At 42.7% G+C, this 72,089-nt stretch overlaps 2 protein-coding genes and 1 long non-coding RNA gene across 8 annotated transcripts; 1 reads left to right on the top strand and 2 right to left on the bottom strand.

Annotated features, from left to right (window-relative positions):
• Positions 1-26,158: 26,158 nt before the first annotated feature.
• On the bottom strand, positions 26,159-33,797 carry LOC4345325 (pentatricopeptide repeat-containing protein At4g39530). 5 transcript variants are annotated; one of them, XM_026019940.2, is made up of 7 exons: positions 30,104-33,797; positions 29,095-29,127; positions 28,938-29,016; positions 27,660-27,844; positions 26,986-27,109; positions 26,838-26,884; positions 26,159-26,510 (listed from the first exon to the last, which is right to left on the bottom strand). In XM_026019940.2, the coding sequence occupies exon 1, from the start codon at positions 33,587-33,589 to the stop codon at positions 31,130-31,132; it is 2,460 nt and encodes an 819-aa protein (XP_025875725.1). In that variant the 5' UTR covers positions 33,590-33,797; the 3' UTR covers positions 26,159-26,510; positions 26,838-26,884; positions 26,986-27,109; positions 27,660-27,844; positions 28,938-29,016; positions 29,095-29,127; positions 30,104-31,129. The 5 variants fall into 5 exon arrangements, with proteins under 5 accessions (XP_025875725.1, XP_015648262.1, XP_025875726.1 ...); XM_015792776.3 differs by lacking the exon at positions 27,660-27,844 and having other exon boundaries at positions 30,104-30,163; positions 30,358-33,797; XM_026019941.2 differs by lacking the exon at positions 27,660-27,844 and having other exon boundaries at positions 30,104-30,163; positions 30,838-33,797.
• Positions 33,798-45,389: 11,592 nt separating this feature from the next.
• Positions 45,390-52,148, bottom strand: LOC107282077 (uncharacterized). 2 transcript variants are annotated; one of them, XR_001548481.3, is made up of 5 exons: positions 51,617-52,148; positions 51,448-51,494; positions 51,035-51,175; positions 47,208-47,279; positions 45,390-46,093 (listed from the first exon to the last, which is right to left on the bottom strand). It is a non-coding gene; the product is annotated as an uncharacterized lncRNA (long non-coding RNA). The 2 variants fall into 2 exon arrangements; XR_001548478.3 differs by having other exon boundaries at positions 51,040-51,175.
• A 500-nt stretch (positions 52,149-52,648) lies between these two features.
• Positions 52,649-53,916, top strand: LOC107281939 (BTB/POZ and MATH domain-containing protein 1). The gene has a single exon (XM_015793775.2). It carries the CDS (start codon positions 52,657-52,659, stop codon positions 53,914-53,916), a length of 1,260 nt encoding a protein of 419 aa, XP_015649261.2. The 5' UTR covers positions 52,649-52,656.
• The last annotated feature ends 18,173 nt before the right edge of the window (positions 53,917-72,089 follow it).

Here is a 72,089-nt window from a genome sequence, read left to right as displayed (position 1 = left end):
CCGGACACGAATATTAAGAAAATTGATGAAATTACATATAAAAGATTGAGAAAAAAATTAATAAAAAAATAAAATAAAAGAATTGGTATTAGTTGGAAATAGAATGTAGGTGGAAAATTTATTATATCTTAGAATGAATTCTGAATGCAAAAATTATTACTCCATTCGTCTCATAATATAGCAATCTAGGCCCTTTTAGATCCCCCGGTAAAATTTTTCACCCTATCACATCGAATGTTTGGATACATGAATGGAATATTAAATATAAACGAAAAAAATAACTAACTATACGGATTGCGTGTAAATTGCGAGACGAATCTTTTAAGCCTAATTGCTCCATGATCTGACAATGTGGTGCTACAGCAAACATTTGCTAATGATAGATTAATTAGGGTTAATAAATTCATCTAGCAGTTTACAGGCGGATTCTATAATTTGTTTTGTTATTAGTCTACGTTTAATACTTCAAATATGTGTCCGTATATCCGATGTGACACGCCAAAACTTTACACCCCTGGATCTAAACACAGCCCTAATATTAGATGGGATACATTTTACTACTGAATCTGGACATGCTCGGATTTGTCTCATTCAAAGTTTCCGTGTCCAACTTTAATCGTCCGTCTTATTTAAAATTTTTTTATGATTAGTATTTTTATTGTTATTAGATGATAAAATATGAATAGTACTTTATGCGTGACTTATGTTTTTTAATTTTTTACAAAAAAAATTAAATAAGACAGACAATTAAATTTGGAAAAAAAAACCCACGGTTGTACTTAAAATAGGGTGGAGGGAGTATATTTTAAGATGGAGTGAGTAATATGTACCAACCTATTCTAAAATGATTGGAAAAGGGGAATACGACGTGTTTGATGAAATCTAGGCATTATGTTGTTCAACACTATTTACTCTTTTTTTTTGCAGTTCTCATTATGTTGCCCTCCCAAATATTTTTATTTTCACAATTTGGAATAGGTTTTGAATTTTGTAAGATATTTTTAGATTTCATGTACAAGGGTAAATTTTTTTTTTGGAAAATTTTATCTCCCCACTCAAAGAGAATGTATTAAAATAATGGTTAGAGATTTTTAAAAAAATAACAAAAAAGGAAAAAAAAAAGGTCTAACTACTCCCTAAACTTTGATTGAAAATCCACCTAGCACATTGAATTTTCAAACCAGACTTTCAACCCTTAAACTATATAATATTGTTTATATAGAACCCTAAGGTGGTTTTGCAGAGTGGCTTTTATCTAATTTACATATATATTGGATGAGTTTGATTACGTGATATATGAATTGCACATATATGTTAAAATCTCTACATAATCATTCATTTTGACTCTATTTTTTTTGTTGTTCTCACTTACACAAATGGATGTTAATATAATACTAATATTGGAGAAATAGGGACCAGGGTCCCCATCACGAGTTGTTCAAGGCATCCCTCACACCTGTCCTGAGCATGGAACATATGTGTTGGTATTTGTTACAGTCATATATAAATCTGCAAGCACACAAATACCGCGCGCTATAGCCCTTCACTTTATAGTATTCCAAGGGTACCGAATCATAGAGAACGTATGTGTATAGTCTAAGAATAGGATTCATCCAAGGACAACAATGAAACGAGAGGCTTAGAATAGAGAGAACTACTGCGGGTTAACTATGTTAATATTAAGTTAAGGTATGTCGACAGTGATACCCGTAGACTGTATTTTGAGGGTATTGGGGTACGCGGAGCAAGGATCTACACGATACGACATCAAGAAGACAAGTGACAAATATTATACTAGTTCAGGCCCCTTGTAAGGTAAAAGCCTTAATTTAGTTTATATGAGATTATGAAGAGAAACACAGAGATTACAATAGAGAACAACAAAACCGTTGAGTAATGCTATCTAGATCAACTTGCCGAGATCGATCGGCGGCTGGGTCTTCGAGCCCTCCAGATTGCTTCTGCTACGGCTGGTGGTGAGATTATGATTCGATGATCACGTACCCCATGAAGGGCTTGTACTTATACCCCTAAGTGCCTTGACCTCCAAGTACAACTCGGAGAGGACTTCACATGTACGAGATACCAAAGTCTGCATCCCCTCTGAATAGGACTCTAACACCTTCTACTCAAGGGGACGGTTTCCTTATACTTCGGCTAAATTTCTTACGATTAACATAACCTTCTCGTATACTTGCGAGTATATGTATTTGTACAATGCGTAACCCTAAGGATAGGATGTATGCCTTATCCGTAACCCTTACAAGGTACAACTCTATTAGTTATTTCGGGCACTAGCTCTCCCCTGGTCCGCCAAGTTGAGTCTACCCTGTAACTCTATGATGTACCCAAACGTGAAGGAATACAAAGGAGGGACATGACTGTCACCACCTGCCGCCCACCTCACTTTCCATGGAGCACACAACAAACGAAGGTTATATCTAATCTAGGCACCATGTTTACGTTATCGATTACTACTCTAGACTCAGCCAAGAACTTGCTTCTTTATAAATACTAAGTGACAAACCCGTAATAATGAGAATCTATCTTAAATAAGAAAAGTAAATACAAAAGGGAATCACAAATACTTACTTATATAAATGAAGCATCCGTCGAGATACAAGATCGGAGAAAGTGCCGACAACTCCGGTACTCCTTCAAGACTCCAGCATAGATAGTGTCGACATCCCCGGCACTCCTCTAGAACTCCCCTAGAGAGAACTTCGACATCTAGGGCACTCCTTTTGGAGCTTCCCCTCACTCTTTTCCTATATTCTACTCTACGAGAGAGTAGCCTAAATATGAAAGTGAGTTGTACTCCACTTATGTTGTGTGTTGTGAGAGTGAAGTGAGAGCTCCTCTTATAGCCCTCCTATGATGGTTACTAAAGCGGCTACGAGGTTGGTCCACCCACAACCATAATAGGGGATGAATTAGGGCCGTCCACGTTGAAGGTGGAGGTGAGAGACCACAAAGGCGGTTCGGCCGACCTTGTGGTTTGGCCGACCCCTTGGTCCCATCTCCCGGCCACTCCTTCGGTTGTGAGGCTTCTTGGTGGGCCCTCTGCATGTTGTACCGTGGATTGGCTCAATTGTAGTCGGTTTTGATTGACATGTGGGCACTCCAATCCTTGTACTCGTGTCCAATTGTTTGGAGATGTATTTCATTACATGGCAGGTGGTTTTCGTCCATAATTCACCTACAAACGAATATTTCTCAACTCTTGTGGAAATGATTAGTAATAACCACTACCACTAAGTCTAATGTTTTATTTCATTTGCTTTTATGCAAGGATTGGTGGTCGGATTTGGTACTTAAGGACCATCAACAATCCGTCCTTGGCCCCCAAGTATCTGGGGTAGAAACAACAGTTCATCGTCAAGCCTCGCATTTAATGTGAAGTAACATATACTAACCCGTCTTATACACATCCCATCGACAATGGGGGAGCTTGGGGGCATCTATACGACGCACCCAGGTAGCCCTGTGAAATAGCAGGGGCAAGTGCACTTCTTTTATTTTAGGGCACCTTGCCCGTCAGCCAACAAGGGAGAACATCCCTCCCTGTTCGGTTCAAAAGACTTTGACAAGACAAAACATACTAAATTGAATGGAGTAGGCTCCACTTTGACATCAATATATTGGTGCTATGGACTCCCCTTGAAATATAAAAGGAGGATCTAGGCCAACGGATAGAGGGTTCGATTCTTGATAGCAAAAATACTTCCACTAATGCTCAAGCTCCACAGTTTGTAACTCGTTCTCCATCTGTAGTCCACACACACAGGAGTAGGGTATTACACATTCGTGCAGCCCAAACCTTTATAATCCCCCATGTTCATCTTTCACAAGATTTACACTTGAACTCAAAACTCGCCCCTTGCCTGAATCTTCAAAGAGGGAGTACTCGCTTCCTCGCTAGAGAAGTTTCATACTCCGACAACTAATATGATATAACTGTATGATATAAATCTATGATTGATGATTGAGGATACGTGAACATGCTATATAAATTATTCAAAACCACTCATTTAAGCTTTCAAATACCCAAAACCACCTTAGGGGGTAATTTGAATGGTATTACAAAGTTTAGAGGGTTGGATGCCCGGTTTTAAAGTTCAAGATGGTAGACGGACTTCTATCAAGAGTTTAGGGGAATATATGGAATTTTTCCAAAAAGGTATAGTGTCTTATAACAAAACCACAAAGCTAAAGTATTATGGAGCAAATGCTACAAATCTAGAGTGTTCTATAGCAAATTTTGCCCCATATATGTATTAGTGAGTGAAGGTTTAAATGTTTTGATTACACGTATTCGAAAACATTAAAACATTTAGTTTAAACAAAAAGTAGTCGAGCAGGAGCCTTTGGAGCAACTCGAACTGAGTTGTTAATGACTCTCTAAGCCAAAATTTAGCAATTTTGGTGAAAATATGTCTCCAACAGCCTTGCCAACCTGGCCAAACCTCACCGCACATTGGCCAAACTTAGAGAGCCATTTTGCCATATCAATAGTAGGCCTCACCACTCGCCTACCACAAATCGCAGGAGACCATGGCCATGGTGGCGTCATGATAGGATTTCAACCCTTCCTGTGTCATCACCCACCATTCTAGAGCTCCAACGATTGATCTTTCCGGCTTTGTTTTCCACTACTGGCAGAAGCTCCTGTGGCCACCCCTGATGTGCTACTGGCTCCCAGCTCCCCTTGGCCCTCGGTCGTCGACAGAAGCTCCCTACCTTCCACCGTCATCTAGCCCACATCCCTCCTCGTTAACGCCAGGCATGACTATGTCATGGGGATGGGCCCTCCCCACCATCGGTCTACCTCGGTCTCCACTGCCCCGACTTCATTCTTTGTTGGCTCCTTCCCCATCCTTGTTGCGCCCTCTCCGTTGCCATAACTCCGTTGCCATCATGGTGACGGGACTTGCCCTCGCTAGAACTCTGCCACCACAATGCCCTCACTCCACCACGTCGGGCTGTCACCAGGTCTAGTGGGCGGAGACGGGGCACGTCAAGGTCTTCCACCCCATCAGTCAGCGGACCCCTCCATGCTCGGGGTGGCCATGAGTGTCTCCTCCTCCTTGAGCCGGCCTTCATTGTCTCCGTGCCGGCTCCACCATCGCTAAATCTTGTTGGGCCCTTTGCACTGCATGCACAGTCGGCACAATCGTTGTCGTCAACACTTCCACCCATGCCTTTGTTATCGACCATGTCAGAGCCTGCCACCCTCCACTGCCCACCTCATTCACCATTGTCTATCGAGCTCCATTCTATGTCCTCCCTTTCTCCGCTCTCGTCACCGGTGAGGTGATGGGTAGGGACTGTGGGGTGGGTGGGGGGATGATGTGGGAGAGAGAAAGAAGTACATTGATTGACATGTGCCACCCATTGTCACATTGGAGAGGGTAGATGGAGAGGCGGTTATTGTGAAAGGTAAATTTGGCTCTCTATTTTTTTTTTAGCAAATTAGTCAAATTAACATTTGGAGAGATGGATTTAAAGAGACCGTTGTAGATGCTCTTAGCAGTTTACAGTCCTATGCTCAAAGGTATAATGGAGTATTCACTTGGTGAACTTTCATGAGATGCATTTTCATTTGTCAGTAATGGAAATTAAGTGACCAATAATTCCTCGTAATTAAACTTTGACAATCAATTCCCAATAAATTATATAATATTCTTCAAAAGCTATATCCACTACTACAAAAACACACATACATATTAGCACTACAGGTCCCGGAACAGCTAAAACCGGCACCTATAGCGTTTTCCCCACCTCCACAGGCTGAAAATCCAAAAAACCGGTACCTATAGGTGACGGTTTTCTAAAAAAAATTTACCGAGTGTCGGTTTTTAATTAACCGACACCTGTAATGTATTATGGGTGCCTTTTTTTTAAAAAAAACCGGCACTTATCAAATGGGACGAGCCGAGAGAGAAAGAGCCGGGGCACGAGTGGCTAAAGTCACACGTGGGAGGTGAGGGGGGCGTCCTTATTCACTCGCCACCTCCTCTCACTCATCCCTCTCCCTCTCGGCCACTCCCTCTCCTCCCCTCTCGTCCCAGCCCCCTCCCCCTTTTGTCTCTCCCTTGACGGCAGTAGAGGAGGCGGCAACGATGGTGTCAGCGGCTCCCGCGGGCCGGATCCGGTGGTCCGCCAAGGTTCTCCCGTGGATCCACAGCGAATTCGGCGGAGGCGGCGGTGGTGGCGTTTCCGGCGAGCGGATCCGGTAGAGGCATTTCCGGCGGGCAGATCCCATGGTCCTCTACCCCCTCCTCCTCACCCTCCGCGCCCAAGCTTCTCCCGCGGCGGTGGCGGTGGCATCAGCGCTCCCGCGGGCAGATCCGGCGGAGGTGGCTGCAGCAGTGTTTTCGGTGGGCAGATCCAGCGGTGGCGGTGATGTCGGCGGCACCCACGGGCGGATCCGGCGGAGGGGACATCAGTGGCGGCGGGAAGATCCGGCGGAGGGGACGTCGGTAGCGCCGGGCAGATCCACCGGTGTTGTTGATTGTGTATTTGTGTTGTTTGTATTGTTGTTTTTATGTGATGATGATGTTGTTGCGTGTTTGATTTTGGAGTTTTTATGTGATGATAAATGACGTTGTTGCTATGATTGATTTTGGATTGATTTTGGGTCGATTTTGAGGCTAAGCGGGGGGGGGGGGGGGGGAAATTGTGCCAATACATCGAGCTGACTCTTTTTTTTTCATCGGGGACCTCAAAGGTGTCGACTAATGGGGCTTTCCCAACCGATACCTATAGCTCTTTCTGTAGTAGCGATCGAAACCAATATCACATGAAAGCACACACTATGTTAACGGCACAATTTTCTATACTAAAACTACTTATAGTTTTACTACTATATATAGTTGCACACAATTAATACCCACAATTTTTGATATTCTAAGAATCCAAAACACTGAGACAAGTCATACAGATTTCGTTCGTCATAAAATAAGATATTTTTCTTCTCAATTTTTAAGTAATTATTATTGTATTGAAGTTTGTGAAAGTACAATATAAATGTATTAAAAGAAGATAAGGTGGAGAATAATTGTGTTAATTAGGATTTAATAAAACGAGGGTATTCTAGTATTCTTTCTATATCGGTATGTGTGTAATGTGTTAGGATGGGTGAAAAATTGAGAACGCGAGTATACAATGTACATTTGGGATCCGTGAATTAATGAGTACTACGAGTTATACGTTAGTATAATAAGTAGACATGTTTAAATGATCAGTACGTACGTACGGCTATGTTTGCGCGTGTGGTTGGATTGCTCACAGTCACAGCCTCTCACGTACACGCATTCGCTTGATGATCCACACAGGACTGGAGCTATATGCTAGCGCGCGGCACCGACACCTCGGCGCGCGGTTTAATGCTGGCAAGCCATTCCATATACTAACGCCTAGTGTTCTACGTGCTCAAAACAAATAAGATAGGATTTGTTTGAAGGAGATTTAGATTAATATGAGAAACAGCTAGTCAGAATTTTTTAATTCGGCAATTATATATTTTTAAATCTAAATAAAAACCGAATTACTCAGGAAAGTTTTTGATTCTGAGAGAAACTGTTTGTGGTCTCCAAACATATCCGTAGTAAATTCATATGGTGATATGACGAAATTCAGATGGAGAAAAAAATTAAGGGGAGAGAATGAGCAGCCCCATCATACGAAATACAATCTCTACACATGAGCTCCAAGTGAAAGGAAAGAAAGAGAGGTAATATATTAAAAGCAAACCAATGAAGTGAAATTATTAAAGTGTCTTGGGGCTGCTAGACGTAGTGTGTTGTCTATGTTATCAAGTACTCCCTTCATCCTAAAATATAAGTATTTTTAGAACAGTGGCAAGTCAAACTTTTCAAATTTTGATTATTAATAGCAAAAAAATAAAAAAGATCAATAATGTAAATTTGATGTTACTTGATATTTGTCATTAAACAAACTATTACAATATGCAACTTTTTTATTTAAAATATCTTACTTTTGTAGACATTGTTGATGAAAGTAGCATCTCAAAGACCGTGTTGAAGTAAAAAAAAATACTTATATTTTGGGATGGGAGTAAGTACATATAACATTAGTTTGCTTATTTGCCTTCACTATTAAACCTGATCCGATTTAGTTACTAGCTAGGAGTACTTCCATTGTACTACCTTCGTCCCAAAATAAGCGCAACCATGAGTTTCCATATCCAACTTTGATCGTCCATTTTATTTGAAATTTTTTTATGATTAGTATTTTTATTGTTATTAGATTATAAAACATGAATAGTACTTTATGCGTAACTTATTCTTATAGGTTTTTCAAAAAATATTTAAATAAGACGAACGATTAAAGTTAGACACGGAAACTCATGACTGCACTTATAACCTTATTCTGACGGAGCGAATAATATTCTTCGAGGACTTGAGGTGATCACTTAATTTAATGCACGACGAAGTTCATATACAGTTGAGTTGCTTGTCCTACTATATATACATATCAGAAATTGGAGTAACGCAACGTTCATATATGTAGTCACGTCCTACTATACATATCAGAAATTAAGTAATGTGGTGGGGGGGGGGGGGGGGGGTTGGTTAGACGCGTTGCTCGAGGGTCAAGCATCCACATTCTACATCTTACGCTACTTTCGCAGCTGCCAAAAAGAAAAATAAAAATCGAAGCCCAACTTGATCGAAACGTTGCACAAATAATTAGTTCATCACTAGAAGTAAATTGATGGGAAAAGATGTGCAATTTACTTAACAATTTATAAGTAGCATTAATTAATTAATCCCACGTAGTCTACATCATTCCTCGGATGTGGAGTGAAGTTTACTCATTTTTTAAATATAAATTAGCTAACCTCATTTTAAAGTTGATATCTATGGTCCCTAAGTTCACTCAAATTCTTAGAGTAAATTTAAGAAAACCCTATATCATTGGTTTTCCATAAAGGAAACCCTGAATATTATAATCAGTGGCCTATATATAACATGAGTATTATGGTATACGTACTAATTAAGATGTTACAGGACCCATTCCTATATATATTGGCACGCATTAAATTAAAAATTTAAAATATAGTGTCGCTGAAATTTTAATTATTTTTTCTTGGTTAAGGTGATTGGTAGCTAACTCTTCGCTTCTTTCTGTAATATTATTCCAGATAGATAATTTTGGTTGAGATTCAAATAGAGGTGTGATTTTATAAAACCTTTATTGGTCACAATTGTAGCTACACATGAACCCCCACTGAAACAGGTTGCCATGAATACTTCGTGCAGTGGAATACTCCTTCTGGTTTTGTACTTGTTGCATGGACAGCTTATGAAACCGTTACACTTTTTATCATTGGCCACACCCAAAAAATAATGCACGCCGTCAATAAACTCTTTTGACCGCCGGTCCGCGTACATCCGTTACCGATCCATCTACATAAAATGCATATAAATCGTAAATATATAAAATCCACGAAATACAAACTCATTAAATAATCATACAACAATTGAATATAATTATTCATACAATCTTTATTATTAAATCCATTCTACATATTATTCATGTTTTAATTACATTGTAAACAAATATTTAATATGTTGTACTTATTTTAATTTTAAATTAACTTAGTTTTATAATTAACCATTCATACAATAATTATATGTAGCGAAGTGAGCATAGCTCAACTGGCTAGGTTCCTTGTGGTGGAACCAGCCCACCCGGGTTCAAATCCTAGATTTGACATGGGTGGCATTTACGGCTAATTATTCTTTCAGAATTATTATATGTAATTATTCAAACAAGTATTTATAAAATCCAAAATAAACAAATTGTCTATATTCTTTATTCCCTACACATACTTTCTCTCTCATCATCTTTTATCACATTTTCTAGAGGGAAAAATATGTACAAAACATAGCTCTAAATGTAAATGCTAAGCAAAAAGTAGAGGAGGATGAAGTTGCTAACCTTTTAGAGACCTCAAATTTGTATATTAACACAAAAAAAATTGTTAAAAATTTTGGCAGCACCTCCCTCCCTCAAAGCTTCATTTTGTAGCAATGGCTCGGACTGGAGAAGTAAGAAGGGGTATATAAAGTTATGCAACTTTAGTCCCGGATCTGCAATGTCTTTACCAACCGGGACTAAAGTTCCCTGGCCCCTCGACAGGGGTCTGACATGCCCTATCAAGAGGCGAACCAGGACTAAAAATCTCTTAGTTCCGTTGTAGTAATAAATCAGGACTAATAAACCTCTTTAGTCCTGGTTCTTGTTGGAACCAGGACTATTGTGGAAATCGTCTGACCCTCCAAAGATCACTTCTCCAGTAATGTGTAGTTATATGCCACATGTTAACTTTAATAATAGAATATGTGATTTTCTGAAATTTACTTCTTTTCAAAAAAAATATGAATTAGCTATATATGAGTTTCATGCAACTAACAATTCACGGAAAAGCTTAAAATAAATGAAGAACTGAAGTCAAATAATCACTTATATCCCCATGTGTTCAGCCCACCGATCACATAATTGTATAATAAATGGCAGTTGCTGAGAGGCCGGCAGTTGGCTGTATTAGGGGAAAAAAATACCATCTCCGATGTTGCCAACTTTTTTTTTTTCGAGGAAGAAACAATGATACGATAAGCATTGGCTAACTCTATGTTTAGCAGTTATGGTAGGTAGAGGATGCAAGGGTTATTCAAAATAATTCGGCTTTGGAAAATTAAGGACGGTAAGAAGTACTGTATCAAGCTAGAGTATAATATAGGGGTAAATATTTGGTTGGGTTAGATAAACTACCAATATATGCTCTTGTTGTCATAAGGTGCAAGAGGATAGAAGAACTGAAGAAGCAGGTTTGGTTTGGGTTTGGTAGGATCGGATTGAGTATTTCTTTTTTTTTTAAATTACACAGTACAACGCAGATTTCAACTAGCTCCGTCCTAAAATAATTATAATTATATATTTTTAGTACATATTATGATTTAAGAAGAAAAACTATTATGTCTCCTTATTAAATGGTGTATAGGTGTTATGAGCCCTGGCGTATGAATGAATTGGATAAGAATGTGACATTGGTGGCCCTGGCTTGGGTAGCTTGAGAAAGCAGAGAATGAGAGATGAGAGAATCAGATTGAATTGGCTTGCTTTATTCCATCTAACTAGGAAGGTAGCCCACGCACATACGTAGGTATTTTATTTAATCTGTTTAAAATTTCATTACCAATGTTAATTTATTTGTGGGTGATTTTTATTGAAATACTTTTTGACTATATTCCAATTTGCTAGGGATTACTTTGAAGTTAGTTATGATTTTCTTATAGTTACGCACGCAACATAAAAAATTCTAAACTAAAATTAAATCAAACTGTGTAGTTTTGAATTTATGAGAAAGTATATGGTGTCACAACAATTGAGTTGGTTTCTACAAATTAAACTATATATCATTTATACTATGTATCTTTCTTTTTCTAATATTTAGCATTTCTTATTTTTATTTGATTTTAAATTAAATAACAATTTTTCTTGTATACCATAGATGTCTTTATTTATACCATAAACCGAGTCAATTTTTCCCAAAATATAAGTGACTCTAAAGTACAATTGTTCCATTCAACCACCGTTTACTTAATGTACGCCCGTCGCCGACCCCCTCCCGTCCTGCCCGCGTTGTTCACTCCTCGCCGTGATAGAGAGATGGGGAAGGATGAAGATAAGTGAGGGCGAAAGAAAGATGAATCGGATGGGTGAGTCCCATTTGCAGATGAGGGGGGAGATGGAAAACGTGACGACGATGACATGGTTCCAATTTTGTAAAATTTGAGTGGCACAATTACGAATAGACGAATGTAATGGCATTTATCTAAATAGGCATATTGGCAATGGCACGGATCAAATTAACCCTTATTTAATAAGCGGGTAACATAGTAATTTCCCTTCCTCGTTAGCTACAAAGTTGAGCACCCTACGATAGCTTGCTACTATAGGTAAAATAACTCGAATATTTTTTCTGATTTGTTAAGGATGAGTTTTTAATCTAATAATTTCTCCAATTGGTTATATGCTTTAATGAATCAATAAATACATAGGTTATATGCCAATGAGATTAGCCGTGGTTATCTTTGATTATATGTAGGGTGTATGTTATGGATACATGTTTTTTTTTCGATTTCAAAAAGTTACGATGCAGCTTTATTTTATTTCATGAGATTGACCTATTCTGTTTGTGTTTAATCTATATTGCAAGTTGACTTTCGTCTTTACCACTTGACAACATATATAGGTTTATTGAATCTCGAATATATAGTCAATTTAATAAACAATCACCTCATCAATATTCCTGACTCAACGATTAGTGAATAGCAGTTTAATTATAAGTAGAAATGATACATATGTTTGAGTGTGACATATAATTGATACATAAGAAAAGTGGACATAGAATTGATACATAAGAAAAACCCTATATGGGTCGAGTACTCTGGATATTATATACTTTATACTAAGATTAGTTAGGTTTGAACTCCAAAGACTAAAGAGGAAAATGCCGACAAATATGCCCCCCTATTCTTCTTAATTATAAGATAACGATACGGTTTTCAACAACACATTTGATCCTTTCTTTCTAGAATGTATCCACTTTCAATATTATATACTTTATACGGGTCGAGTACTCTGGATATTATATACTTTATACTGAGATTAGTTAGGTTTGAACTCCAAAGACTAAAGAGGAAAATGCCGACAAATATGCCCCCCCTATTCTTCTTAATTATAAGATAACGATACGGTTTTCAACAACACATTTGATCCTTTCTTTCTAGAATGTATTCACTTTCAATATTAAAGATTTTATTTTGACAAAATATTTGTCATGATACACCTAATTTGCATTATTCAGATACATTGATATTTTAGAACTACAGTAATAGTTTTTGGAATGCTAATCATAATAAGAGTATTTTATTTTATGGTATTGTTGATTACTTTAAATATTACAGATATAATGATGTCAAAATATTTTTATGTATTATTTAATCAACATTATTTTGTTTAATAAAGGTAATGTTATTTTAACATTGTTGCCTAGGAGATCTGCTTAACTACAGTGCAGGTCCGGGAAATTTGCCTTCGGGTCCTGAGCGTGCCAGATGGTTTGATCTTGCAACCAACAAGACATGAAACAACAAAGAGTTAAATCCATCAACGATAGCCTATCGACAGGTCTGCCGATGACATATTGTTGGGGGCCACGCCGATGCAACTTAAGTTGGATCGGCGTAGGCAAGTAAAAACTTGGAGATTGTTCGGTGTACTCGATTGGCTGTAGATATCAGCGGCATGTAATCCATTAGATGGGGCATGCTTAGATCGAGCGACTGGGATAGATCGGTGTTGGCACCGAGACAATATAAATCGCTCCATATCTAAACATGCTCCAAAGAAGAGATTGTGCGTGCTCATAGCATAGCCGATGGAGCGAACCCAATCTGTATCGGCTAATACTCCGATACCACCTTATACCAAGATACCAGCACAAATGAAATATAGGAAGCTTGACCTAATCTAGAGACTAGGGAGCTTGATCTACTTCAAGAGGATGGGATCTTCATATAAGGGGTAAATCTAGACGATTTAGAACCAAGAAGGAAGATAAAACGACTAAATCAGGTAAGATCAGCTGAAACCCCGACACTATCTCTATTAGCAGTCAAAGAATAGATTAGATAAAAGGCCTCAGGACAGTACTTAATAGATCGAACCTAACCGATGCAACATTAAGCGTGAAGAGTGGCAGAAGATCTAATCGAACCGATGAAAGCTCATTCAAGATGGCAGATATACCGCATAATTTAAATCAAAGTCGAAGGCTGAGCCTATCGGCCATTTTCCATGATAGAGGCTAGCCGATGAAGCTCAGATAACGAGATCGATCTAGATTATGCAATAAATATGATAACTCGAAAGCTTGCGAAGATGTGATTAGAGTGTCATGAAGATGTAAGCACTGATCCTGAGAGCGCAAGCCGCCATGACAAGATATACCTTTTTGTCGGAGATCGAACCTGATGCAGCCCAACTCGAAAGCAAAAACTCGTCGAAAAGAACAATGAAAAGTAAAAGGGTGGCGATGCGCTGAAGTGTATTGAACTGACGTTGTTTGATTACATGGGGTCGGGCTATATTTATACCCAAAGTACATGGTAAGTCCTTTCTGGACACGACTCTTATCTCTAACATAATTTAAAATACGAACGATCCCTTTAGGTGGGCCCTTACCAAAATATCTCTAAGGAAACAAGAAAAATGTCCTAATTAATAGATACAATTGCCTCTCTTAGGACTCCTATCCTTGTGTGGCAATAGCTATGAAGGTCTTTAATCCCACCCAATGACTAGCTTTAATCCCACCCAATGACGATTGCGGGGCCACTTTCCCAAGATTGGCGGCGTCGGTTTGATTACATCATGCCCAGTACTCAGCCAATATCAACGTAGCCGATTTGAGCGGCAGCCGATGCCGTTCGTAGTTAGCCTTCCCGAACAGGCTTTTTTCCAAAATCGGCTTCGTTTCCAACTTCGAATCCAACTCATGGAGCTACCAAATTTGGTCATCAACAAACATACTGGTATTTTAGAACGGAGGTATTATGTTTTGGGATGTTAATCACAATTAGATTATTTTGTGACTAAGATCTAACGTAATATGGAAAAAAATATGGTTATTTAAGATTTATTATTGTTTAGGAGCTTTAATAACTAAAGGAAAAAAAAAGAGAGATTGGATAGGAGGGGAAGATGAAGCATGTACGGATGGACGTATTCTTATTTTTGTTATAATAATAGATCTAACTTAATTTATTTATGCATATTTTGTAAATTGATCGTATAATCTACATTATCAATTTTTCCCTAATTTACATAACAATTCTAAGTGATATGCAAAGTTTAGGATACGATAAAAATTTTATATTTCTTATAGGTTAAAGAACACCTTATATTTTTTTAATTGTTAATGGACAACAACAAATAACTATAGGAAAATTTTGGTTATTTAAGATTTATTATTGTTCAAAAATTTTAATAACTAAATAAAAAAAGAAGAGATTGGATAGGAGGGGAGGGAGGAAGCACGTCTAGTGAAAGGGTGGGCGCATGGTGGGAGGAGAGGAGAGGGGGGTATGGGTTTTTTTCAATAAAATTATAATAGATAAAATTATTAGACACATTGTTTTGTTAAAGTGTCATGTGGCGGTTTAGGAGTATTTGTAGGAGTACACGTGACAGTTTAAGAGCGTTTGTAGGAAGTTTAATGGACTTTTAGTGACCCATGGTGGGAGGAGAGGAGAGGGGAGGGGGGGACTGGGTTTTTTTCAATAAAATTATAATAGATAAAATTATTAGGCCCACTGGTTTGTTAAAGTGCCATGTGGCGGTTTAGAAGTATTTGTAGGAGTACACATGATGGCTTAAGAGCGTTTGTAGGAAGTTTAATGGACTTTTTAGTATATAATAATTAATAGATAGATAGATGTTGCCTTTAAATATGCTTACAAATCTCAACATGATTGCTAATAAAATTCGGACTCAAGCTAATCTTATCAATCTGCAAGCCTTGTACTGTAGCCGTCCGACACACGCTACTCAGCTTCCTGTGACGCACCTGCCGCCGCAATCTTCCAGCCAACCGCGTCACGGTGTGTTTCGGACCTCCTGCATTGATATGTGATGTCGACCATGACAATAGGTAAGAGTGGAAAGACGGTTGAGGGTAGAATATGAAAAAAATTGAAGTGATTTTGTGATACGAGTAATTAGTACTCATACAGTGATAATTATCTTTTAAAAAAATATTTTAGAAATGATCCTTTTTGTGACACCAACATCGTAGCGCCTTGTCCTAACATGATAGCGCCAATGATGTTGGCACCATCCCCATAGCCCCTCAGTGGAAGCTAATTCAGAGGACCAATTTGTAATTTTTTGAAAAAGGACCTGTTTATAATAAAAATTTACAAATAAGTCCTCAGTGACTGTCATTCTGTGCCAAGGACCTATTTGTAATAAAAAAAATTATTTCAAATAGGTCCATTTTTTACAAATATGTCCTTTTTTATTTATTTTTCAAATAGGTCATCGACGCTAACAACATTTACGCTATTCCCTTCACATTAGTGAGTTAGCTTTCACCGAGGGATGAAGGGGACAGTGCCAATGTCATTGGCGCTATCATGACCATTGTTGGCACCGCAAAAATGATCATTTTTAGAATATGTTTTTTTGGATTCATTTATAGAATAAGTTTTTGTAAAAGGACCAAAAGGTGGAAAATCCAGCAAAGCCAGCAGTAGCCAGGCACAACACCACTGTTGGGCGGGCGTTGGCTACGCGCTCTGCCTGCCGCGCTGCAGTGCACTGGTACGTCGTCCCGCCGGCAGGAGGACCTGTTTCCCGGCGTCAGGCCTCTCCTCCTCTCGTACGCCGCGCCCACAATCTTTTTCCCTTCTTTTTCTCTCATACAGTATATATATTGTTGTTGCCTTTGCTGCTGTATGCTGCCTGCCTATTTCATTCTGCTTTCTCTCGGATCGATTCGCTCGCTTTGGCCGCGCATGATCATCGGGCTATCATTCCGCGTGCTCTGTCGTCTCTCTCTCCACCTACTTAAGTATACTATTGTACACGAATACATACGTATTTAAGAGCAGATACAATAGCAGACTATAAACCAGTTATAAACATATTTTAAAAAGATAAAGGAAAAGGGAGGAGCAGCAGGCTACAGATCTGTAGCCCAGCTGCAGTACGGACTCCAAGACGTAATGTGTGTATGATAGGTAGGACCAGATATTAATAGTATAGTAAGCAACTAATGTATGAATTAGTTATTACATTAGCTATAGATGATTTGTAGCTAGCAGTTGGCTATACTATTAAACTTGCTCTAAATACATGCTTCATATTTTATCCGCCCTACAATATAATTTTGGTAACATTTAAATTTATTCTAAAATATGATAATTTCTCTACCTACATTTTCTTCTCTTATTTTAATTTTCATCTGCTTACTTAGTATCTGTGTTTAAACCTAAAATTTATTCTTAATAAGGGAAATAATTTACATCCCCGAACTCTATCAACAGACACACGGTCAACGAGTCAAGAGAAGAGATACATAAAAACCACGTGGTCATGGAACAAACTCCATCTCACTCTGATGATATCCAACTAAAATACTGAATATAAAACATGTAGAATTTATAACATTATTTTATAGAAACTACGCCATCCAAAATAGAATAAAAGATCGCTGGCTACCAATTTTAAAAGTGTAGCTTCACGGAGCATAGTATTGCTTCTCCTACGAAAGTATCAAGGACTAAGAATAAAGCCAACTAAAAAAATATGAAGATAATCTGCATGGTCTAAGCCTAAAACATATATAGATATGTCAGTGTAATAAGAGGGGCCACCAATACTTGATTTACAAATTAAAGAGTACTATGCATCTTTCTCTTGAATATTGGTGTGTGCTTCTTCAGGAAATCTGGGCCTACTACTTGCATTGGAGTGTTTCTTATTAGTGGCTTTACGCTTTATTGTCAGGAATTACTGGAGCACTTTGGTTTGATCGGATGGGAAAGGGGAGGGCCGCCGGGGACATTCAGGTTGGTAACATAATCGCTTGTCTCCCTAGCTAGCTAGAGATGATGCCTACTGCTGCTACTATTAGTTAGGGCAAGGGCAACAGATACGCAGCAACTCTGAGAGAGAAGAGAAAAGGAGAGAGTAACCTTTAAGAGTAAGTTTTATAGTAGGGATGACTGCCACCTTTTTAGCCATGTCATATACTTATTAATTAAGAGATAATTTGTATAATATACATTACTACGAAAACTATTTTTCGTGGCGGCTATTTTAGATTTTTGCTGGTGGAATTTGCAGCCGCCACAAAGTAAAGGCCAGTGAAGATCAAGATCTTCGCTAGCGGTTATTGACCGCCAGCAAAAATCCATTTTCGTTGGCGGTCGTCTTAAGCCAGCCGCCAGCAAAAATCCATTTTCGCTGCCGTTTGCTTAAGACAGTGTTAAATCGGCCGCCAGTGAAAATTTATATTGAGCCCAAAAAAAAACCCATGCAGCTGCACAGCCGCCAACGTAAATACCCATGCAGCCGCCCATTGATTCATTGATTTCAAATTTCAAATCCACATCTAGATTCGCTGCTTATTTCCAAATTTAAACACGAAATACAAAATCATCATCAACACAGATCAAACATCATTTACACAGATCAAAACATGCGCATCATCTAGAACAACATGCAAAAAGAAAAAGAAAAAGAAAAAAAAAATCAAATCTAGCAGCGGGAGCACGGTCAATGGTGTCGAGGTCAGTGCCGCCCTCCCCGTGGTCCGGCGGCGGCGGATCCGGCCTCCCCGCGAGCCGCTGCCCGCAGGCGCCCGAGAGCCGCGCCTACTGTCGCCGCCGCGTGCCCACCTCGCGTCGTCATCGCCACGCCGAAACCGCCGCCGCCTACTGTGGGGTGGGAGGAGGAGAGAGTGCTGGTGGGGGTAGAGAAGAGGAGAGGCTGGTTGGTGAGGATGGATGGCGACGGTGGAGAAGAGAGGGAGGAGAGTTGCGAGGGAGAGAAGGGAGGGAGGGGAGCTGGAGAGAGGGGGCGGGTGGGTGGTGGACTGGTGGTGGTGGTGGTGGTGGTGGTGGGCCGCGTGGTCCATATTAATAGATGGTGGTCCATCTATGCAAGCGGTCCTTCTACCGCCAACGAAAATCTATTTTCGCTGGCGGTTGCTTAAGTGGGCCGCCAGAAAAAATAACTGTATTTTCCCTACCGGTTTGTATAACACAACCGCCAGCGAAAATTATCCATGTTCGCTGGCGGCGCACTTAAGTGACCGCCAGTGAAAATAGACATATTTTTGTTGGCGGCTGGTATAACGCGGGCACCGTCAAAGATCCATTTTCGCTAGCCGTCGATGCCCCTTACTCCCTCGTTACAATTTTGCTGGCGGTTTTGGTATTTTTCCGCCAGCGAAAATCATAGACCAACACCATAAAAAATCGTTTTTTTAGTAATGATATTGTCTCTAATACCCAAACCCTAATATATTTTTTTGTTGGTTCACTCTCACACTATCTCACTCTCTCTTTGCACTTTTTTTTGGTGTTTATGTGGAGGTTGCCCCTTGAATAAGGGGTGACTCATTCTTCTTCCTCACTTCTCTCCTCCACCTCATCATCTAATATTATGTGGTACTCTTAATAGAGGTACGTAGCATCTGAACCTTATAGTAATTGCTCTAAGTATATGCTCATATAAGCGTCAGAGCTAGGATTCTAAGGTTGTATAACGAAAATGTAAAGGGGCAATTTTTTTAGAGCTAATATACTAATATTTGAAATGTATAATATCATATATTACTTATTTATTTGTTTATTATGATGTGTTGAATACGGTCTTCTTTTTTATTTTTCATATACATATGTATAACATATTATATAATCTATTCTATTTTTTTTAAAAAAATTGGATATTGATATGAATGGCCTTGCATTGTATTGGGCCTGACCTTGCTCATATAGCAAGTTTAAGAGCATCTCTAAGAGATTGGCTATATCACTCTCTATTAGAAAAGAGTAAACATGTAAAAGGATGGGTTTCAACAGAGTGGCTATTTACAATTTTATCTTATCCGGCTGGCTAAACGAGAGGAGCGGTTGACCAAATTTGACATGCCGTATGACTAGCTATCCTCGATAACTAACTCTTGCACTCTGTCTCATGCCAGTAGTAGAAGCAGAATCAGCTCTCCCACCTGCGTCGTTGCCAGTGGCGGATCCAAAAAGAAATAGCAGTAGGGTCTGAGCAAACTAGATAAAGTTACAGTCCCCCCTTCCATCTACATATGATAAAAATTTTTAGTGGGGCCTTCGTGGGGTCTCTCATAGTCTTCACGGTAGTAGTGGAGTCTCGAGACCCCGCCGCACCCGTGCTGGATCCGCCCCTGGTCGTTGCTGCCACTCATCCCACATGAACATTACTGCCTTTTTGTCGAGCCGAGAAGCACCACTACTTCCTCGCTAAGCTGAACTGCGTCACGCGCCTTCTCCCTCTCGGCCTCTCCTTATCAGCATTGCTACCTCCCTACCGAAACGAGCTGCTCTACCGTCTCTAGGTTCAGTCCTGATCTGCGTACGTGTTGGTCTCAAGCTTGGAAGACTCCTTCTCAACACCATGTAGCTTGACTTCAGTGCATCCTTCCCAGGCGCCTGCTCAACTCTGACCTCGCCCACCTCCTCTCGAAGTTCTACAGGCAGCAATGACGGAAAGAGGGAGGAGAATTGATCTTTGTAGCCAGAGGGAACACCATCGAGGCAAAAGTCTTCATCACTAGAGAATTGAAGGAGGTCCAAGGTATTGGTGGAAAGAGGGCAGGGCAACATTGTCCTAGAGACACAACTAGATATCCTAAGTTCACCTATGTCTTGGTTTACTACGGGGAAGGTAGGAAAACAATAGGGAGACGAATGGTTGAATGGCGATGAAGAAACAACATATTCGAAGGCACAATAATAGGTGGAAATCTTTTGGCATGGATGGTTAAATGGAGATTTGGGTAACCAAATGTGGCACCTCTCTTGGAGATGACGATGGCTGTTATCTCGCTTAGCAGTAGATGTAATATGTTAGATTTAGGTGCAAATAATTTTATTTTATTCATTTTAAACCACTATTTCTCTTTCCTTACTTCTTGTATAAGAGTGGCTCACCCTCTCCTTCTTTCCTTTATTCTCCTCTCACCTTATCCCTAAATAAATGTAACACTCTTGGAGTTAGCACTCCATCTATACCTCTTCTTATATTTTCTCTCATGCAAGGGTGTGCCAATGCACCAGTGCATGACAAGGGTGCCACCCGCAAGCATATACTCTATCTGTTAAAAAAAAGGAACATTTTCTGGATTTGAATCTGGACATATGCTACGTCCATATTCAAATCCAAAAGTGTTTTTTTACCAAGGGAGTATAGTGCAAGGTAGTGTTATAGATGTGAGGCAACAACTACTTATAGCTCCTACATTTAGCTAGTGAGGTACATGCCAAGGCGTTAAATCTGTGTTTTTCAATGCCATGATATTTAAGTTTTGTAATAAATTTCAGTCTAAACCATCTGTTTTACAATATTAGTTCCTCACATTATCTATAGTTCTAAAAATTTCATTCATCCAATTATGGCCAATTCCTTTTAATCCTGTCCTTGAGGATCTGGTATAAATCTGATAGCCAAATAGTTGTACATCTGGTCCTGATTATTTGAGGATATAATTCCTTGAAGATTAGGAGTTGGGATAAGGAAAATTAATATCAAGAGCTCTTCTAAACAGGGACTTAGCTGCCCCTTTGATTCGAAATGAAAAATTTAATCACTTTTTGGTAAATTAAGGGGCATTTTGGATCACAACCAAAATGTTCCCTACTAAATTTTTGGACAACTACAATAGCACTTTCAATTATTTGGACTGAAGCCAATAATTAAGTAACCCTTACCAAAATCAGACTCCTAAATAATAGCGAAACCTAGAAGCAAGTTTTGGTATGCCAAAATTAGCCTAGGATTTGGCACTGCCCAAACATTGGTAGCATATTGAACCCAAAATGCACCTGAGTTGCCCTAGTGCTTCAATAAACTTTTCTAACATTTTCCCCTAATGCAATACCATGCTATTAGCTATTTAGCTCAGAGCAACAGAATTGTGTTGTCATACCAAAGAGGGAAGCATCTCCACAAGTTACGAAAATGGTTTGAAATGAAAATAAAAATTGTCTGAATTTTTGTATCATGTCCGTTATTGCCCCCCCCCCCCCCCCCCCCCCCAAGAAACAGCTGAAACTTTGCCATCATTCCTCCGACTATTCTGATGGTTCACACTCTGCTCCGAAAGCAACATTAACCTTTTAGGAGATCACTCTGCTGTTAGAGAAAAATTACTCACAAATCGATCGCTGTCAGCTGATCAATTGAGTACTTTGTAAGTTAGTTAGAACTAAAGTTAAGAATATTTCAGGATCCGTTGATTCCAGTAGCTCCCCATGCTGCTACTTGCTGAGAGTAAAAAAGAAGACGAATTGAGATTTGAAAGTAGTATATGTAATTGCAAAGTACTCCCTCCATTTCTTTATATTTATCGCCGTTAACTACTACGGTGGCAACTTTGATAACTAATAATTTTTAAATAATAGATTATGATGAACTGAAGTTTAATACTTATGTTTATGTTTAACATGCCATACACACCTTTTTAATAATTTAGATTTTTTTAAAAAAATGAATGAAATAAATGCTTGGTAACAACTATAAAAAAAAATTCGGAGGGACTATTCTTTAACATAGTCAATATATTGGTTGGAACCCATGTCTGTCGATGCAAGAATTTCAAAAGCCTGTAAATCGTCAACTTTGTACTCAATTCCAACGCTGTTTCTTCATAAGAAAACTCATTTTTTAATGAATAATTGAGCAATGTACCATCATTGTACTTTTAGTGCAAACAAGTATACATATATTAAGTTAGGATTACTTGTTTTGGGGTCTTTATGTGGTCTCCTCAAACTTTATTTTGCAATTATCCAAAATTATATCCAGAAAAAGCGTGTCATGATGTGCAACAGCAATCAGCAACCATGATTCGTTAGCACTAATATGTTACTCAAGCAATTGATTACTTATGATTTATACCAAAACTAGAATACAGAAAAATATAGCTGCTTGTCCTTTGACTGAATCAATCTATGGTTGATTCAATCTGCGTGCCTAGTTTAATCCATTTTGCTTTCTTTCTGAATGGTTTCTCTGCCATGTGAGGAGATCATGAGAAGTAATGAACTGCATGATCAGGAGCCAAATCTCTCAAGATTATTATATACAAGAACCATGGACTTGGTTGATTCATCTCACTTATGTGTGAACTCACAAAGAACAAGGTTGCTACTGCCTGCCTGAAAACACTTGTTAATTCATCGCTGAATTTTTCTATTACCCAGGACTCAACATTACCTAATAATTATTCAGAGCAGCTTTGTTTCAGCATGTCCAGATCTTCTTCGATCTGAAAGAAACCTCCCGATAAAAGAGAGTAAATTCTGGAGGAGGGTCAAATCATTATCGAATAAAGAAACAAAAATCTCAGATCTTGCCATGTGCATCCTGCAAAGTTTATTCCATGTTGAACAACCAGCAACTTACAGCCATGATTAAGGAGACATGACATTCCTACCTTTAGTTGGTCAAAATACTACTACTATAAGTTTTGCTGTTCTTTTTTTTGCCACTGAGTACATTTACTATTTCTAATTAACTGCTACAATTACTATAATTTTTTATCTGAATTTTGTAAAGCCTGTGCAGGCCGTTCTTCAGAATTAAGACTGGGATAGTTTCATTCATTTGTTTCCATTTGGCACAAGCTTGTCAGCACTTCAGGTTTTTTCTAATTAAGTATTCTCAATTTATGTTAAACATAAATTAATATAGGAATCGCCATAAGAAAAAAATGAAGATGCATGTTCAAATCTAATCAAAGTATTTGAGGAGTTCATAGTACGAAATGAGTACAACAGACATCAAAAGTCAGTTATATGCTCATCCTTTGTACTATCAAAGATTCCCCAGCACATCATGGGTCATGGCGTGAAGAAAACATTGTTCTTGTTAGTTAACAACAAACATACTGCTTATGTAAAGTAACATCCTAATCATTACCAAGTGAATAACTACAATATAGATAAACATATATTACTAACTTCTTTCTGTGTTATGCACAATATTTTGATGAAATCATTTCGAAATGTTAGCCATTTTCTATACAACGGACTTCAATTCACATCTGCCATCAGAAGGAGAGTTTCAAATGAAAATTGTACTTATTGAGAACTGAGGTGGTGTTTGGATCCAGAGACTAAATTTTAGTCCGTATCACATCGTATGTTTGGACACTAAATAGAAGTATTAAACGGAGACTAATAATAAAACTAATTGCATAAATGATAGTTAATTCGCGAAACAAATTTTTTAAGCCTAATTAATCCATAATTGGCACATGTTTACTATAGCATCACATAGGCTAATCATGGATTAAATAGGTTCAATAGATTCATATTATGAATTAGTCCAGGGTTATAGAACGGATTTTGTCATTAGTCTACGTTTAATATTTCTAATTAGTGTCAAACATCCGATGTGACAGGGTGATCCAAACAGGACCTGATACTGTAGTCTTCAACAAACAAAAACTGTGCATTTGTTTTTTTGTGATTAAAAGCATGCGACCAACCAATTATCGATCATTTAAAAGCTGCAAATGAATTAAGATTTGTGTCAATTTAGAGGAATGCAGAAAACACACACGGCACTCACTGTTCACCAGCAATAATGTCCCTTAATTTGAGCTCATAATTAGTGAACTGTGGCCTGCAACACACCTCATTAATCCAATCAGTGGTGCCTACAATATAATTAGTAGGTACTTTGAGGTAATCTCAGGACCAGTTTTGCTTTAACTCGAAGCAAATGGAACCCAATGAAGCATCATGAAAGAATGGTCCAAGAAAACACAATTACCACATACTTTCTTAGTGCACATGGGATGCACACAATCAAAATAACAATCTTTTGGGTAGTTTAGTCTTGTAGTGGTTTCCAGATTACCTAATTCTCTTGTTCTTTTCACAAATAGAGTTACTAGTAGAAGAATCTATAGGCATGCAATTTGGTTGATAGGATGCATAGTAGGTGAATTATATAAGTATGGAGAAATAAAAAGTAATGGCTCTAGCTGATTATATATATTCTTGGAAACTTTTCACCAACCAAATAAGATAAGTTTTCAAATCATTGCAAGTTTATGTTCTTGATTGAGCACGATTATTGGACGGCTAACAACATGATTGTGACTTTGTGATTTATTTTAGCTCTGAGGTACTGATGCATGCATTGCCCTAATTACAGGTAAATCTTTTATTCAGGTAATTATGTTATCAAGATAGTTAATTAGGCGCCATAATGTTTTTTTGTATAATTTTGTGATCACTACATTTTACCTGATATGACTTGAGATATAGTTTTGAGTTTGGTCATTAGGTAGGCTAAACAATGCGTAAGTCATCAACCTCTTCTTCAGTAAAATATGTTTATCTAATATATTCTACTCCTACAATTGCGTTGATAATTGCCATATAGTACTAGCCATTATGCAACTAAAACAGGGGCAACTCCTTACGTGTCACCAAGCATATATAGTTAGTTTTTAGTGCCTTGAAAGGAATTCATCAAACCATGAGTGGCAAATCAAATTGTGCTCAGAAGAGCCTCAATAAACTTCTGCTGATCTGCACTCTAGGCAGCTAATCTTTGATCTGTATACTTCCTGCATTTCATCCACAACTTTTGTTTGGCATGTGGTAATTAAGAAAAACAAATGACCCAATTAGGTGCAATCAGCACAAGTACCGATAAAAGACCATGTTAAGATAATTTCAACATCCTCTGGTGTTGCAGATCACAGGACAAGATCAAAGATCCATTCTTTTCTTTTCCCGGTGAAGATCAAGATCTGCTGAAAAAGCTGAATTAAACAAAAGGCAATCAAGCAGCACACGAAGTAATAATTTGGCACTACTAAGCTGAATAAAGAAAGGTAATCAGCACACGAAGTAATAATTTGGCACTATTCATTTGTTCATTTTCACACGCTCTGAGCACATTATCCTCAACCCTGCTGCCTTTTTCTTTTCTCTCTTTCCTCTTTTTCATGTCCAGATCTGCATTCTGATTTGATGACATACGAAATGTGAATCTTCTGATCTATGGGATGGAGTGGTGAACAGAATTTGAGGAAAATATGGACGGGCACACGGCACTACGTCAAACTGGTTGGCAACTTGTGATCATCTGAACAATTGCAACAGGAGTGTACAATATGATTGCAAAATCACGGTCTCTGCTGCCAGTATATCCATATTTTGCAATGATCTAAATATAGATGACAAGATGGACCCGAATATGCCATATCCAGGTGTGATATAAATGGAAGATGTACACATTTGCTGTTACTGTAGTAAATCAGATCGAGATCAAGAAAGACCATAAAGAAACCAAATTAAAACTGGATCATTCAGCTTTGCAGGAGTCAGCGTGACCTTGTATTCCTTGTTTGTTTAGATCAAACATTATTTCGTTAAATTTGAATTGTTACAATACTCTCTGGAGAAAGTTTACTTGTAAACTAACTAATTGATTCAGCATTTGTAGAAAAATATGACCGTATTGTTGGAGCCAAACTGCGGAAAAGTAGTACAGTTCTCAGGAGACTAATAAATCTAACTTCAGAAGAAGAGGAACCTCAACATATCTCAATGATCACATTTGATCCATGCCAGCTCAAAAACTATGCAGCACGAGCCGTAGCTTCAGACCCAGTGTACTCATCAGGCCTGATGAACACAAAACTTTGGTTAGTAGTTGATTATATGGGGAGAAAAAAAAAGCAATGAAGAATTAGGGATAGGTCAAATTAAACTGAAGTCGGATGAGAAAATTAGCAAGAACCATAAAGTTACATTGCAAACAATTGATGTCTAAAAGAAGAGATTGCTTTTTTTATGGGCCATCAGTTTGTTTGGTGCATCTGCTGTTAAAGGACAAGAAGGTTTATAGTGCATATGCACTACTGCAAAAGATTAATCAGATAAAATTACCATCCACCCCACCAAAACCCCAAAAAAGCTCAATCCATTGTTGTTGTGACAAATATATTGTACCTTTGAACTCCTTCACCAACTTCCTTTGACAAATCATTCAGGACGCTCTGAAAATATTGACATCAAGAAGCAAAACCATTATGTACCATGAATTCACAATTCAAACTAGTACATAATTATAAAAAAGGAAAAGGTTTTATCAGTTCACCTTGATGTTTGTGCTATCGTTGTCAACATTTTTGCTCCAAATGCACAACTTCTTCAAAATACTTTCTTAGTCGGCCTTCCACCATTTTCTCCATGGCCATTTGGGATTTCCTGGAGCTTTCAGCCTAAAAAGTTTCATAGTAGCATGTCATTAAATCTCACATAACTTGCATGCAGTTCAGTCATATTCTGGATGGATGCAGTCCATGTGTCCCCAGAAGATGACAAAAGATATTGCTATTTAATTCATGGAAAAATAAACATAACTGGTATCATAAACTTCTAATGTGATTCACATTGTGTTCCATTGCATAGCTCATCTCTGAATTTTAACAGCCCAGCTGTCTTGCTTACATAAACATAAAACGATGTGACAGGAATACTAATTCCATTGTGAGTCAACAGTTTCCTTTCCTTTTCTTTTAATTATAATGAGTTAGGACTTGTCGCAAGATATGCATTTTTCTCTCAACTATAGGTCATTATTGCCCATGTCTGTTGTTCTGTTAAGATAACATCATAACACTTCGTACGGTATGACCTTATGATACCTGATATCTCACTTAATATGTAAAGCACACGTCCATTTCTGCAATTGTAAGCTAATTATATAGAATTACGGCGATGCTAAATTTTTCCGGTGCAAAGAAAGTAGCATTTGTCAGAATAAGGTACTTGAGTCCGGAGTATGCCCCTCTCATTTTCAACAGCTGAAGCGGAGACCAGTTCTTTTGATAAAAACAATGGTTTTGTTGCAACGATATGCATTGCAATAGATTTCCCAACTCTCTTAAGAGCATCAAGGGGAGCATTGCTGTCTTCTGCCTCTAGTGTGATCAAGCCAGCAAGACGACCCAACCCTTATTTCAGAAAAAAAAAAACTCATTCATTCAGTGAATGAGAAATTGCACCATTTACCATATATCAAATAGAACTTCATAATTCTGACGAACATAAAATATGGATTGCTGGTAGGAATCAAATTAATAACGCGAGCAAGCTTAGCCAGCTCAGTGTAAGAGGCAAGTATCACTAAAATCATATTACTACCAATGGTTTTACAAAAGTAAACTATGAGCTTGCATCCTACTAAATAAATTTTTTAAAAAGCTAAAATTCATCACTGGACAATCTAAGAGAATAGATTAACTACAATTTAGATTAAGGAACATAATGTCCAGAAAGTCCAACAAATTTGGATTTCTGAAAAATGAACCCAAAAGCACCACAACTCATTCACTATTGCCAAATACTAGTAAGGTGCCCATTGCAACAGCTTGGTGGAGGGCCTCGTCTGCACAAGTAATAGGATCACTTCTAGCTATGTTAATTAGGAGCAAGGCCAACTCTGCCCCCAACTGATTTGTCGTCAGTGAGCCCCCCTGATCCGAGTGTTAAACCAAATAATTCATCCAACTATTGTAATCATAAATTATGCATGCAAAATAATTGTACATGCCAATCAAGGACCAGCCAGCAAAGTACCGATTGGATGGAAAAGCAGAGTTTCCTTTGTCCTCCCCTCCCACCCATTCTGTGCAGTGAGACCCATCCTTCCCGGTAGAAAATCTAGTATAAAAAATCAAAATAGCAGACCCAGCCCCAATGCAACACTGAGGTGTTAACCATGCAACCGCCATCGCCATCTTGGCTGTCGTGTCTAGGGATGTAATGCTGAGGATCGAATACTAACACACACACACACACACAGAGAGGATTGCCCATTTGGTCTTTTTCTGAACCAGTTTTCTAATGGAAGAGTTGGGTCTCGCGCTGTGCACGATCGGTGGGAGACAATAGTCCACTTTTTAGAGTAGTAGAGATGCAATGTAATTAAATAAATGTAGATCTAATGCTGTTATAAATCCAAAATCATTATCTCTATTCCACTGATCTTATTCATAGGAAATGAAGAAAATGTAGTAATAATTAGATCAGCAAGCAGTAACTTACTACCAAAACAGAAGACACCACCCAGGCACCAGAGGTAGAAGTACCAATTCCCATCTCCCCTTGAGCACAGCACTTGTGCCTTCAAATCCAACATAAGAATTTGATTAAATGACAGGACCAAAATCTCATATAGAGATGAAATAGTCAGGGAATTTACCATATTTATGTTGAAACAAGCCACAATGTCCTCCTACAAATTTGAAGTTACATAAAAAAAATTGAGATGCAAATCAATACAAAAAGAACATTGAATAGTTGACAGGAAATACACTCAAATTGACAAGAAAGATTGGTTCTATCGACAGGCAAAATATCACACAAGCTACTACTTCAGTAAATAAAGTTGATTGATACTTGAGCGTTGTTGATGCTTTTACACAAAAAAAAAGAGTATTGTAGATACAAATATACAATAACTAATTGCTCTGATCCTTCAGAATCAGTGCTGCTTATAGTTAAAAAAAATGGTCCATTAAGATATCAATTAAGCATGGTCATCAACTAAGGCTGAGTTCGTTTTGAGGGTTCCCAACCCCACTCCCTCGTTTTCCGCGCGCACGCTTTTCAAAGTGCTAAACGATTCGTTTTTTGCAAAAACTTTCTATACACAAGTTGTTTAAAAAAAATCATATTGATCCATTTTTGAAAAAAAAATAGCTACTCCCTCCATCCCAAAATATAAGGCACAACCACTTTTCTCTCATGTCTTATAATATAAGGTGTGCATGCATGCATACATTAACTAGCACATCTTGGTCCAATAGAATTTATTTGTTTTAAATCCTATACCATCAAACCCCCAATCACATTGCTTGCATGTATCAAGGTGATCCAACCAAGAAGATGATTAAAACTTTTCTTGGTCTTTGTGTTATGAATGGTTGAGCCTTATATTTTAGGATGGAGGGAGTAATACTTAATTAATCACGCACTAATGGACTGCTCCATTTTCCGTGCCAGAGGGGAGCGTTCCCAACCAGGAGGAATGAACACAGCCTAAGCATGGTTATTTAAATTCAGAATACTGTTACTATCTTATTGGAACAAACTTTCTCAACTAAGTATTACACTACTATTGATGATAAGTTCAGAAAGCTAAAATTCAGGACAGTTAAATCAGTCTTCCTTGTTAGAATCAAATGAAACGCAGGTGTGAGAAATATGACCTTACACCGTGTACTCCAGTTAAACATATGTTCTGGCAATCTGGCATTCCATCTTAGTAGCTGCAATTCAACATGCCACTATTGACATATCAATATATTGATTCCTTGGAGATAGAGCTCAAAGCAGTTAAGACTTAAATTGTTAGTGCGTTGGCTATAACCTAAGATAAACCATATGTAACTACGATTAATAAGACTTTTTCCGCAAATCACCGATAAAAGAATCAGCATCCACCAAATTATTCTACATGTACCTGTTGAAAAGATGCCCATATTCTTGTTCTCTTACTGATGAACAAAAGTGAAGTGATGAGTGGATATAAGTGGAAATTTACAAAACATCAGGTATATTCAAACATTCCTCTCAACTGGTTTCCCTTGAATAGAAATACATTTAGGCCCATGGGCAGTGGTCACACAAAATAAAACAATGCCAGGGTAAAGTTCTGCTGGATGTCATATCCTGTGGAGCACAGACAAGTTAAAGGGCAGACAATGATGAAAGTGGACCTGAAGAACCATCGTTGATATCCGTTGGGCACCCAACAGGTGTATCTCATTGTCAGGACACAAGTTGAAAACTTCAGGTATAAATGATAATTATGTGAGAAAATTTTAACTAAAAAGAAATGGACTGATAACAGAATGAAGATAAACTGATAAAGATGTCGTTGCAAGAACTCTACTAATAAATGAAATGGCGTTACAGCAAAACAATTACAGGCATACCACACCTTGCAGATCCTTCTAATTTTTGGTCCGTGCTATCCCCACCACTGGAAACCTCTTCAGGTTTAATGGTTATCTGCCAGTTAGTCTGTCAAACATTCTCAAAGAACAAGTCTGTAGCAAGCGTGATATTATGTGCAAAACCACTGGTCAAAAGGCATAAACAGCACTTAAGCTGTTAGTCTTAGATCGGTCTAAAAATATTTGCCATTTAGGTTCTCACTCAAAGTTGCAGTCAGTAAAAGACACTCTGGCAAATGAAATCTGTGTAGAAGCCTTAACAAGTAGATTACTAGATTAACCAGTCTCACACAACAGAGTATGGTCAGAAGTATCAGGAACATAACCCAAATTTTTAATTAGACTCGTCAGCTCATCCAGTACTGAATATATCAGTTCTGCCTCTGGGTGTTCTCTCCCTCTCACAATGAACGTGTGAACTTCCTTTGTCACTTCAATCCAGCTACATCCTGTTTCCTTCACTGTGCCAGAACTATCCATCTGCTGTCTTAAGTTGTGCACATCAGCCCAGAGTCCTTTAGAGGCATAAATATTTGACAGTAAAACATAAGGGCCACTGTCTGTTGGATCTGCCAAGAGTGCCATTTCAGCGGCATACCTCCCAATTTCAGCGTTGCCAAAAAGATGGCAAGCGCTCAGCAAACTTCTCCAAACAGCTGCAGCTGGTTTGATTGGCATCCTTTCAATAAACTCCTTGGCAGCATGCAGTTTCCCAGAACGACCAAAAAGATTGACTACAGAAGCGTAATGCTCAATGCCTGGTTCAATATCATAATTTGATTTCATAGAGTTAAAATGGTTTAATCCTTCACCCACAAAACCTGCATGCGCACATGCTGATAACACACCGACAAAGGTCACATAGTTAGGTTCTACCTCAGCTTCTCCCATCAGCCGGAAAACCTGAAGAGCTTCTTCAGCATGACCGTGCTGTGCATAAGTCGTAATCATTGAGTTCCAACAAATGACATCCTCCCCACATGTTGATTCAAACAGCATCCTCCCTTCCTTAATGAAGCCACACTTAGCATACATGTCAATAAGAGCATTTGAAACATGCGGATCATTGTCAACACCTGCTTTGATGATCCAAGCATGAAACTGCTGGCCGTGGAACATGCTTGCTAGTGTACTTGCCACAGTTACTAGTGCGACAAACGTGAACTCATTAGGTGCCATACCCGATAAAAGAAGCTGGTTGAAGAGTTTTATGGCCTCTTCCCCTTGCTCATTCTGTGCATGGCCAAAAATCATTGAATTCCAGATGACCATGTCCTTGTAGTGCAACATATTGAATACAGTCTTGGCATCATTCACAAGGGAACACTTTGAGTACACATCAATTAGAGCACTCGCAGCATAAAGGTCCAATGAAGTTCCTGATTTTATAATAAGGCCATGAATCTGCTTGCTCAATTCAATGGCTAACTGAGATGATGACACCCCAAGGAGTGAAACAAAGGTCAATAGACTTGGTCTTAGTGAGAAAAATCTCATTCTTTGGAATATGTTCACTGCTTCTGCAAGATCACGATTTTTTGAGTATCCTTCAATCATAGCATTGTATGAAATTGCATCATCTTCAGCCAAGGCATCAAATACTGCTCTTGCTTCAGTTAGATGCTCACATTTAGCATACATGTCGATGAGAGCATTCTTGACATACTCATCAGCCTCCAGATCAGCCTTTATGACATGCGCATGTATCTGCCTTCCTTGCCATATTGCTGCCAAAGAGCCACATGAGTTCAAGATACTTGTACAAGCAAAACCATCTGGCTGCCAGCCAGCCTGAGTCATATTCCAGAACATGGTTATCGCTTCAGCATTGAATGAGTTCTGCATATAACCAGAAATCATGGTTGTCCAAGACACAAGATTACGGTACTCCATGCAATCAAACAGTTTCCGAGCTGCTGACAGTCTGGAGCACTTGCAATATAGATCAATCAACACATTGATCACTGATGTATCTGTCTCTGTGGCACTACGATACGCGTAACCATGTATTTGCCTACCACCCTCTAGAAAGCCAAGTGCAGAGCAAGCACTGACAGCACTTGCTAGTACAAACCTATCAGGACGGACACCCTCAATCCCCATCCTGTCAAACAACTCTAGGGCTACTCCCCCACACCCAATCTGAGCGTATCCTGTGATAACTGTGTTCCAAGTAACTGGGGTTCTTACAGGGAGTGCATGAAACACCAACATTGCCTCATCCATGCAGCCAAGCTTTGCATATAAGTTGATAAGCGCAGTCCCAACATAAACATTAGCATCCAGGTCCAACTTGACGGCAATCCCATGCACTTGCTCGCCAAGCGAAACAGCCTTAGATTGTGTACACGCACGTAGGACACTGGCAAGCAAGAACTCATTGGGCACCTCACAAGAGGCCTTCTGGAAGGCCACGAAGAGGGAAATTGCACAATCGTCGCGGCCGTGCTGTGTGTACATGGAGATGACCGAGCCCCAGGAGACAAGGTTCCGGTGGGGCATTCGATCGAACAGGTGGCGGGCGTCACGGAGGCGGCCAAGATTGGAGTAGCCACGCAGGAGCAGGTTGGTGAGGAAGAGGTCGTCGAGTCTTCCTGCGACGGTGGCACGGGCATGGATGGCCGGGTTCAAACGCCGGAGGCGGTCGCCGCCGGTGGGGAGGCATGAGAGTAGGACACGAGCTAAGCTGCGGATGTGGGTGGAAGGCGCGCGGCTTAGAGGATTCAAGAGTGGCATGCTCCACCATCTCCTGTTACACTGGAGAGGATTGTGTGCCTAGGTACCGGAGCTCACCGGCGGAGGAAGCAGCAGGTCGCCGGGGACCCTGCTCGCGCGGGGACGGGATGGAGGTCGCCGGCGGCGCAGGCGCAGGCGGCGGGCGAAGTGGCGAGGCGAGGAGGCCAGGGAAAGGTGGGTCGCACTCCCCAACTGGGCCAGAAAGGACGATCGAGCCCATGTGCGTTCAGCCCGCAAAGCGTTGAAGTTCGACCCAAAATTAACCCACGTACTACTGTTTCCACTTATTCGGCCCACAAACGCGAATGCAGAACATTTATGCCTGGGAAAAAGTACACCAGAGGTCCCTCATCTTGTCACCGAGTTACAAAATCATCCTTGAACTGCAAAACCGGATACAACGCATCCCCTAACTTATAAAAACAGTGCAAATTAGGTCCCTCAGCAGTATTGTTCCTAGTTTTGGCTGACGTGGCGTCTATGTGGCTTCTTTGACTAGGTGTTTTTGTTACATGTGGCAATGACGTGGGGCTTACGTGGCAGTCCGATTAAAAAATAAATTAAAAACAGTGGGGCCCACATGTCATACTCGTTTTCTTCTCCCTCTTCTCCCCCTTCCTCTCTTCACATTTCTTCTCTCTCCTGCTACACGGCGTTGGGCGGAGCAGGCCAGCTCCTCGGCCTGCCCGTCCCCCTCGTCAGCCCCGCCTCCTCCCTCTCCGTCTCTCGCCGCCGGCCTCCCCGCCGCCCTCGACAGTCGCACGTGGCCGAGCAGCACGGCCGGGACCCACGTCTCCTCCCCAATCTCTCGGTCTTCTTCTTTTCTTACCCAATCCAGCGACATGGCGGTGTGATCCATTCGGCGCCCGTGGCCGCCGCCGCCGAAGGTACTCACCAAGCACCACCGCCCCAGTGATGTTGCAGCGTAGCCTCCTCGTTGTCAATCGGCGCGGCCTCCTCGCCGATGTCCATCTCCAGCGTCTGCTCCGGCATTGCCCGTGTTAGCGTTCTTTAATCATGTGCAGCCGAAGATTATATTTTCGTTTTTGCATGTTGCATGAGCGCGTTTGCATGTTGCAGCGTGAGCGTCGTGTGTTTTGGCCAGGAGCACGTCTCATGGAGTATTGGCACACATGACGGAGGCCACTATGGCACTCCCAGTTTTTCAGTTGATTTTAGTTTGCATGTAATTTGCTTTATAGAAGTGAAGTAAACCCCAAAAAAACGCTGCAACGTTCTACGCGGCACCAAAAATTCCTGCATCAAACAGCTGGTGTTTTCACTGTTCATCATCTTCCACCTCCGATCAAGTGTGAGTTTGAGTGATTTGAAGGGTTGCCACTGGCAGCCCGCACAGCTTGAGTGGCCCACCTGCCGTTCCTCCATAACCGGCGAGGCAACCCGCATGAGTTGAGTGAGACCACGGTGAGGGAGCGGATGGAGAGGAGGTTCTTGGGAAGGAACCCGTTGCGGTGCAGGCAGACGGCAAGCTCGGAAAGGCCGCGGTCGGCGGTGGCGTCGAGGAGTCGGGAGAAGGCGGAGGAGGACACCCGCGGTGCTGGAATGCGAAGGCGAGGCGGCGGATGAAGGACGGCCTCGCCGGGAGCGACGGGAGCAGGTCGGGGAAGGTCGCCAGAGTCAATGCGGCCGAACTGGGACGGGTCACGAGAGGACGCGGAAGTGGCGGGAGAGGGCAGAGAGCGTGACGGCCTAGCGGGATGGAGAGGGATGCGCTCTCGTGGGACATCACCGCTGAGCACATGCAGGAAGAGGTGGTCCACCGTGCCGCCGTCGCCGCCGCAGGGGTCGACGGCAGCGGCAAAGATCAACGGCTCCTGCAACGGCGTTTCTCTTGGAATCATCGGCTGCTCCACCACCATCTCTCTCGCCTCGCGTCCCGCTTCGCTGCGCCGCTCCCCACCCTCGTTGTTGTGTCGACGGCTGCTCCCTCTCCGCCTCATGGACATGGACAGCTTCCCCGACTCGCCGGCCTCGTCCACTAACCCCCAACTCCCAAGCCGCGCGAGAAGAAAAAGCGCCCCTCTGCCTAGGAGCCAGAGGAGGAGCGGCGTGAAGACCGGCGGCGTGAGCGGGTGCCCCACTGCCCCCGCCAGCCGTTCCGCAAGTCCCGCGCTCCCTCCTGGACGCCGCATGCAACTGACATGTGGGCCCCAGTTTTTTTAATTTATTTTTGGATCAGATTGCCACATAAGCGCCACGTCATTGCCACATGGAACTAAGACCTAGTGAAAGGAGCAACGTAGGCGCCACGTCAGCCAAAACCGGAGACAATACCGCCGAGGGACCTAGTTTGCACTGGTTTTGTGAGTTGGGGGATGCGTTGTATCCGGTTTTGTGGTTCAGGGACGATTTTGTAATTCGGTGACAAAATGAGGGACCTCTGATGTACTTTTTCCTTATGCCTGCATTTTGGGTTGTTTGGTGAAGTGGAGCGGAACAAGTGTGTTTCGTCACCCTCGACTCTAGCCCGATATCGATTCACATCTTTCAGGGCCCCGTTGAATCACAGAAATGAAAAAATGGAGGAATAGGAAAAACATAGGATTCTGACAGGAATGCAAGTGTAAAACAGAGGATTGCAAAACACAGGAAAAACATAGGAATGACTATTTGATTGGGCCGCAAGAAAAACACAGGAATTTGAGGAGAGATAAAGACTCAAAGGATTCTTTCCATGAGATTCTACCTCATGTTAAATTTCCTCCAAAACTTGCATGGGAAAAGACAATCCATAGGAATTTCATAGGATTCTATAGGATCCATTCCTTTGATTCAAAGGGCTATATAGGAAAAAATCTTATAGGAATGAAATCCTCTAAAATTCCTATGAATTTCCTTTGAATAAAAGGGGCCCTCAACCGTAATATCGGATGTAAAGCATCCCCCGGTTATCGAAGGAAACGCTAAAGGAGAAAAACTAGGAAACGGGATACTGTCTAAACAATGGGATAAGTTATGAGTGAACCGTTCTTTTTCATGTTTAGATATGTTCTGAGAGCATGCGAAGGCGGGCCAGGCGTGACGTGAGAAAAACTTAGGGCCCCTTTGAATCACAGGAATGAAAAATGGAGGAATAGGAAAAACATAGAATTCTGACAGGAATGTAAGTGTAAAACAGAGGATTGCAAAACACAGGAAAAACATAGAAATGACCGTTTGATTGGACTACAGGAAAAACACAGGAATTTGAGAAGAGATAAAGACTCAAAGGATTTCTTCCATGAGGTTCTACCTCTTGTTAAAATTCCTTCAAAACTTGTATGGTAAGAGGCATTCCATAGGAATTTTATAGGATTCCATAGGATTCATTCCTTTGATTCAAAGAGCTTTGTGGGAAAAATTCATATAGGAATGAAATCCTCTAAAATTCCTATGAATTTCTTTTGAATCAAAGGGGGCCTTAGCATTGCTAAGTTGGTCAGAGGCTAGAGTTGCCTCCGGATTTCTGTATGTATGCTGTTGTACTAATAGTACTACTATATACTAGACTTATGTACTAAAGTACTACTAGCTTTTCTTTGGTAAACATTTTTATGCAGCCAAAGATCACACTAGAGACCTGCTCTGACACTCTTCTAGTATATAGAGTTAATAGCTTGAACAGATGTGTAGAAGACATGATACCCACAAATCATACATGTCACCCATATGGTACTTGATGCCTGGGTATCAAGTCCCTGATACTAGGTATCAAGTAGTAAGCCAAAGTATTCAGTTTAGTTCCATATGTACTAGGCCTGATACCTGATACCTCAGGTATCGATTACATGGTACCTTGATACTTGATACTTGGTATTGGGTATCGGATACCTAGGTATCAGGTACTTGGTATCTAGATCGGTCTGATATCCTTAGATACCAGACCTGATACTAGGTATCAAGTATTTAGGTTGTCAATTTCGTTTTGCACGGAAATTTTAATAAACCTTCACCAAATTCGTAAAATTTGGAAAAAAAAAAAGCCCTGGAAAATTCGGCTAACATATTTGCTTGCCGATAGGGAACCGAAATTGACATCACTGCTCGTGGGGGCGATGAGAGTGAGGGATCGATGGCGACGACGGGAGTATGGGGCCGGGAGGCGATGGGAGGGCCGTAACAGCTGAGGCATATTAGTGATCAAAGTAAAAATTCAGTGGTACAAAAGGACCAAGCAAATATGAAAGATATGAAAGGGATTAGATGAGTTTTAAGGGACACATAAGGAATTTTTTAAAGTTAGATCAAGAAATTGCCGTTAGCTTTCATCTCAGCATATGTTAGAGAGTTCGGCGGTGAGAGTTACAACTCTCCTCCCTCGTTTTCTGCGCGCGCGCTTTTCAAACTATGTTTTTTTGCATAAAATTTCTATAGGAAAGTTGCTTTAAAAAATTATATTGATCCATTTTCAAGTTTATTTTACTAATACTTAATTAATTAGTATTAATTAATCACATGTTAATGAACTGCTCTGATTTTCGTGCTTGAGATGAACGTTCCCAACTCCAGGGAACGAACGCAGGTGTCAACGGTATGAATGTAGTATGTGTTGGTGGTTCTTCCATATCTATATACCTACTTAAAAAATACGTAGGGCTTTCGATCACCCGTTTTGTCCGTAGTCGTCGTTTGAGTCCGAGTCCGTCTTTTATTTTAAAAAAAAACCCTGAGTAGATCAGCTGATTGCTCCCCACCCCTTTGCCACCAATTCCCAAAATACATGAATCACAAAATCACTCAATTGCAATCCCAAATCAAAATCAAGAATCCCCACAAAATCAACTCCCAATTCAAAAGGTAAAATCTAAACCGAGAACACTCCGGTTTAGCCTTAACGAGAGACACCCATACATAAGAGTACTCTAGGTTGCTAATAGTACACCCAATAGTATATATCTTTTTTTCTTCTTATAGAATTTTCTCTTAAACTATTTATTTGATTTATAATCCGATTACACCATGGTGTTTGTTGCAATTAAATCTTTATAACAAGATCTTACATGATTATATTATGATGGAAAAAATATTTATGTTGTAAATTACTTTTATTATATATGTAAATTGCTTTTATTATATGCAATAATTACTTCTATATTTGATTAAATTACTTTTTAGACATTCAATGAACACTTTACTTTATTGGTTAGTTCTACAATATGTTTATTAAATATAATTTCTAGATTGATATATTTCTTTACCCCACAATAGATTTACTCTTATTGTTGTGATAAGTTACTTTCTTTTTCTTTTAAGTTATTCTTAAATTATTTTTATGATTTATTGAATTTACTTTATATGTCTAAGAAGTAATTTATTGAAATCTAAAAGTAATTTAGATATATTATAAAATTAATTTATCATTTTTTATTAAAATATAATTATGTGAGATCTTGTTTTAAAGATTTAATTGTTATGAACACAGCGGTGCAATCAGATCGTAATTCGAATGAGTAAATCAAAAGAAAATTCTATAAGAAGAAATAAAGAAAGGCACTATTAGGTGTACTAATAGCAACGAGTGAGGTAAGCTGGTTACGACAATCCAGCTACCGTCTCGTCGTAGTCATGTCCAATTCAAAAGTAAAATCCAAACCCTAAGCCTAGCCGCCTCCCGCAGCCGCCTTCCTTGTGGTCACCGCCGTCGTCGCCGTAGTCGTCTTCCGCCGTGACTGGCTCCCGAGCCCGCCGCCGCTCCTGAGCCCATCACCACTCCCGGCCACGTCGCCACACCTGAGAGGAGGAGCAGCAGCCGCTGGGTCCGCCGCCGTGCCGAACCACCGCCAGATGCACATGCGGTAGCCGCCGAGGCCACCACCGCTGTTAAATCTGCTATGGGAGGGAGGCGAGAGGGGTCGGAGGGAGCCTCCGCCGCCGGACCCATCCTTGGCCGCCACCACCGCGGCCAGATCCACCCACGGTCGCCGCCGACACCGCCGTTGCCGAATCCGTCGCGCGAGGGAGGCAAGAGAAGGGGGGAAGGACGGTCAGGAAGAAGAGGGAGAGATAGAGCGGCGCCGCCGGTGGGGGAGGTAGAGAGAGAGCGGCGCCGCCGGGGAGGGCGAGGAGGAGCGCTGGAGGAGGAGAGGCGGCACCACTGAGAGAGAGAGGAAGGGGAAATGATTTAGGGTTAGGGTTTGGACCTTTTGAACTTATATATAGGTCGCAATGAATTAGGACCGTCCATCAGATCGCACGACTCCAGCTTCTCCTGCGTCGGGCCGGGTGCCGTTCCCAGGCCGCCCACACTATTGGGCTGCTTGTAATCTCCTCATAGAATAAGTTCACTTTTTGTCCCTAAAGTTATCCCCGAATATGTTTTCAGGCCGCCCACACTATAGGCCGCCTCATGGGCCGCGTGTACGCTCCACACGAAATAAGTTCACTTGAGGTCTCTTAAGTTGAACTTTTTTTATTTCATTAGTAATGGATTTTCTTTTTTTATTTCATTAGTAATAGATTTTCTTAAAATGCTCATATCATGTAAAACTAAACCCTAATCATCTAGGGGAATGCTCCGGTACAATATACTTGAAGTATTCTACTCCGAGTAGAATTAATCTGGACCCTTTATTTTAAAGGGTAGGTAAGTAATCTTCTAATATCCTTTAGGGGTAAATTTGGTATGGGATGTTTTCTTCTGTTCGCATCGGTTCGCATCGCAGGTGTGGATTCCGTCGCGCCATTCCTCCCCCGGCCTCGCCGCCTTGCCCGCCTCCGTTGCTGTCCGTATCGCTCGCCGTCGCCGCCTTCTCCGCCTCCTCAATCGCCGTCTGTCTCCTCCGCCCGCGTCGCCTTCTCCGCCCCCCTCCGTCGCCGTCCGCCTCCCCCGCCCTCGCCGCCGTCTTCGCTCCATCCGTCACCTTCGTCTTCGCTTCCTCTGTTGCCGCCGTCTTCGCCCCCTCCGTCGCCGTACATCTCCCCGCCCTCTTCACCCTCCCCCTTCGGTTCGCATTTGGTCGGAGGCAGGCACCGGCAGGCGGCTACGCGCCCGGTGGCTATTCCTCCAGGCAGGCGGCGTCGCGGCCGGTGGCGCCACGCGTCGCATCTGTCCGACGCAGGCGGCGGCGCGGCCAGCGGCTGGGCACGGCGAAATCATCAGGTATCCACTCCTCCCATCCCCACCCCCCCCCCCCCAACCTGGCTTTCTGTTCCCCTTCATATCCTCAGTGGTGAACTTGTCTGAATTGCTCCTCTATTAATGCATATACTTGCTTGTTAATGTCTGTGTAAACTAGCTTGTAAATCGAATAGGAGATTTATTAAATTGATTTTGTATGTTGAGTTGTAAGTATGAACGATGAAACTGACGAACAATATTTTTTTGAAAGAAATATGAACAATAACTTTTGAAAGAAATATTTTTTTGAAGGAAATATGAACAATATTAAATTGATTTTGCTGTGCATGTATGGCTTGCTGCCCTGGCGAACTGACCATTGATATTTAGATATGATTTAGCATGACATCTTCTGGTAGGATAAGACAAATGCGATATATTTTGACAAAAATAGACAGGGGCTGCATTAACATTGGACTTGGCTTCTTTTGCTAGTTTGTCAGCTAACTTGATTATGTCCATAGGAATCCACATGACCTGCAAAACAGATTCAGGAATTGTGGCAACGATCTGACTACAAATAGGTCTTAATAAGCTGCAATGACCTGGCTCCGTTTCGAATCTTCCTTTTATAAGGGTTTCAACAATGGTAGAATTATCAGAGAGGAGCATGTAACCGAAGTCATTGTGAAATACACAAATGCATACATTCTCCAGAGGTGCTGAAAAAAGAAACAGATTACTGAAACTACTGGATGATGTGCAACACAAAATTTGACTGTACAGCTGAAATGAAAACAGAAAAATTATCTCTGAACAACCATTTTCAGAAAATGTATTTTAGTATAACAATTTATAGTACGTACAAAATTTGCAGCCATTGTGGGGGAACTGTAGTAATTGCTCAATAGTTTAGAATGGCATGTATTTATGCAGTTGATGGTTGTTCTTTTTTTTATATACTTATGAGGTATAAAGGACGTAAGCTTATATATTTGGGTGCTTGATCTGTTTGTTTTTTTTACTTTTCCGTAGGTGAGGTCTGAGACTTCGAGCTATGTGATTCTAGAGGATCAGGAAGAGTATAAAATGATGGGTACTGTGGTTTTTTCAAGCAAGGAGGAATGTTACAAATTCTATTTAGACTATGCAAAGGGGAAGGGTTTCAGTGTGAGGAAAAACAACTTGAAACGGAAGGACGGTGAGATTATATGGAGGCAATTCGTATGCTCATGTGAAGGGTACAGGGAGTTAAAGCACTTTGAGAGGACAGAGCGGAAAAGGGAGCCACGGGCACTGACCCGCTGCGGTTGCTTAGCTAAGCTTGAGATTGAGCGGAACGAGGAGAAGGGGGTGTGGTTTGTTAAGGAGTTTGATAACCAACATACGCACGAACTTGCAAATCCTGACCATGTTGCTTTTTTAGGAGTTCATCATGTGATGAGTGATTTTAAGAAAGCCCAAGCGGTCGAGCTTCGCATGAGTGGCCTTAGGCCCTTTCAAATCATGGAGGTTATGGAGAATAACCATGATGAGTTAGATGAGGTTGGTTTTGTGATGAAGGACCTTTATAATTTCTTTACACGGTACGAGATGAAGAATATCAAGGGTCATGATGCTGAAGATGTGTTGAAATATCGGGCGTCTTAGGAATGTGTTTTGGGCAGATTCTGAATCACGTTTAGACTATGCTGCTTTTGGTGGTGTTGTTATTTTCGATAGCACTTACCATGTGAACAAGTACAATCTTCCTTTCATTCCTTTCATAGGAGTTAACTACCACATAAGTACAACAATTTTTGGGTGCGGAATTCTATCAAATGAGTATGTCAACTCTTACTGTTGGCTCCTTGAGACTTTTTTGGAGGCAATGCGTCAAGTGCATCCAAAATCATTGATTACCGATGGCGACCTAGCAATGGCGAAGGCTATCAGTAAGGTAATGCCGGGTGCTTACCATAGATTGTGTACTTGGCATATAGAGGAGAATATGAGTCGTCACCTTCGTAAGCCAAAACTCGACGAGCTAAGAAAATTAATTTATGAGAATATGGATGAGGACAAGTTCGAGAGACGTTGGGCTGATTTTAAGGAGAATGGAGGCACGGGAAATGGACAATGGATCGCTCTGATGTACCGACTAAGGGAGAAGTGGGCAGCTGCCTATACATATTGGAAATACTTGTTGGGTATGCACAGCAACCAATGTAGTGAGTCACTGAACTCAAAGCTTCACACCCTTCTAAAGAGAAACATGTCACTAATGTGCTTAGTCAAACATGTTAAGTTGTGCATACAACGCCTGCATAAGAAGGAGGCTCAGTTGGACGCTAAGTCTACCAATTCGGTCCCTTTTTGTAGAATAGACGCCGACCCATTGGAGAAAGACGTTGCCCGTATATACACTGCAGTCGTGTTCAAGACAATCCGTGCACAGATACGGCTAATTGCAGGACTTGAAGTCATCAGTGGGACTAATCAAGATGGTTCGTCATTGTATGCTGTTGGTTTGAAGGACGATAATGAGGTGTGGGATGAAGTGAGGGTTACTTTTAAAGGCCAGGCTTTGGAAGGTGTGGAATGTCATTGTCGGAAGATGGAGTGCGAAGACATCCCTTGCTCACATATTTTTGTTGTACTCAAGTTCCTTGGTTTTGACACCATCTCTCGTTGTTGTGTCGTGGATAGGTGGACAATGGGAGCAAAGGCGACATTTAGGTCAGACAGGAATGCCGATCCTAATGTGTGGTCTGAACACATGGTTCGTTACCGTAGCCTCCGAAATCTGGGTAGTGATGCTTTCTTCGAGGCCGCTAGGAACTCTAGCAGACAGAAAAGGCGATGGATTTCTTAAAGGGGATTTTGGATAAAGGATCGTCATCCGATGAGAACATCGTGGCTGGAGATTTTGGTCCTATGCCAACTCACTTTTCATCTAGTAACCAGCCATTAGAGAAGAGAGTACTTGATCCTGAAGAGATTAGGGCAAAATGAGCTCCATCTAAGAGACGAAGGCCATTCCGTGAGACATTGCACACAAATAACCAATTAGGTAATTGTGGCTCACAAACTTTGTATCTTTTGTATTATTGGCATTGTTTTTGTTTTGGATTAGTTTAATCTTTTCTCAAGATGTGCATATTAAGTGTTTCCCCTGTGCATGCTTTTGGATTAGTTTAATCCTTTCTAATATTCTGAACTTCTGATGACAACAAGTTAAGTTACTAGGTTACAGGCTAGTCCAATGGATGGTAGATCTTTTAGAAAACAATTATTTTCGGTTGGGCGTGCGATAGAATACAGCGGAACGGATTATTTCGAACAAAATAATTATTACGTCCGGGACGGTCGATTTTTTATAAAACAATTATTCCGGTCGATTTTTTAGAAAACAAATAAATATGAATTCCTACAACAACGGGATTACAATCTTGTCGGAAATTATCGAACTTCGTGCGTTATATTAACGCTCTCCTATTATTCCGTTTTTAACACACGAGGTTTTTAAAACTAACAGTACCGATATCCGAAAACATGGTTTTCACGTACGTACTCGAGTTGGTCCGGGCCGAGTCGATTTGTAAGAAAACAATTTCCGGTCGATCATGTTGCCCACCGGGCCGGTTTTTGAAAATCATAAATTTCCAGTCGATCGCTCGTATATTACAGGGGAACGGATTATTTTGGACAAATACAAAATTAAGTTGCCGACCAGGTCATTTTTTAAAAATCATAAATTTCCGGCCGATCGCTCGTATATTATAGCGGAACAGATTATTTTGGACAAATAAAAAATTAAGTCGCCGACCAGGTCGGTTTTTTAAAAAGAATGGATTTCTGGCCGATCGCTCTTATATTACAGCGGAACGGATTATTTTGGACGAATAAGAAATCATGTCACCGACCGTCCGGATCGGGCCTGTTTTTGAAAATCATAAATTTTCAGTTGATCGCTTGTATATTACAGCGTAACGGATTATGGATTATTTTGGACGAATAAAAAATCATGTCGCCGACCGTCCGGACCGGGCCTGTTTTTGAAAATCATAAATTTCTGGTCGATCGCTCATATATTACAGCGGAACGGATTATTTTGGACGAATAAAAAATCATGTTGCCGACCGTCTGGACCGGGCCTGTTTTTGAAATTCATAAATTTTCGGTCGATCGCTCGTATATTATAGCGAAACGGATTATTTTGGACGAATAAAAAATCATATCGCCGACCATCCAGATCGCATGGAATATATCGGATCCGATTGTTTTGGACAAATAAAATCTTGTCGGAACTTATCGAACTTCCTGCGTTTTAAATACACGAGGTTTTTTAAACAAATACTAGCGATGTAGGTAGCAGAAGTCTAACATAATTTCCGTTCTCTAACCGAATTGATTTGTTTCGAATTATCTGTTATTTATTCCTGCCGAATTATATGTTATTTTTTAGACCTAATTGATCTCCTATTATTACATACCGAGCTTAATCCACATGTAACATATACATACATACATATATACATACATACATATATATATATATATATATATATATATATATATATATATATATATATATATATATATATATATATATATATATATATATAGGAGACAGTTCTCGGTTTGTTCACATGTTCTGGACAAAAATTACGAAATAAATAACAAGATGAGGCCAAATTACGAGCCGCCGACGGGGAGCAAACGAAAACAATTTCATGCAGCGACGACGGGCACAAGCCAACATAAGAAAAAACGGGTACGTCTTTTTACATACAACATTCACTTTCAGCTCTTGTATACATCAGTTGTCGAAATCTTAGACTCCTCAAGCCAAAGTTGCAATAGGTCTAAGGCGCAACGATAATTACAGCACATATGATTAGATTATTAACGAATATAGTCTCTCCCCTGATTTTACTGTGTGCCTCTTTTAAGCTCTGGCTAGTCTCTGGAGCAATTGTATAGAGGATGTAGCAGCCACACAGAGTACACAGCACGGCAAGATATCCCAAAAAATATACTTGTACAACTCCATAAAAAAAAAGAGAATGGCACCTAATTTATATACCTGTCCTACTCCATACAACTATTTTATATACTTGTCATACTCCATACAAAAAACGAACAGAATGGCACCTAATTTTTGAGAAGACAGTGATATTAATCCAAAGCAACATATCCATGTTATATATTCAGCATGCTAAAAATTTAGTAATTACATGACATCCACATGCCATTAGGGCATATAACTTTTTGTCTCGACTTTTTGCCAAAAAAAAAAAAAACTAAAAGCCTATGGGAGCAATGGGATGAAGCAATGTACCTGCGGGGAGTGTTAGGCGCAGCCGTAGATGGTCTGCCGGCCTGACCAACCCCTGCTTCGACGTGGTGGATTTGAGATCCAGAGGCGTTTGTGGCGGGAAGCTGACAATGGCACTGGCGACGCCCTGCAGTAGCAAAGATTCATGTGTGCTGATGTATTGGGATATATATTATTGATTAGTGAGAATTAGTTAGGATTTCTGAGAATCATAACGAAGCAATTATCATACAAGTAATTATCATAGCCATATTATGATGAGAATTTATATAGATTGCATAACAAAAACAAAGTGTAAGATTCGTGTCGAAGATCTGGCATTAACAAATAGGGGTCATCGCTGACTTAAGTATAAAATAATTTATCTACAACCAATTAAGGAAATCAGGATTTCTTATATTTTTATCCAAACTCATGGTGTTCTCCACAAATCTAAAGAGGTAAAACTTAGATGTAGCATATTCAGAGAGGCTCAATGTTTTCATATGTGTTTCCGTTGGTGACCTAGTTTAGTTTTAGACTGTCTAAAAATGAAGATCTAATCCTGGTCACTGTCAGGGTATACACAGATGTCTGAAAGCACAGGTTCCATGATATGTAATCTCCTACAACAAAGAAAATGATTTACTCTGTAATATAAGAAACCAACTTTCAGATACTGGTTATAATGGGTTGCATGCCTGTTCTTCCAAGATTACAAGTTTAAATTTCAGCCAACAATGTGCGGAGATGATGTAAACTCAATGGCACTACAGCACTTCATTAGCACCTACTGTTTGTTAATTTTGTTAATACTACAACAATTCAAACTCTTAGAAACGGTTATACTGCTTTCTGAGCCTATCTTTTTTACTGTCTGAAATATGGTGCTGGCCTCATGAGCAATGAAATAGGAAACATGCAGTGCATATTTATGTTGAATCCGGAAATGTTGGCCTCATGATTAAAGAAGTAAAATAGCAGGGCTACGCCACACACAGACACACTGTGACCATCTACCTTAGAAACACAATCATGCATGATATTCCATCCAGACAATCTTAATTATATTTGTTGAATCTTCAACCCAATTGAGATCTTATGAATTATACTGAATATATGTTAGAATTGATTGGAAATTTCAATATAATTACCACGCCTCGACGACCGATCTATATTAGCCACTATATGTTCAGAATTTCACACTTTCAAACTTTCAAACCAAAGTGAGGGATGTGGTCATGGGTGAAGGTGGCACAAACCTGACAGTACTATGTTGCCCTCGAAGACCTCACTCATGTTGCTCCCCTCAAACTCCTCAACCTCACTGAATCCTGCACATAAGAATGAACATTGAACAAATTATAGAGAGGGCCATATAGACTGCCAGAACAGTGATGGAGGACATCACTTCAACATGTCAGACGAGTAACATGCCAGAGCAGGATTAATTATTTCCTTTGATTTCTAATTGATTTCTAGCAGGATTAATTGATCTCTAGGTTTGGTAATGTGCAATCATATATATGAGCACTTGCATAAATTTTCACATGGACTAAACTCTTATTATCTTTTCTGTTAATTAGGGAACTCTAGTTTGCTCTCCACATGCCATGTACGAGGTAATACTCCATCTAAGTCTACGTCAAAAGGAAGCTATCGAGGGTTCAGGTCTTGGCAACTTGCTAAAGATTGACAACATACATATTGACCGAAACTTGTGCAATGAGATTGCAAGAAGCTATGACAAGGAGAAGAAAGCATTCAATATTAATGGTACTTTCGTAACGATGACACTCGATGATGTTGATTGTTTGCTTGGACTGCCATCAAAAAGAGATGACATATTTGAGGCACCAAAAATCAATAAACCAGAATTGTTCAACCTGTAAAAAAGGAAGGCCAAACAACAATTACTTTACAAGCATTACGGGAAGCAATAATCAACTCCTTGAGCTACGATGACCACTTCATTCAAAGATTTATTCTTTTCTCAATTGGATCCTTCATATGTCCTACAACTCAAAGATATGTGCGCTCAGAATATCTCAATCTCGTCGACGACGTTGACAACATGAGGGAACTAAACTGGTCTAGTCTAACACTAAATCAGTTACTGAAAGGCATATTAAAATTTAGAGAGAAGACAACAAACATTGAGGGGAACGTATGCCTCTTACAGGTTCGTTTCAAAATTGAGTTTCTTTACAAAATTGTCATGAACATATTTTCATAGCAATACTAATTATCTTATGTACAAATGCTTTGCAGATTTGGTATTGGGAAAAAGTGCGAATAGATAAATTGGCTGCGACAATATATCATTCTGGTCGTCAAAGGCCACTAATTCAGTACTGGGACAAAAAAAAAAAAGAATTTCTTACCTTTTTGGACAAGGGAAGGTAACTATCTCATTTTTAATACTATGTACTAACTATATCAACTGTCTGTAAAATCTCTAATACACCTTTTTCACTAAAAATAGGTTGTCGACGACATTACGGGAACTATACATTGCAATGAAATCCCCGATGAAAAAGCGCAGGACAATGACTCAGAAACACGTAGCAATGAAGATTTTCAAGGCACTTCTGAAGAGGTATATATTATGGGGTTTTAATACGAACTCTATTTAACAAAATATGTTTGACATCCTTTTCTCACTTGTGCTATTCAGGTACACTCTATAACATCCACTGAACAATCAGCCGACATCACTTTACAAGAAAGGTTACAAGAAAGCATCCAAACTTTACAAGATAATTTCAACGATTTCACAAAGGATTTTTGGCCACGTATGCGATCATTGATACTAGATTGCATGGAAAATGATTCAAAATGCCCAGAGCGAAAAGATAGTACGCATGTGTTTGAGGTAAAGATCATATGCTAGACTGTTAATCATTATTACTTACGTAACACCGCTAAAAAAAAGGTTGACGCTATTGCAGGATGTTGAACAAGAACAAATTGATCCCAGGGAGCATGTATCAAATCATAACGAAGAGTCCTATATAAATCAAAATGTAAACATGACTTGTGAAACGAAGGTAAACTGAATTTTATTTCTCTCACTAACGTTACTACAACTTATCATAATACTAACGTGCACTTTATTACCTAACAGGACAATAGTAACTAGAGCAATCAAAGCAGGAAGATGCTTACAGGTCCTACAGGAAGAACATACAAACCAACTAATCGGACTGACTTCATCTACGAAACAAGAGGTAAAAAGAAGGACATAATCAAAACCCAAGCACAGACAAAGAAAACAATAGGTACTATGCTATTTCATAGTTGCATATGCTCATGTCAATGGTACTAACTTTACTCCTTTTCAAGCGCAAACGAATAAAGAAGCTTACATGCCAGACACAGGCGAATTACGGGGTGAAAAGAAGAGGAAACAAGACAACCAAACACTGAATGAAATATCCGAATGTATGAACTCTCTACATCATCCATAATTTTTTACTTATATTCTATGTTTGTGTGTTACTGATTTGACTTACCCTTTTCTAGTGTACATAGAGAAGGAATATCTTACGCAAAAAAACATAGACAACGGACCACCAAAGAACGCCTTACGAGGTCAAAAGAAGAAAAAAAAACGAATGGCCAAACAATGTTAAAAAATTCAGAAGGTAATGACTAACCATTTAACATTTCTATAGATCTATTACTAATTTGTCCAACCTTCGTAGAGTTGACTAAAAAAGAAGACCCGTTCATTACCTACATTAATAACACGGAGGATAACAAAGTGATGGTGCATATTGAAGAAGTGGAGGTTAAACGGATAAGAATGAAAGTACTAACACAACCAGAATTCTTGAATGATGATGTAAGTTCGCCTATTTAACAAGCCTACTATTCTTTTATAACTATATTTGTTATATAACTGAACTAACCTCAAATTCAGGTCATGGATGCATACATCCTATGCCTCCGCTATAAAGAGAAAGGAATCAGGGGAGATGGCAAGGCCTTCCTAGAGATGGCCATGAAAACAGGTCTACTAAATGTAGAGGGAGCGCATGTCGAAGCAAGCAAACCTCGAGATAAACGATGGATTAGAGATATGGCACGCGACTATCTAGCATTTGACATGGTAATACTTATTCAAGCTATCTATGTAATGGCTAATTCAATTTATGACTCTATCTATGTAATGGCTAATTCAATTTATGACTCTATCTTAGTGTTGAACAATGAACATATGCAGATTTTCCTCCCAATTAATATTAAAGATACACACTGGTACCTAGCCGTTCTTAACGCCAAGCGATGTGAGGTGCAAATACTAGATTCGCTCGCAAAGCCAATCAGTAAAGATCGACCTGATCTAAGGCGTGTGGTAAGCAATACACTTCCACTTGTATAATTCAAATTGGTTTTGCTATGTTTTAACCGTACCAACGTTGCACAAAACTTTCCAGCTGCTAGCTATTGAGAGGGGATTACACGGGACAGAGAATCAGCACCCACAGTTAAAACACGATTGGCCTGATTTCAATATTACCGAATGGGAGTACAACAAAGTCCAAAACTTGCCAAAGCAAGGAGACGGGTGGGTGACTCAAACTCTTCCACATGATATTCACATTATTCAATTACGCAAACATGTTAGCCTAACGACTAAATTCTTGTAGCTTCTCGTGTGGCCTGTACACCCTTAAGTTCATGGAGCATTGGAGCGGATCTTATCTCCCAGAAATTCAACTACAGGCAACTACAACAACCTCTATTCATATTTTGCACCAGTGCTTCCCAATACAAAAAACCATTTAAAATGCACTCCCTTTGCATTATGCAGAAGGAAGTGAAAACATTTCGACAGGACTTAGCCGGAATTTTGATCAACTCCGAACTGAACAACATTAAAGATCGTCCACTGCTACCAACCACGACATAAATGGATTATCTGTCAAACATTTACCACAATTACCTTACTATGCTCTCTTACCCTTATTAAATAATTTAGATACTACTTGGGTATTTGATGGATCCCAAACATTGATGCCTTTTTGAGATAATATTCATAATTCATATTTCAATCCATTTGAGAAGGAGCGGTATATGAAACCTTACGCTTCGGGATGACTCAGCGCAGTCAGCTATCGACGTCACCGACGTGCGTATGCTACAATGTCGCACCTGAACACCGATAACCCCTTCGCCGGCATACGGATCCCCTTCGCGCATGCCACCGTCTTGCAAACTGACCCTGCTCCCAACCATTCAATCAAATAATCAATATACAATACAATGGATTCAAGAACAAACAACCTTTATCTGCAAAATCATAACAGTAGTGGTTGGTATATTAAGATGCTGCTTAGGTGAGCACTATAATGAAGGCTGAAGCAACAGAGTAAATGAGTAATCTCGCATTAGAAGATGATACTCTTTACCAACTTCTCTTCGTTGTCTTTCTGATACCGTATAACTGAATATTGGTAAGAAAAGTATGGTAAGATTGGAGGATTCAGAATGTACCTGAAGCTCGGCTGTCTCCTCTCGATTCCTCGCATAGTATCTGAACACTAAAGATGGAAAATTGTAAATTAACCAAAAAAAACTGCAATTCAAGACAATAGAATTGGTGAATTGTGATTAATATGACACAGTTAGTAGTACTCCTATTAACTAATAGAGTATCGCTTACACTGGGTTAAATCGGTTGCCAAGGGCATGTTCACACTTCAGAGAAGGGGGCGGCTAGGTCGATGGCGACAGAGGTGGAGTGGAGAAGGGTGCGTCGGTCCATGGGGAGGAGAACGTGGCGGTGGTGGCGCGGGGAGGCGACGCGGCGAAGAGGACTCATCGCGCGCCGGCGGAGGCGGGTGGAGGGGCGGCTACGTCACGCGACTCGCTAGACAAGAGGGCGGGGGAGGAGGACAGCGACGGTGGGGGCTCACAAGCCGGCGCGGAGACGCGGGCGGAGGCGAAGGCGGCGAGGGCGACAAGGAAGGGCTTCGACGGAGGGAAGCCGCCAATATCGGGGGAGGCGGACGTCGACAGAGGGGCGCTGGCGGTGGAGAAGGCGGCGAGGAAGGGCGAGTGCGGCGAGGGAGCAGAGAAGGCGACGGCGCTGGAGGGGGAGGAGACGCCAGGACAGGCGACGGAGGCGGCGAGGGAGATGGACGGCGGCGGAAGCGGGGATGGGGGGGAATGGCGACGGGAAGTGGTGAAATGGCGACGATGCGAGAGGAATCGGATAGGGATAGGGTGGGTAAGAGACTGAAAAATACGATAATACCCCTACGCGATTTTTTTCCCTTGACGAAAACACCCTTCCATATTTCTACTTCCACTAATACTAATACTGGTGGGAGTAGAACTAGATCTCAGCCCTACAATTAAATACGACCAATGGCCCAAATTACTTTCTACTCCGAGTAGAAAGCACCGGAGTGGGACTCAATCATCTAATATTTTTATATTTGGTATAATTTTAGTTTACCCGTTGTAACGCACGGGTATTTTAGTTTACCCGTTGCAACGTACGGGTATAATTTGGAGTAGTAATGAAAAAAAATACAGTGATATTATGTTTCCTGATATAATCTTGGAGTATATCTAGAGGACACTGTAATAATTCGCCATGATCAAAAAGATCAATGAAGCACGGCTTCCTCTTCAAAAAATTTTCCTACTAATTATTACGACAAACCTAAGCAAAATCGAATTCCAATCTAACTCGACATGGCCGCACCTTCGCCGTCGTCCGGCGATCGGGCGCCCACCCGGGAGACGGCGTCGACGCAGCGCCTCACCATCACGCCGTACTCCTCCTTCTCCGGCCTCAGCTCCGGCAAGCCCGTCATCTCCGGTCTCTTCAGCCTCGGCGGCCACCTCTGGGACATCCTCTTCTTCCCCGGCGGCTACTACAGTGGCAGCCCCTACGCCGCCGTCTTCCTCCGCCTCGTCTCCAGCGACCACAGGGAGCAGGTCCGCGTGCTCGTCGACTTCACCCTCGTCTACCGCCGCGGCGGGATGACCGGCGGCGGCGAGGACGACGGCTCGTACACGCGCTGCGGGTACCATGTGTTCGGCCCGGGTCCAGCCACCGTAGGCCGCGGCTGCTTCGGCTTCCCGGAGTTCATCCTGCAGCACGACCTCGCCGCGTCGGGGGTGTTGCTCCGCGGCGACCGCCTCGTGGTCGAGTGCGCCGTGCTCCTCGCCGCCGACGCCGACGAGGTGCTGCGGCGGGGCCCGCGGCCGCTCGACGACGAGCTGCGGCGCGGCCTCCGCCGCATGCTGGAGGACGGCACGGGCGCCGACGTCACGTTCGTCGTCCGCGGGGAGCGGTTCCGCGCGCACCGCTGCGTGCTCGCCGCGCGTTCGCCCGTGTTGCTGGCGGAGCTCCACGGGCCGGCGGCGCGCGCCATGGGGGAGACACAGGACACCGACGATGCCACCACCACCATCACCATCGATGACATGGAGCCCGACGCGTTCGCCGCCATGCTGCGCTTCGCCTACGACGATACCCTGCCGGAGCTGCCCGGGAACAGCGAGAGGGACGCCACCGGCGTGCACATGGCGCAGCACCTGCTCGCCGCGGCGGACCTGTACAGGATGGACGCGCTGAGCCAGGCGTGCCAGGACAGGCTGGCCCGGTGCGTCACGCCGGCCACGGCGGCCGACACGTACGCGCTGGCCGACAGGCTCGGCCTCCGGCTGCTCAAGGCGGCCGTCGTCCGGGACGTCGCCGCCACCGGCGCGCGCGGCATCGAGGCCGTCAAGAACAGCGAGGGGTTCCGGCGGCTCGCGGCGGCCGACGCGGCGACCGCAGAGGAGATGGTGAGGAAGGTGATGGCCGCCGCGTCGGCGCATGTCAAGAGGGAGGAGGTGTCCACGGTGAGCTCCATGGAGATGATCTTGGGGTCCCTTGGTGTGGCCGTGTTCGCTGGGATTGCTTTGGCTGCACTTAATTTTGGGCCATTCAGACCAATAAAATGAAGGAAAGATTGTCGATTTTTCATATCCCTTCTTTTTATTAAGCTACTAATTAAGCACCTAAAACATAACATGCAAGCATTGTATTTATTCGTACTCCTAAAACCTACATGCAAGCATGCTACATTAACCCATTAAGCACACAAAACTCAATATGCAAGCATATAGTAATTATATCTACAATCTATTTTATTATAAAACTAAACATACACATGCTAATTCATTATTGACAAATCATTTTCATAATATTTCAAACTAAATCATTTCATCATTTCTCCAATATCTAACATATATCCCGCAGAAAAGCACGAGGATCATCTAGTATATATGTATGGAGTTAGGATATATGATCCGCGGGCATCATATAGTATATATGTATGGAGTTGGGATGATCCAATAAACAATTGTTTGTGTTTTCGAATGAACAGTAGAAATTTTTGTAGAGGTGGAGGGATTTGAATGGCAAATTTGGAGTGTGAATTTGGGAACACGATTTTCATTCGAGAAACGATTGATCTGACGTTGCAATTGGATTTTAAGGCCTGATTTTTTTATTGCTTATATTTGAATAGAGGACTACTCCCTCTGTTCCAAAAAAAAGGCAAACCATGGGTTTCTGTGTCCAACTTTGACTGTCCGTCTTATATGATTTTTTTTATAATTCGTATTTTCATTGCTGTTAGATGATAAAACATGATTAATATTTTATGCGTGACTTGTCTTTTTAATTTTTTTTATAATTTTTTCAAATAAGACGGACAGTCAAACGTTTGGCACGGAAACTAGGGTTTGTCTTTTTTTTGGATGGAGGGAGTAGAAGCTTAGGCTGTGTATAGATATAGGGGTGAATGAAAAGTTTTGGCGTGTCACATCGGATATACGGACACATTTGAAGTATTAAACGTAGACTAATAACAAAACAAATTATAGATTACGCCTGTAAACCGCGAGACGAATTTATTAAGCCTAATTAATCTGTCATTAGCAAATGTTTACTGTAGCACCACATTGTCAAATCATGGAGCAATTAGGCTTAAAAGATTCATCTCGCAATTTACACGCAATCTGTGTAATTAGTTATTTTTTCGTTTATATTTAATACTCCATGCATGTGTCCAAACATTCGATGTGGCAGGTTGAAAACTTTTGCTAGGGGATCTAAAGAGGCCCTTAGAATGAAGATTCAAGATTTGGTTTGAAAAGTTTAATTCCTTCTTTTTAATGATTGGTTGATACTGAACCATAAAAATTTGTGTTACATAGTCTAGTATGAATGTCTTTTCAGAATCACCAAAAATAGGTTTGCTACAATTCTGCTGAGGCGAGGGATAAATTTCTAGACATCACAAAATTTCTAATTAAGCTTCCGTGTGCGCCTTCAGTTTTTTTTTTCACCATAGGTCTTTCCTTTAGAGAAGTGCAAGGGACGTGCTCATGTTCACTAGCATTAATCCGTTCGTTTCCACTAAAAAGGTTAATAAAATTTTGGATATTTGTGGCACGCTTTTTAAATTGCTAAACGGTGCGTTTTGTACGAAAACTTTCTATATAAATGTTGCTCTGAAATATCAGATTAATCTATTTTTTAAGTTTGTAATGATTAAAACTGAATTAATCATACGTTAATACCACCTCGTTTTGCGTCAAACACTTAATCTTCATTTTTATCTTTATGTTCAGGAGAAAAAGAGCACCTCCAGATATTCTTCATCTTTGTTTTAGAACCAAAATTGTGCATAAGCACACATTTATGAATTTGTACAAATTCCTATTCCAACCGCAAACATGAAAAGCAATGTCCAAGATCAAAATGAGGGCAACAAAATCGTGACAAACCAAGCGCATTTCAGCACAAAATTGATCATTCTTGCCAGTTGCCAGTGCAACAGAAACAATAGCAGCATTATATTCGCTAGAATTGATATGGATCCAAGTTTCTTATCAAGCACATAACGACAGGAGAATAATTTAGGTCTAATCATCAATTCCATCCGTTTCAGGTTACAAGACATTTTGACTTTGGTCAAAGTTAAACTGCTTTAAGTTTGACCAAGTTTGTAAAAAAAATAGTAACTTTTTCAACCCAAAATAAATTTATTATGAAAATGTATTCAATTATTGATTTGATGAAACTAATTTAGTATTATAAATATTACTATATTTATCTATAAACTTAGTTAAACTTAAAACAGTTTAACTTTGATAAAAGTTAAAACGTCTTGTATTCTCAAACCAGAGGAGTAATAAGTATCTTTTGGAGGGGTTGGGAACGGAACCAGATCGATCTACGTCAAAGGGACGTCCAACGCGCGCGCGCCGTTCATTTTCTATCGAATGGTGCCGAGAGAGCGGAGAGAACCTAGCCTCGCTTTCGGTCCACTGTAATAGAATCGGTCCACTAACAGGTAAGCGAGAAATAGCTGAGAACGCTGCAGCAGCAGTTGGAAAAAGTACACCCAAGATCCATCAACTTGTTATCAAGTTACAAAATCGTCCCTCGACCGCAAAAACAGATATATGACATCCCTTAACTTACAAAACCATTTACTTTTAAGTCTCTCGGTGGTTTTGAATCCGGTTTTATCCACCGTGACGATTGAATCAGTGTGGGCCCCACATGTCAGATGCCACATCATCACCCCTCTCTTCCTCCTCTCTCTCACTTCTCTCCTCAGTCATGGCGGGCGGCCCGACGCTGCCGCGGCCGGGGCTAGTAGCCCAGCGGCGAGGAGGAGGAAGCGGCGACGGCGCCGCCACTGCAAGGGATCTCACCGTGAGTTCGTGTGGGAGGAGAAGGGGCGCAGCGAAGAGGCGGAGGAAGAGCTCCTTCATGGACAGCGGCAGGGAGAGCTCACCGTCGGCGAGGCACGGGAGGTCGCGGGGAAGGAAGCGGGACCTGACGGCGTCGGAGTCGGCGGCGGCGCGGAAGTCACGGCAGACCACGGCGAGGTGAGGGAGAGCACCGCCACGAGGAGCTCCTCCGGAAGGCGCGCGATCTCGCAAGCGGCCGCCTCCTCCTCCTCCATGGATCCTGCGATGGCGGCTGGGGAACTGACGTCGCGCGGGCCATCCTCTCCGCCGCGCTCCCCTCGCCGGCCGGCCGCGCGAGGATGGGGTGAGGCGGCACGACGGCGGGCCACGCGTGAGCAGATTGCGACCGTGCCAGAGTCCGTGTCCGCGTCCGCGTCCGCCGCGAGGGGAGGGGATCCCGGCAACGGCGATCTGGGGAAGTCCGCGTCCGCGTCCACCGCGAGGGGAGGGGATCCCGGCGACGGCGAGCCAGGGAAGTCCGCGTCCGCGTCAGCCGCGGGGGGAGGGGATCCAAGCGACGGCGAGCCAGGAAAGTCCACGTCCGCGTCCGCCGCGAGGGGAGGAGCTAGATCCCAGCGACGGCGAGCCGGGAAAAGTCAGAGAGAGAGAGAGGGGAGGGGAGAGAAGAGGGGGGAGAGATGACGTGGCATCCTGACATGTGGGGCCCACGTTGACTCAGCCGCCACGTCGGATAAAACCATAATCAAAACCACAAAAGGACCTATTGTGACCGATTTTAATTAGTTGAGGGATGTCGGATATCTGGTTTTACGATTTGAGGATGTTTTTTAACTCGATGACAAGTTCGGGGACCTTCGGTGTACTTTTTTCCGCAGCAGTTTCACCGGCCGGTCGAGGGCCGCAGCGGTGGCTCTCCTATATGACGCTGACGCCGAATCCCGAGCAGTTTCACAAGGTGCTCTTGATATGCCAGCATGGCCCATGGCTGCAACCTCAACCTTGTCAGTCGCCTCCGGCAAGTCGATCGGCAACCAGGTCTACAACGTCGAGTGGACCAATAGCACCTCGTACTACTTCAACTCGACCTCCTGCCCCGCCACCCATCAGCATCCTGCCACTCGAGCACATGACTGCCTGGCCGATGGTCGACTGTCACGTCTCGACTCAAATCCCACGAGTCTTGCATCATTGCATCATTATGTCAAGTCTGATATTCTTCTCAAGGGAAATTGAAGTAGTCAAGTTTCTGCAGTGATTACTATCCTGACCCAACAATGTGCTTTAATTTCCTATTGAACAAATGCAGTGATGCAGTCCAAAATTTCTTCACTGGTTCAGTAACTTAATACAGCTCTGCCATGACTTGTGTCTTTCGATCTGTTTCCCAGAGATGCATGCAGCAGCATGCATGCGACGAGCTTATTTGAGTTGGATGGTGTTCTAACTTCTAAGTGTGGCAGGCGCCGGCTCACTGCTTCACTAATGAGAATAGTAAACATAGCGTGAAACTGCTCGGGCCACGTAGTCAGCGCCGGACGTGGGTGCCGCCGCCGACGAAATTAAGCCACCGCCGCGTCCTCGGATGGCGGTGTGAGGATTTTGGCAGGAAACAATCGTACGTTTCAGTGCGTTGCTTACGCGCTAATATATGGTGAGAATAGCCCTCACTGTGGCGATTACAGAAGTCCACGAGATCGGCAACAACCGCGCCAACTCGGGAGAGAAACCAGTATGCGATAACAAATGTAAAGGAAGAGATAAAATCTAATCATATCTTATTACAACTAAACCGATCATTATCGCATGCATGGAGATAGAAATAGACTCAACTAACACCCTCTCTCAATCATAACCTTGCTAGGTTAAGATTGGCTTTAAACTTCTCGGTTAGGTTAAGATTGGCTTTAAACTTCTCCAGAAGATTAGTTGACAATGGTTTAGTAAATCCATTAGCAACTTGATCACCGGAAGAAACAAAATCAATTTCCAACAATTTCTGACTTACCCTTTCTCTGACAAAGTGATAGTCAACCTCTATGTGCTTTGTTCTTGCATGAAACACTGGATTAACAGATAAATATTTTGCACCAAGATTGTCACACCAAATTTTACCTGCACGGGGACTTTTAATCCCTAACTCAGCAAGCAGTCTGCACCCACATAATTTCTGCTATTGCATTAGCTATCGCCTTATACTCAGACTCAGTACTAGACCTTGACACTGTGGTTTGTTTCCTAGCATTCCATGACACTAGCTAGATTTGAGCCAATAAATATAGCAAACCCACCTGTTGACCTTCTGTCATCTATACTGCCAGCCCAATCTGCATCAGAAAATCCACTGACCAATGTAGACCCTGACTTATGTATATTCAAGCCCATCTTAGTACATTGTTTTATATATCTCAGGATTCTTTTAACAGCTGCCCAATGTACTGTTGTGGGGGTATGAAGGAACTGACAGGTTTTGTTAACAGAGAAGGCTATATCAGGTCTAGTGAGTTAAATATTGCAAAGCACCAACTATACTTCTATATTGTGTAGCATTATTTGGACCCAAAGGAGACCCTTCATGAACAGACATTTTTTCACTTACTGACAAAGGAGTAGCTGCTGGTTTGCAATTTATCATGCCTACTTTCTTTAGTAAATCAGTAGCATACTTATCTTGTGTCAAAATAATACCATTATGTATCTTGCTTACCTCAATACCAAGAAAAGTAGTGTAGTTCTCCAGGATCTTTCAAGGCAAAATATGTCTTTAGATCCTGAAGTAAAGCTGCAGTTGCCCTCTCTGATGAACTGGCTACAATTATATCATCAATATAAACAAGAACAAAGATAGTGAACTCCCATTTATTCAGGAAGAACAAGGAAGTGTCTGCCTTTGGTTCACTGAACCCAAGTTCAATCAATTTCTGACTCAGTCTAGCAAACCAGGCTCTTGGGGCTTGTTTTAGTCCATACAAAGATTTATCAAGTTTGCATATATAGTGTGGTTTGGTGACATCCTCAAACCCTGGAGGTTGTTGCATATACACCTCCTCTTCTAAATACCCATGAAGAAACGCATTCTGAACATCCAGTTGTCTAAGACTCCATCCTCTAGACACGGCATATTATCCTAATTGTGGCTGCTTTTATGTCACGCCCAGAAATTTAGCCCAAATTTCCAGACTATTTTGTGTATTAAATCCCTGTCCAGGACCAGCCAGGGTACACAAAACGACAAGTAATAAACAGCTCCAAACGTAAATAAAGCATAAAATACTTACAGAAGAGGCACTTAGTCCTCACACCGAAACAAAAGCAGCAGCAGCGGAAAAAGGCGATCCTAGCGGGGCTTCAGCTCCACTCCACAGGCAAAACTCAACTGGGGTCTGAGCCTTGGTCCTCTAACTCCATCTTCAGCTCAGAAGCACTACACTTCTGAAAAGGGGGAATAATAGCAAGGCTGAGTACAACCACCGTACTCAGCAAGCCACACCAACGATGCGGACGTGCAAGGGGATACAAGGAGGGGTTTGTGGCTATTTGCATAAAGGCGGTTGTAAAACATTTTATTTAGCAAACAGTAAAACTGTTGAGTAATTAAAGTAACATTAAAATCTCCACTGATCAACGCTACACCACGTTGAACAGGCCCAACCAACCCACCTGTACTACAGTGCATTGGGTCGATTTATTAAGTGTGAGACTAATCACGGTGAATCTGGTCGATCGCCCATAACCGCGGGCACGGCTATTCGAATAGTTTTACTCTGGCCAGAGGTGCACAACTGTACCCACAAGACACAACCCACCGACATGTCACCGCGTCATCATGTGCCCATGATGCACACGTCACCATGTCGAGTGATTGTGACGAGACCCTTCGCATAACCCTCCCCTAACCATCCACACCACGCTAAGGTTTCACCCCCACCCCTCAAAAGGCAGTGGGCGGTCCCCTCTTGCGCCGCGGTGAATCCGGCAGCTGGACAACCGGACACCCCGGCCGACCCAACTCCATCACGCCCACCCTCGCCACCGGTGCCTAGGAAAGGGTCGAGCTATACTTCAGATCAAGCAGTTACCCATTCCCGCTTGTGGTAAGCACTGTAAGTCTTCCAGGGTTTCCCGTGAACCGGTCCTTAATTGCCATGGGTGCGACTCACAAAACCATGCACCCACAGCCCACCATTCAGTCGCATTTTAGTTGGATAATTATGACCATGTAACATGGCCAGATGTCTCGAGCACGCGGCTCAACAAGATACTAGAATGTCTAATACTGCAATTATCCCATCGACTGAGCTAGTGGTAATTAAGCATGGCTAAGCATATAGTTCTAGCTAGGTCACATAAGTAACACGAGCTAGTCAATTTATCACCCAAGTTTGACAAAGGATAGATATCAAGTAAACATGGCACAAGCGAGCAGATAGGAAAACCCTGATCCCATGTAATTAGCAAAACATGCATATTTATTTGTAAACGGTAAAACATTTATAAATTGGGATCAACATGCTCAAGGAGAATGTGTGACTTGCCTTGCTTCTTCACTTTGATCTTCCGAACTCTTTTCCTCGCGACCGCGGACTTCCGAAACGACGGAAACTACACGCTGGCACGCAAAACGAGGAAAAACTCTAATAAAAACCAAGGAAACAGTACATAAAAAGTAAACAAACATGTAGAGCTTAATTTTAGATGAATTTTGCAATTTGAATGGCTCAATTCGGAGTTCGAATGAATTAGATATGAATTTTAGAAGTTTTGAGCCATTTAAATGGATTTCTATAATTAAACTCGATTTATTGCGCAATTATTAAATATTTTCTCAAAGGAAATGTTATTCGCTGACGTCAGCAAGGGGCGCCGGCGCCGACAGGCGGGCCCAACACGTCAGCGGGTCAAGGAGGTGCGGGCTTGGACCGGGTCCACCAAAAGAGCGGGCCCCACGCGTCAGCGGGCAAAAGGATCTAGCCCACCGTGGACCGAGTCCACGGTAGAGGTGCAAGGCGGAGGGGAGGGTTGGCTCGCCGACCAACCCGACCAGACGGCGGCGCGCGGCCGGATGACCACCGGCGGCGACACAGGCGGCGACGCGGCGCGGCGCGACGGCGACACGCATGCGGCGGCCGGCGGGCAAAGAGAGAAAAAGAAAGGGAGGGGAGGAGGAGGGAGATGCTCACCGACGCGGGAAGGACGACGACGACAATGGTGATGGCGGCGTCGGCCCGACGAGCGAGGGGGCGACCGGGGAGCGGCGAAAACGAGCGGAGGAGGCGAAGAGGGAGGCGGCGGAGCTCACCGAGGGGCATGGCGGCGAAGGAGGCGGCTGATGGGGCTCGAGCAGAGGGAGGCGGCAGCATCCCACGGGGCGAAGACGACGGCGGTGATTCGGCGGTCTCCAACGAAGGTGGAAGAGCGGCCGGGGTACCACGCGATGCAGCGAAGCCGACGGTGGCAGGGCGCGGCTTGGCGGCGGCTGGAGCTCGTCGGTGAGTGGTGGAGAGAGGGAGCGCGGTGGGGAGGTGGTTCCGGCGATGAAATGGGAAAACGGAGCGGGGGCCGAGGTGCGGCAAGGCACGGCGAAGCCGGTGGTGCAAGCGGCGAGGTGCGGCGACGGCTAACGCGGCGGCAGCGGCCGGCTGAAGGCGGTGTGTGGCGGTAGTGGCTCGGCCTCGCGATGGGAAGGTGGTTCCGGCGGTGGAGGAGGGAGATGGAGTGGATGCCGGGGTGCGGCGAGGCACTGTGATGCTATAGGTGGCGGCGGCGCAGCGCGGCAGCGACGGGAGCGGCGGTGGCGGGCGGCTGGAGATCGCCGGCGAGCGGCGGCGAAGGGGATCGGCGTGGAGAGCTCGGTAGAGGGCGTGGGGTACTCGGGAAAACGGGGAAAAAGGAAGAGGAGTCCACGGGGATTGATTTTATAGCTCAAGGGGGCGAGGAGAGGGCCGGGGAGCGGCGGATTTCGAGGGGAAGTGGGGCGGCGTCGTGGGGGAGAGAGAGACGCGGGAGGCGGCGACGTGGCCGGATTTTGCGGGGAGAGTGGGGGGAAACGGCGCGGACGTGGGCGGCGAGGTCCCACGGACAAGCGCGCGCGCGGGGGGTGGAGGAGGTGGGCGGAAACGGCGGCGACGTTGGACGGCTCGGGCGGCCATGGCGGTTGCTGGCCCGAGCTGGAGGTTGGGGGTGACCCCGACAGGTGGGGCCCACCTGTCGGCGGCTCGGGAAGAGGAGGAGGATGAGGGAGGCGAAGCGGACTTGCGCGAGGAGGGGGCAAGCCGGGCCGACGGCCCAAAGAGAAGGGAGGAGGGGAAAAGGAGGGCGGCTGGGCCCGAGAGGATGGAGAGGGAGAAGATCTTGGGCCGAAAGCGGCCCAAGACAAAGAGGGGAAAATTTTATTTGTTTTCTTTTTATTTTAATTGATGCAATGATCTTTGTGCTATTAAAACTATTTCTCGAGCTCCGAAAATTCACGGAAAATTCCGGAGAGTACATTAGGGCACAAAGAATATTGCAAAATATTCCCGGCCAATGATTTTTAAGGGAAAATTTTAATTCTCCCATTATTTCACTTGATTAAATTGATTTAACTTTTATTTAATTTCTAGAAAATGCATTATTTAATGATTTTTAATCCCGAACGAAAATCGGGGCGTTACATTTTACTACCGGACTAAAGGTATCCTCATAATGTATACCATACCTTTGTTTGAATCCCTTAGCTACTAGACGAGCTTTGTATCTATCTAGTGAACCGTCAGCCTTTCTTTTAATTTTATACACCCATTTGCACCCCGATGACATTGTTCCTCTCTGAGGTGGAACTAGGTGCCAAGTGTTATTCTTAACTAATGCTTCATATTCTGCATCCATGGCTAATCTCCAGTTTTTATCCTTTAGAGCCTCTAGATGATCACTAGGTTCACCTGAACTAGTAAAGCAGGAATATTTAATTGTGCCATCGGTATATACCTTTTCCTTGCAAATGCCGCTTTGTAGCCTTGTTCTGGGATGGACCTGTTGTGGTTCCTGAATCTCCAACTGTTGAAAATGAGGCAGTATAGTGTCGGCATCGGGATTAATACCTGTGACATCAAGATCGTCAGTATCAATGTCATTGGTGTCAGGTGTTTCAATATCTGTTGCAGGACTGCCCGACGTCCCATCACCCGTCGCTGTGCCTGACTGCTGCCCCCTTGTCTCCCGATGCGACGGTGACCCCTGCAAAACAATGCGATCAGCAGCAGGCGAATGCTGGTGTGGCGACATGGCAGTACTGGACTGGCGGACAGGAGACGCGTCAGGCGTGCGCGCAGGGGAGCGATGCACAGATCTGTCAGGGCGGGCGCAGGGATCATCATGGGAGTCAGCGCCAGTTGGATCTTCTGTGGCCGTTTGATCTGTTGCAGCATCTTGAGGCAAATTGTGAGACATATTAGGCAGATTAGCAAGTGGATTAGCCCATGAATGGAATTCCTGTTCATCCCCACTAATAATATTAGGTGCCAAGAGAGATAATTCAGACTGAAAACGAGCTCCTGCATTAGCATCGAGTTCGGAGAAGGGAAACACCGTTTCGTCAAAGACAACGTCACGGGAAATATATACACGGCCTGAGGATATATCAAGACACTTGAAACCTTTGTGCATGTTGCTAAAACCGAGAAAGGCGCATCTAGTAGAGCGGAATTGCAACTTGTGTTTATTATAGGGACGAAGGTTTTGCCAACATGCACAACCAAAAATCCGTAGGGCCGAATAATCTGGTTTTTGATGAAATAATTTTTCCAAGGGGGTAGTATTAACTCTGCTAGGGACTCGATTAATTAGATAGGTGGCTGCCTGAAAGGCTTCATCCCAAAATTTCAATGGCATAGAGGCATGAGATAGTAAGGAGAGACCTACCTCAACTATGTGTCTATGTTTTCTTTCAGCAGACCCATTTTGTTGGTGTGTGTGAGGACATGACACATGATGAACTATGCCAATTTTCGAAAAAAAAAGAATTTAGGGTTTGGTACTCCCGTCCCCAGTCAGTTTGCATGGCTAGAATTTTCTTGTCAAACAGCCGTTCTACCATAACCTGAAACTCCTGAAACTTTTCAAAGACTTGAGACTTATGCTGTAGCATATAGATCCAAGTAAATTTACTAAAATCATCAATGAAACTAACATAGTACTTCTTTCTCCCTAGAGACTCTGGAGCAGGACCCCATACATTAGAGAAGACAAGCTCTAGGGGGTGTTGGGAGACACTAGATGAAACAGGAAATGGTAACTGATGACTCTTTGCTTGCTGACAAGCATTACAAACTGACTCATTTGACACATCTAAACATGGGAGATTATTTTTATTGACCACCTGTCTAACCACTGACGAGGAGGGATGACCTAGACGACTGTGCCATCGATGGAAGGAGATCTTGGTGGCATTGCAAGCATACTTCAAGGATGGCTTGGGAAGGGGATAGAGCCTGCAATGTGATCTTCCTTTAAGGAGCGTTTTCTTGGTGGCTAGATCCTTAAGACAAAAAATAATCACGATGTAGTTCAAGAAATGCAGAGTTATCCTCAACTAGACGATGAATAGATATAAGATTTTTCTGAGCTTGAGGAACATATAGCACATTTTTAAGATGAATGTTGTGACTATTAGGGGTATGAACAACAGTATTGCCAACATGGCTTATATCCATACCTGCTCCGCTGGCGGTGTGAATCTGCTCATTCCCATTGTACTTGTCTTTCACCGTGAGTTTTTCCAACTCACCGGTGATGTGATCTGTAGCGCCGGTGTCGATGTACCAGTTGGTGTCGATGCCATGGGAGGAGCTCGCCGCCGCAGCTGCTGCAACATGTTTGTTATCAGGAACATAGTCTTCATCATACCTATACCAGCAATCTGTGGCAGTGTGGCCTCGCTTGAAGCAGACTTGGCATGTTGGTCGGCGATCTGCAGCTCCTGGTGCTCGTCCACGCCCGCGACCTCCGGCATTGTTGCCGCGCCCGCAACCGCCTAGGGGAGCACCTCCGCTGCTGCCGCGGCTGAAGTTGCCGCCACCGCAACCTCCTCCATTGCCGCCACCTCCACGGCTTGCAAAGTTGACGACGTTCTCCTGGGTTCCTCGGTAGAGTGCCATGCGACCCTCGAAGTTAACAATCTGAGAGTATAATTCTCCCATGGTCATTGGTTCGGGGCGCGCACTCATTGCTGAGATGACCTCGCTGTAGCCCTCGCCAAGGCCGGCAATGATGTGCATGATCATCTCTTCTTCTTCAACAGGTCGCCCGGTGCTTGCCGCCATCTCGTCACCAAGCGCCATCATATTTCCCTTCTTGGTGTTGGTGAGCGCATAGTACGTGTTGATCGCTCGCGCTCTGGTGTGGGTGGAGTACATCTAATCAATTGTTGTCCATGCTTCAGCCGCCGTTGTGCACCTTGCGACTTGCATGAGCACATCTCTTGAAAGAGATGTGAGGAGGAAGCCTAGGACTTGTTGATCCACGGCTTCCCAATCTTCAAATGCCGGATTCGCCTTCTTCTCCGTCTTGCCATCAACTGTGACGGCGATCTCGGCGTCTAGCTTCTTTCCTGCGCCAGTCAGGTTCCCCTGTAGACGCGCGCCGTGAATTGCAGCATAGACCTGCACCTTCCAAAGTGCATGGTTGGTTTTTCCAAGCTTCTCACTCACCAAGCTTCCCTGGAGAGGATTGGCGCTACTGGTGGTGTAGGAGGAGGACGCCATCGAGTAACATCGCTAGATTAGATTGGATCAGGCTCTGATACCATGTGAGGATTTTGGCAGGAAACAATCGCATGTTTCGATCAGTGCGTTGCTTACGCGTTAATATATGGTGAGAATAGCCCTCACCGTGGCGATTAAAGAAGTCCACGAGATCGGCAACAACCGCGCCAACTCGGGAGAGAAACCAGCATGTGATAACAAATATAAAGGAAGAGATAATATCTAATCCTATCTTATCACAACTAAACTGATCATTATCACATGCATGGAGATAGAAACAGACTCAACTAATCAACTAACAGGCGGTGGGGCTGCGGCTGTGAGATGCAGAAGCATTAGCGGCGTCGCCGATTCCTCCGGTTTAGCAGGCTGATTTTATTGGAGTGGGCCGAAAGTGAGGCTGTCTCGCTTCACTCTGTACTCTCTGCTCGCTTGGCACCTTTAGATAGCAAATGAACGGCGGGCGTGCGTTGTATGTCCCTCTGGCGTAGATCGCTCTATGTCAGACGATCTGGTTCCGTCGGGAACCCCTCCCCTCCGCATGCAAAATGGACCAATAGATTAACACATGATTAATTAAGTATTAACTATAAAAAATAAAAATTAGATTAATATGATTTTTTAAAGTAACTTTTCTATATAAACCTTTTGCAAAACATATACCGTTTAGTAATTTAAAAAGCGTGCATGTGGAAAATGAAGAAGATGAGTTGAGAACTTATGGTCGCATCTTCTTTGGTCATCTAATCTACAATGAATCTGGACGAAGGGTTGTCTAGATTCGTTGTATTAGGAGTGGTCACAGGTTGCCTTATTTTGGGACGGAGGGAGTACTCCTAAGTTAAGTATTTATTTTTATTATGTAGTATTAGCACGTTAGATTGGTTAATGTATGATTTCGTGATACTCTAGGCTGTAAGCCTCTACCACAATATCTGGTGTAACATAACACGTGTGATTTGTGCAACTTCAACCGTACCAGTCAAGCTTTCCTAAAATTTACTTCAAAAATGTCAGGTATAAGTTTCCAAGGCGCTCATCAGATTACAATAATCATCCACATTTTTGTCCTCTGCTACCTCTTCCACTTCATGTTATCATCCTCATTTTCCCCAAAAGAAATACAAACACAATGTGTTACAGATATGATTTTCACAGGTAAGGTCCATGCTTCCCTTGACCCTATTCCACGACCTAGTATCTAGTGACCTTTGTCCTTAGTAAAACGGCTTTAGTTTCCCTTGTACTTTTCCTCTCCATTTTGTATTCTTTAATGATATAATGGTATCCAGTTTAATTGATCTCCATATCATGAAAGGCCAGTCAAGCCATCAACCTCCATGCCTCTATCATCAGTGGTGCATTCACTGGGGAAGCCAGCATCTAAGCATGAGGGGAGCAACTTGACAAGTGATCATAACAATTAGAAAATATAGTAAAAAATATCAAATTTTAAGGCTTCCCAAAGGTAATATATCGTATATCAACATAAAAAAACATTATCATAAGAATGATAATTTATCATCCTTCAGAAGGTAGTAGGAGGTATCACATTTTCTAGTGTAAAACTTATTATCTACAAGTAAGTACTAGGTAACTCGAGGTAGCAAAATTTTACTATAAAAAAATAGGTACCTTCTCAAGGACCTATTTTTTTAGATTTACTGTTCACTTTCAGCAATACGGGTTCTAGGGAGACATATCACAAGTGATGATAATATTATCTGAGTTAAATGTCTAGATAAATAGATAAACAATCAGATAAAAAAAACTAGATCAAGGCAAATGAGCAACATCCAGGCAAATGAGCAACAATATATCCATCTTGCAAGTATTGACTAATAATTTAGAAAGAGTAAAATACAAGGCCGGTCCTTAAAGTTGGAGCGAAGTGTCACTTAGGTCCACAATTTTGAAAAATCGACATTATGCTCCATGATCTTGTTTAAGTGACTCGTTGAGGTCCAAAGGACCTCTGACCGGGTTGACTGTCTTACGTGGCGGTCCAGCGTGGAAACATATTTGTATTTTGCACCCCTCCCCCTCTTTGCTTTCCCGTGTCCGATCCAATCACTTCTTCGTGTGGTGCACACAGGAACGCGTGACCGGGTTGACAGGCTTACGTGGCGGTCCAGCACGCGCACCTGCGGGACTCACCTCATCTCCACCACGCCGCGCCTCGTACCCCTCCGGCAGCCACTCGCTGGCGTTGCGTAGCGCCTAGAGGAATCGAGCTCGCGGACGGTACCCGATGTAATCGGCGCCTCTGTCCCGAGCGCGACGTAGACGACCGACCTCGCTAGCTGCTTGTCGAGCCACCGCATCATGTCCGAGCGGTCGCGGTCGTCGCCAGTGTCGGGCGGCAGCAAGATGCCAGCGGGCACGACGGGCTTGTGGTAGAGCTCGTTAAGGAGGCTGCAGAGCTGGGTGCCCTCGACATCGGGGCAGCTGCAGTAGACGATGAGGTGGCACCGCTGAGGCGTTAAGCTGGTAGGCAGCGGCAAACGGCGCAGCGAGGCCGTCGGCGAGGAAGACGGCGAATGGCGCAGCGAGGCCATCGAACGCCATCTTGAGGAGCTCTACCTTCTCCGGTGGGACATCGGCCGTCGACTCGGCGCACTCCGGCAAGGCAGCAAGCCATCAACGGCCACACTAAGGCCGTGGACGTCACCGTGCCAGGCGGCGGCGCGCACACCGGTGGATGTCGTCCCAGCTGCGGCTGGATCTAGCGCCAGCGACTAGGCGGAGCTCGGCATCCATCACTCCGGCGGCGAGGCATCGCCCCGCGAATCTGCCGCCGACGACCCGCAGGAAGGGAGACCGGCAAATCTGGCCATCGGTGAGGCGCGGCGCCACCGGCACACTAGCTGCAAAGACGCTGTCCGTGGCGGCGGCGGCAAATTGGAGAGACGGTGGATGGAGTTGTAGCAGGAGTAGGATGCCTACAAGACTACCACCACCACCCGCTGCCTGATGCTCGCTCGCCCACAATGGTCATGGCGACGGTGCTTCGCAAGCTCTTCTCTGACTCCCTCCGTTGCCCGCCAACTGCTGTCGTGTTCGCCCATCGCCGCCCTCGCCCACCATTGTTCCATCCGTCGCCCGCCTACCGATGCTGCGCTCACCCGCCGCCGGCGTCCCAGGCCCGCTACTGCGCTCTCCCGCCGTCCGCTCCCCCCGCAGCCCACCGCCATGCTTGCCCACCGCCGCTCCACCCACTGCCCGCCGACGGTACCGTGCTCGTCTGCCGCCGGCCTCCCAGGCCCGCCGGTGCTCCCGTTGGATTGGATGCGGGGAGGAGGGACCGAAATGCAAATATGTTACCACTCTGGTCCGCCATGTAAGCCAGTCAACCCGGTCAGATGACCTTTGGACCTCAATGAGTCACTTAAACAAGATCACAGATCCTAATTTTGATTTTTCAAGATCATGGACCTAAGTGACACCTCGCTCCAACTTTAAGGATTGGCCGTGTATTTTACTCATTTAGAAATTATGTAGAGGTACATTACAGCATGGAAGGTTTAGTTCATGGTTGAACAGTATACCATAGCCATATCAAATTTTACACTTGACATTCTGGGCCTGTTTAGCAAGCCTGCTACGGCAACTGCGCCGCGTGCGTGCGGCACTGTTGGTGCCGGCTGCGCCACAGCCGCGAACCAGCAGCTGAACATGGCCACTAGGTGATAAAAAGATGATTATTATGTGAAAAAGAGAAGAGGGGGTGGGGGTGGGGGAGGGTTGTTATTGGCCTGGGGAGGCCTGGGTTCCTCCAGATCCCCTGGCTTCGCCTCTGCTGCATTGGGTACGAAGAGAACATCCTGAGACTTTTTTTTGACGGGAAACAGCAGGAGAGGCTCCTACTGCGCTATATTAAATATATATAAAAAGAAGGTTACAATATTTACAAATAACATCCTGAGACTTCTTGGTTCGTCCAAATCATGAGGGGTTTCTAATAGCCGCACGTGAGTCATATGACCCATAAGCATAAAGAATGAATGCATGATGACCGCATATAATATCATGACTGATTAGATTAGAGAGAGAAATTCTCAGGGCCATCTCCAGAAATCTGGGGCCCCTAAATAAAATGATAATTGGGGCCGTAAATTTTGGAAATTTCATATATCTAATATCATATAAACATGGCATACTTTTAGTCAACTATATAACTTTAATATTAGCATCCATCATGAAAAGAACAATTGATGGCATCGGCAATATTAGCATCATTACCTTCATCGGCAATATTACCATCATGAGTTTCATGACCTTCTTCGGCAATGTTAGCAGCATGACCTTCATCGGCAATATTATCGACATCACCTTCATCAATATTTGCCTCTACTGCATCACCTTGGGCAACATTAACCTCGACCTCTTCTACATCACCACCATGACCGTCAGCAACAGTAGCATCCTGAGTTTCTCTTACAACAAAGCTATCAAAAGCACCCTTTTGAGATTCTGCTTCATCTAGTCAGTGAATCATATTTTCTATTGCTGGAAGACATGATGAGGAATTGAAGCAATTGAGGAAACAAAAACTTCCTTTTATAAACAAAAGAAAAGACATATCACATATGTATTTGATTCAATAATCAATCCAACCAATCAATCATTCAAGAATCAAAATACTTTTACAGACTAATAACAGAGATGAGATGACAGTCTAGTTCGTCAAATTACTTGATGATGCAGAGATGAATAGATGATCCAGGCAGGCCCCAGCCGGCAGCTGCTAGCTCGGCAGCGGCACTTGCCTCGGCGTGGTCACTGCCTCACCGCTGGTCACGCCCTTGCGGCCTCAGCCTCGCCCTCGTCCTCGCTGAATTTTTGGAAATTTCCAAAAGTTCCTTTCTGAATTTCCAAAATTGATATGACCAACAAATTTGCTCTCTGGTGATTTCGGAATTTTTAGAAAATCACAGTAGAAATTTCCGAAAGTTTATTTATCTGGTGATTTTTGGATTTCTTTTCGAAAATATTTTCAGAATTTCCAACATGCTAATTTGCCCAGTTTTCTACTATGCTCATGCTGAATTTTTTACACTTTTTGGAAACTTGCGAAAACACTATAGCAACTTCTGAAAATCACGGTAGAAATTTCTGAAAGTTAATTTTGCTCTCTGGTGATTTTCGGGCAGATATGAGGGTGTGGCCAAAAATAGGCCCCATCCCTAGGGATGGCAACGAGTCAGGTCAGGCACGGGCAGAGCAAATCCATACCCAGCCCGAGACCCATGTGCCCATGCACGACCCACACCCGTAAAGTCTATCGGGCAAAACCCCGTGACCGTGCCCATGCCTGTCAACCACAGGCATGCCCAACGAGTACCCACTGTGCCCGTGAGCCGTTGCCTCATGCCCACCGCTGCGACTCACGAGCGTACTCTCCTCCAACCTCCATCCCACTTCCTCCTCGCCTCGCCATCTCCGCGTCGCGGTCCAGATCCCTCCGGCGAGCACCGCATCCATGCACTGCCTCCACGCGGGGAGCCTCGTATACGGGCGGCAGCAACACGGGCTCCTCCTCAATGGTAGCTTGTTCCCGTCCCTCCACCGCTCCTCCTCCACCTCCGTCGCTGGTCATGGCATCGCAGAGCACCACAGCGGCTGCATGTGACGAGGACGAGGATGATGACTATGCCAATTCCGCCT

The sequence above is a fragment of the Oryza sativa genome, chromosome 8, assembly GCF_034140825.1.
Source record: "Oryza sativa Japonica Group chromosome 8, ASM3414082v1".
NCBI lineage: Eukaryota > Viridiplantae > Streptophyta > Magnoliopsida > Poales > Poaceae > Oryza > Oryza sativa.
This window is presented reverse-complemented; position numbering and strand designations above follow the sequence as displayed.

Coding starts and splice junctions, on each gene's coding strand:
- LOC107281939 (XM_015793775.2), top strand. CDS start 52,657: ATGGCCGCACCTTCGCCGTCGTCCGGCGATCGGGCGCCCACCCGGGAG.
- LOC4345325 (XM_026019940.2), bottom strand. CDS start 33,589: ATGCCACTCTTGAATCCTCTAAGCCGCGCGCCTTCCACCCACATCCGC.